This window comes from Hyperoodon ampullatus (genome assembly GCF_949752795.1).
Source record: "Hyperoodon ampullatus genome assembly, chromosome: 6".
NCBI classification, from domain to species: domain Eukaryota; kingdom Metazoa; phylum Chordata; class Mammalia; order Artiodactyla; family Ziphiidae; genus Hyperoodon; species Hyperoodon ampullatus.
In genome coordinates this window covers 113,867,665-113,939,753 of record NC_136919.1, presented here as the reverse complement: position 1 = coordinate 113,939,753, position 72,089 = coordinate 113,867,665, and the positions used below count along the sequence as shown (strand labels likewise).

At 43.3% G+C, this 72,089-nt stretch overlaps 1 protein-coding gene across 1 annotated transcript; it reads left to right on the top strand.

The window, feature by feature from the left end:
* Window positions 1–17,772: 17,772 nt before the first annotated feature.
* Window positions 17,773–47,264, top strand: ENTPD4 (ectonucleoside triphosphate diphosphohydrolase 4; the record flags this gene model as incomplete). Its single annotated transcript, XM_079706752.1, has 12 exons — window positions 17,773–17,780; window positions 18,948–19,145; window positions 19,657–19,862; window positions 25,145–25,295; window positions 26,044–26,147; window positions 35,278–35,337; window positions 35,620–35,750; window positions 37,358–37,524; window positions 41,053–41,377; window positions 43,064–43,149; window positions 44,291–44,452; window positions 45,649–47,264. The coding sequence occupies 12 exons, from the start codon at window positions 17,773–17,775 to the stop codon at window positions 45,875–45,877; spliced, it is 1,827 nt and encodes a 608-aa protein (XP_079562878.1). The 3' UTR covers window positions 45,878–47,264.
* Window positions 47,265–72,089: the final 24,825 nt, after the last annotated feature.

The following is a 72,089-nucleotide window of genomic DNA, read 5'->3' as shown; positions in this document are numbered from 1 at the left end:
ACATTTGTAGGACTGGGGGTAAGAGTACATGTATTGTTTAGAGATGTTCAAGATTATAAATCCAGATAACACACAAGTAAATAGAATGTGGTATTGTTCTAGCTTGAAAATATATCTTTGTGACAGCAAAATGGCAAAGGGCATGAAGCTATGGTTTCTATAACACTGAAAATCGGTGAACTATCAAGACCTGGCTCTCTCCTTAAGCCACGCTCTCCCCACTCCACCAGCCCATTTCTGCACAGCAGCAGGGCCCAGGCCAGTCCACACCCTCAGGCCACAGCAGCGGCTTCCACAGATCCAGGCCAGCCTATACCTTCCGGCAAATTTCTTTGCCACCAGCAGGCTATGCATTCCTGCAGTAGCCACAGAGCTGCACAATTCCACAGTCAGCCGTGGGCCCTGGCACTCAGGAAAGCCCTGCATTTGACTGATTTCATGTTCTGCTGCCACTGTGTTGAAATTCTTAATAACTTTGGAACAAAGAGCCTTGTATTTTCATTTTGCCCTGAGTCTGCGTATTATGTAGCAGTCCTAGGTAGCCACACCCTCCCTACTGGAAAAGTTCTGAACCACAGCCTTGGGATGGGGACAGAAAGGGGGCTGGGGGATGTCCCCTGGGTCCTCAGTTCCTTCCTGTCCACTCCCTGCCCCAGCCCAGAGGTAGTAGCTGCTTTTCTGCACCTGCTTCTTCTGCATCCCTTCATGAAACCTCTTTTTACACCTTTTAGTAATTAACCACCTTCTACTAGTTAACAGCTCTTTATGTTAAATTTTTCCTTTAAATAGCTTATATTCTTTCTACCTCTTGACTGATATAGGGAGACAAAGAGTAAACTAACAAAATAAGAAAATCTGTAGTACGTCAGATAGATAGGAGCTACAGAGAAAAAGTAAAGCAGGGGCTGTGTGTAGAGGGTGTGGGGTCCAAGGGGGACAGCTTGCCATTGTAAATGGGGGTCAGAGGAGGCATCCCAGAGAAGGATGCCGGGCTGAAAATACACATCTGACTCCTAATCCCCAATTCCAACTAAAATGATGAGAAACTGTAAAACTAGGGCTCAACCTGCATCATACAAGTGGAAAAGTCACCATCCAAGTCCAGAAATTCTCCAGAATTTCCTGCTAGGCACACAAGGCAAGTAGGATCAGAATATTGTAAGGAAAGATAAAGCTCGTCTCTGGATCACCCCCTGCTTTTTCTCCCTTTTCTGTCCCCTCTCTTCAGTGAATTTGAAAGGTGGTGAGCAGAGAAGAGACCTCTTTTGCCAAGCTCTGTCTATCTTCATCAATGTCTCCCTTTGATCAAGAAGGAAAGTAATATCATTCATTCATTCACTGATTACTTAGCAAACATGTTTTGAGCACCTCCTAAGTGCCTCTCTCTGTACTAAGACAGGCCCTGTCTTCAAAGAGATCACAGTTTAATGGGAGAGGATATGGGAGACAGGATGTGTCTAGGCAAATAAGTATTATTCAATGCTAAGAAGGACAGGGACTTCTCTGGCGGTCCAGTGGTTAGGACTCCGCACTTCCACTGCAAGGGGGCCTGGGTTTGATCCCTGGTTGGGGAGCTAAGAACCCAAAAGCTGTGCAGCACGGCCAAATAAATAAGTAAATTAATTAATTAAAATAAAATTTAAAAAGACATTCCTTAGGGAGGTGTCGGGAATGAAGGGAAAAAAAAAAAGCTAAGAAGTACAATGAGTGGGTTGGATAACAATATAGAAATTCCAAAGTTTCTGGCAGATGAAGCTTAGCCCGACTTGAACAAGATGAAATCTTCAATTCAGTTCCAGTAGACATTACTGAGCACCTCCCCTAAAAAAATACAGCATGGATTTCAAACAGGGATGAATTTGGAGCTGGGACAAAAGTCCATTGCAATAGGAGGGGGGTGAAATCTATTTCTTTCTACCGAAGGCAAGGTAGCTAGAACCTTCTCAGTTCTGCAGGGAACAGGAGAGACACACGTGGGCACACAGCATGTGTTTTTGAATGGAATTCATGTTTGCTCCAGGCTAGGAATGCCCAGAGGAATAAGATGGCAGCAAAGACCAACAACAGTTACACCAAACAACGGTGCTGAGCGATAAAGGAGAAAGACTTTCTTGCCTGGGGAGGTCACATGACAACACACAACTTCAAGAGGCAAATTGAAGGATGAGAAGGAGGGATTTTTTCCAGGCAGTCAAGGAAGAGGAAAGTATTCCAGCCATAGGAAATGTGTGTAAAGACCCAGAGGCATGAAAACAGGGAACAATTTAGGAGCAAGCAAGTAGTTAAGCATGTTAGAACACAGAGCATATATGACATGAGGCTTAAAAAGCTGACAGCCTTGGGGTGTCATGCTAAGGAGATGGGTATTAGACCAACCTGTCAATAAAAATCGAATCACCCCACTGATTCCCAGAGTTGATTTGCTAGGAATTTCAACTGTAACCTAGAGGGGATGAGGAATTAACAAAGGATGCTGGGAAGGAGAATGATACGTTAGCTGGGGTGAGGAAGGAACACAGAAACGTTGAGATTCAAGGGAGCCAATAAATAACCTGCTGCTTCCTGCCCAAGTCTGAACGACTTGAGAAATGAAACAAAAACTGTACAAAAATCAAACTATCATCCTTTTTGAAGATGAAGCTGATATTGAAGAACGTAGCTTATATCTGATCAGAACAGCGTGACTCATGTGCCAATCACAGGGTCAGGGAATGAAATTGCTCTGCTTAACCAGGCCAGGGTCATATGTCCTGACCCAAATGGACTGAGTGCGAGACAGGCATACTGCTTCAGAAATTCAAGGTACTGTTACCAAAAAGAGAAGGATGGTTGTAGGCAGCAAAAGCAACCATGTCCACTCCCTATTTTGTGTGTGTGTATGTTTATGTGTGTGTAATGATCCACATCCCACTAGACCCCTTTATGGTCCAGTTGGTCACATGCTGTGATGAGAAAAGTTTGAAGGAAACCCTGTGAATTTTGATGCTGCTTTGACCAAGTCCCTTCCTCTTTCTGAATCTCAAGTGCTTTCACTCCATGACAAAACACCATAAAATAAGAATTCTCCTGGCCCATTCCCTGCCTTAGGAATGCTGGGCTCATAAATGAGGTCATGTCTGTAAAGTGCTATGATCTTCTTGAAGACAAATGCTGTATAAATATATAGGATTATTAGCCAAGTCGCTCAAAAACCAGTCTGTGCATGCGTGCATTGGAAGGCAAACAGGAACGGAGGAGGGCAATAGGGCTCATTGTTTCCAAGGGTCACTTGATTCCTTTGTTTCCATGACATCCAGTGCCTCACAGTCACCTCCTCCCAACACTTACAGACTGCCAGGAGGGCCCGTTTGCCAATTTAGTCTCCCTGGAATGATGGGTAAAAACATTTGGAGAGCAAAGCCAACAGAATGCCAAGCTATGGCCATGTTGGAGGTTTTTCCAGAAAGATAACTAAAGGAAATGCTGTTTGGGTTCTAAATATTGATGGTTTTCACTGGCCCTAATCCATTCATTAAGATTCCCACATGCACAGTTTTAAAAGAATCTGGAGTTCAATTTAAAAAGGAAAGAGCTCTTCTATCTTATGTTAGATTTTATAATGAGGAAGCAGAGGTGGAGAAGGAGGGAGAGAGGGGAAGGAGGAAGGGAGGACCTTGTTTCTGGTCTCTTTTGCCTCTTAGAAATCGTGGATTTCAGACCTTAGAGGTCAACCTAGCCACCTCTCCACTCCCTTTTTAAAGTTACGTATGGATGGTGAGAACCAGTGAGGTAAACTAAATTTTTCTAAGCTTATGCAGTCAATGAATAGCATAGCAGGGACTGGGATCCAGGTTTCCACCTTCCAGTTTAGTTAGCTTCACATTCAATCATCCTGCATCCCTTCCTGTTTTAGGAACTTGAACAAGTCATGTTGCCTCTGAGACCTAATGGCAAGTAATGGAATATCCAGCCAGAAGTAATTTAAACAAACAAAGGCTTTATTCTCCTCTCATAACAAGGAGTAAGGTGTACATCAGTGGCTAGTATTATTTTAGTGATTTAGTGATGCCATGATGGACCTAGGCAACTCTCTCTTTCTGTTTCAACATATTTAGTATTGGCTTCTTATCTGCATCACTGTTGCCTCATGGTTACAGGATGGCTTCTGCAGTCCAGACATCGCATCCCTTTTTGAAACTCTGATTTAATGCTTTCTTTTTTTTTAACATCTTTATTGGAGTATAATCGCTTTACAATGGTGTGTTCATTTCTGTAGTTTCTGCTTTATAACAAAGTGAATCAGCTATACATATACACATATCCCCATATCTCCTCCCTCTTGCATCTCCCTCCCACCCTCCCTATCCCACCCCTCTAGGTGGTCACAAAGCCCCGAGCTGATCTCCCTGTGCTATGTGGCTTCTTCCCACTAGCTATCTATTTTACATTTGGTAGTGTATATATGTCCATGTCACTCTCTCACTTCGTCCCAGCTTACCCTTCCCCCTCCCTGTATCCTCAAGTCCATTCTCAACATCTGTGTCTTTATTCCTGTCCTGCTCCTAGGTTCTTCATAAACTTTTTTTCCCTTTAGATTCCATATATATGTGTTAGCATACGGTATCTGTTTTTCTCTTTCTGACTTACTTCACTCTGTATAACAGACTCTAGGTCCATCCACCTCACTACAAATAACTCAGTTTTGTTTCTTTTTCTGGCTAAGTAATATTCCATTGTATATATGTGACACATCTTCTTTATCCATTCATCTGTTGATGGACACCTAGGTTGCTTCCATGTCCTGGCTATTGTGAATAGAGCTGCAATGAACTTTGTGGTACATGACTCTTTTTGAATTATGGTTTCCTCAGGGTATATGCCCAGTAGTGGGATTGCTGGGTCGTATGGTAGTTCTATTTTTAGTTTTCTAAGGAACCTCCATACTGTTCTCCATAGTGGCTGTATCGATTTACATTCCCACCAACAGTGCAAGAGGGTTCTCTTTTCTCCACACCCTCTCCAGCATTTGTTGTTTGTAGATTTTTTGATGATGGCCATTCTGACTGGTGTGAGGTGATATCTCATTGTAGTTTTGATCTGAATTTCTCTAATGATTTAATACTTTCAAAACACAGACTTGCAATAACGTACTTTGACCTTGCAACCATGTTAGATGTAGTTCTTTTGTAAATATGCTAACAAACTAAGGAAGATGATTCCCTTTATAGTTGATGAAAGCTTTTTGGTTTAAATCATGAATGAGTGTTGAACTTTGTCAAATGCTTTTTCTACACTGATTGAGATCATATGAATTGTCTCCTTTATTCTGTTTATGTAATGAATAATACGGATTATTTTTAAATGTTGAACCAACCTTGCATTTCTTGAAAAAACTCTCATTTGGTTAAGCTATCTTTCTCCCTTTTGATAGATATTGCTGGATTTGAATTGACAATGTTTTGTTAGAATTTTTGTGTTTATGTTCATAAATGATATTGATGCGTATGTAATTTTCCTTCTTTTTTATCTCTTGGAATCAGGATTATTCTGACCTCGTGAGTTAGGAAATATTCCCCCCTTCTCTATTTCTTTGAAAGAGTTTATATAAGATTGGTATGATTTCTTTCTTAAACAGTTGATAAAATTTACTGGTGAAACCATCTGGGCCTGGAATTTTCTTCTGGGGACCATAAAAGATATAGGGCCATTCAGATGATTTTTTCTTCTGTCAATTTTGGGAAATTGTATTTTTCCAAGAATTTTTCCATTTCATCTAAATTGTTGAAACCAGCATATAGTTGTTCATTATGTTTTCTTATTATTTTTTTAAATTTTTGTAGGATCTGTAAGGATGTTCTTCCTTTAGTCTTGATTTTGACTATTTGTGTTTTCTTTCTTTTTTCCTGATCAATCTCACTACGAATTGATCAATTTTATTAATATTTTCAAAGAACCAACTTGTGGTTTTGTTAATTTTGTCCTACTTATTTTTAAAAATTACTACCTTCCTTCTATTTGCTTTGGTTTTAATTTTCTTTTCTTATCCTAACTTCTTAAAGTGGAAACTTTGATTTCAAACTTTTTTTTTCTTTACAAAAATAAGCTTTTAAAGCTATAAATTTCTCAGTAATTATCGCTTTGGCTGCATTCCATGAATTTTGACGTATTTTCATTACCATTCTATTTGAAATGTTTTCTAATGCTCTTAGAACTGTGCCTGGCATAAAGTACGCAGTAAGTGTTGTCTCATATTAGCTTAGTTTTTTTTATTTCTCCTGTTAATAAGGGAGAATAAGTTGATGGCTCACTCTGACAGTTGTGTTTCTACCCACTTCAGAGCCTCTTTGCTGTTTCCACTGCCTGAAGCGCTACTCCTTCATATAGGCCCAGACTTCATCCATCTTCTGGTTAATTCCTATTCATCTTGCCGGTGTGACCTCAAACATCACTTCCTCAGAGAAGCCTTCCCTGATGACCAAAACCGGGCTGGTCCTCTCATGTACTGGGTTGAATAGAGTCCCCCCAAAATTCATGTCCACCCAGAACCTGTGAATGTGACCTTATTAGGAAACAGGATCTTTACAGATATAATCATGTTAAGAAGAAATCGTATTGTATTGGTTGGGAGGGGAGTGGGTGTGGCTAAATCCAATATGCTGCTGTCTTTTTTTTTTTTTTTTTTATGCTGCTGTCCTTTTAAGAAGAGGTGAATTTGGACACAGAGACACATGGGAGAACATCATGTGACAAAAAAGGCAGAGATTGGAGTGATGCATCTACAAACCAAGAAATGCCAAAGATTGCCGGCAACAACCAGAAACTGACAGGCAAGGAAGGATCATCTCCTAGACTCTTCGGAGAGAGCATGGCCCTGCCAACACCTTGATTTCAGACTTCGAGCCTCCCATACTATGAAAGAATAAATTTCCGTTGTTTTAAGCCACCCAGTTTGGGGTAATTTGTTATGGCAGTTCTAGGAAACTAATGCAGCATATTCCATGTTTTCATATTTTATACTTTTTTTTCCTAGCTCTTATCAGAAAATTGTTGTATATGAATTATCAGGAAATACTGATGGTGTGATAATTCTAGTCTGGCATTTTGGTAGAGGCCTCCTCGAGAGAGAGACTACCATAATATGAACCAGTAACACAGATGGTAAGGACTTTGAAACAGACGTAATTTTGAGGGGTCCTGGCCCTAAAATCATAGCATGTCGGTGGCCAACTACTTCAGCTTCTCAAAGCTAACCTTAGGTATAAGTCACAGAGCTTTCTAATGTGTAAGCTATCCAAACGGGTCATTTTTTAAAAATAGCAACAGATTGCCATAAAAGGACACTCAAGTAGGAGTCAGAGCCAGAGGTTCTGCTTCCCCTCCTGCCTCTAGGGCAGAACCTCTAGGGCAAGACATTCAGTCTCTCTGGGTTCCAGGTTCCTTAACACTAAAAGGAGATGGTTTGGTCTAGATAGTAACTATGATCTCTTTCTTCGAACATTCTGTGGCTTTATGATTCTAGTATGGAGCAATAGTTAAAAGACAGTATTTACTTCTAAAGCACAAGACTCCTTGGTCACTGCTAGGCTTCTTCCATGAACAGTATCTGAATCCAAGGATGAAATGGTACCATAAGGAGATTTAACCCAAGCTGGTGCTGGACCAAGGATTCTGCTTAAAATTCATAACTACTAGTTTTGTCCAAGCTTGTTTTACTTGACACAAGTAATGGAGTAGACATTTCCAGGACTCTCATTTTTAAAAATATTTTAAACTGGCTAGGCTGGCTGGTCACTTTCTATCTCTGGGAAGCAGTGTATTCACCTGTTCAGAAAAAAAAAAAAAAGAAAAGAAAAAAGGATAAAAAGCTGTGTTTCTCAAGGTCTCTTCCAGCTCTGTGACTTCAAGGCACTTTTTTTTGTCAAGCTAGAGTGGGGCCTTGAGCTAAGTCCAGGTCTTGGGGTTAACTCTCTGGAACTAGTGCTGTTCACCTCACTATTTCTACTCATAACCATTGACTGTGTTGGAGGTGCTCTAACCCAGAGTAGGCTCTGAAACATGCAACTTTTGGTAAGGATGAAATCCTGGCTTTTACTAATTATGTGGACCTTAAGAGAGTCACTGAATGAGTTTGAGCTTCGTTTCCCCGCTTGTAAAATAGGGATAGCTACTGGCAAAGTTGCAAAATGAAATGTCGAGTCGAGCAAAAATGCCGTTCTTCTTAAGTTTTCAAGTGCTGTTTTCCATAATACTGAAGAATACAAATAAAAGATGAATTGCGGGGCTTCCCTGGTGGCGCAGTGGTTGAGAATCTGCCTGCCAATTCAGGGAACACGGGTTCGAGCTCTGGTCTGGGAATATCCCACGTGCCGCGGAGCAACTAGGCCCGTGAGCCACAACTACTACGCCTGTGCTCCGCAACAAGAGAGGCCGCGATAGTGAGAGGCCCGCGCACCGCGATGAAGAGTGACCCCCGCTCGCCGCAACTAGAGGAAGCCCTCGCACAGAAACGAAGACCCAACACAGCCAAAAATTAATTGATTAATTAATTAATTAAGAAAAAATGAACTGCGGTGTCATAAGCACTTTGCGCCTCGCTGTCAGCGGGGCAGCCTAGGATCGGCGGTAACCAAGCCACAGTACTGGTTATTTAAGCCACAGTACTGGTTATTTCAGTGATGCCACTTTCACTTTCGGCATTCACTGAGCTCGGCTGCACCCGCGTGGTCCGCGGAACAGCGCTGCGCTCGGATGCCAGTCACGGCGGCGCGGCGCAGGCCCCGCCCCTCGGCGTGCGCGCTCCCGCCGCTGCCGGTGACGCGACGCGGGTGGCTACGGGGTGGTGTTTTGGCGGTACGGCTGCGGGAAAGGAGCGGAGCTACTGGGAAGCTGCTGCCGGGAAGCCGCGACTGCGTTGCCGGCGCCGCCTCGCTGCGGTGGCCGTGATGCGCTCCGCTCGCGGGTCCCCGCTCCCGGGAACCCCGACCGCCGAGTCGGACGCTGCCGAGCAGGTGAGGCGGCCTTTGCGGCGCGGACGAGGGGAGGGTGGGCGACGGGGCCCGACGGGGCAACGAGGCCGCGGACGAGCCACTCTGCCCCGGGGGACCTTCCCGCGCCGTTGCCTCCCCGCCGCCCGGGCCGCGCGGCCGCATCCGGGCGCCAGCCGTCAGCGTCCGTGACCCCGGGCGGCAGGTGCTGTCCCCCAGCCCCTGGCGGGAGAAAGCTGGCAGTCGTGCTGTCGGCACCCGCTCCGGTGACCGCGCTGGATTTCCCCTCTGACACGTAGTGGGCGCGGGTCTGGGCCGCATGGGGAGGTACCTGGCGGGGGAGAAGGATGCTGCACCGAGGACCCTGCGGGTCTTACCTGCCACCTTGTCATGACATTTACAAGTCAGCATCGTTTTTGCTTTACTCTGCCTTTACCAAGTTTCATGCTTTAGGTTTCTCCAAAATCTAAATCTGATTAGCTCCATTGGAAAAATAGAGCTCGTTGGGCAATAAAGTGATGGTAATAGCAGTGTTTCACAAACTCGAGTAATGCGTGGCACCTCTTAAAGGGACAGTTCGCTCATTCTCTGGAATTTGACTCAGAGCCCGCAGGGGTTCTCAGACCCCAGTTAGACGAACGCTGGTGTAGACTGTTTAGGAAAGAAAAGAGATGCTTCCATGCTGAAAGATAAACTAGGTTATTAAGAATTCTAAATTAGAGACTCAGATCCCTAGTTTAATTTCACATTACAGCCTTTACTGTGTTCTGCTTTGTGTAATGAAAATAATTTTCCAGCCTTGGAGAGGCCTAAAAGAATTATATTCTTTGTATTATGTTATATTTGATGTTATTGTGTCTTTGTATCAGGTCTGTTCATTCTGTCTGACACATTAGCAGAATTATAAAATGGAGTATTAATTTGTGTAAGTAGTTTGTTTATTCCATTGTTAACCTTAACATTGATTTATTTGTTGCATATTGAATCTGTGGTTTACATCCTTCCAGGCCTAATAGGAATGCATGACCTCAACCCTTACCTATATAGTCTAGAAAGAAGAAACAAAATGAAAGTTATCTAGGTATTTATATTCTCTACATATTTATTCAGCATGTTTATCTTAAATCAACTACACATGAATAAAGAGAAGATTCAGAGTGTGGATAAACATTGGGAAATATAACAAGTTAAACCTTGGCAAAGAAAAATATTGACCTGTGCCTTGAAAGAAGTGTAATATTGTGAACAGGAAATATTACTTAGTAGGAAGTGACTTAAGTAATGGCCCAAGACAAGAACGAGAACAGCTTGTGTGGGAGAGGAGAGACTCACCTCACTAGAGCAGAGAGATGTTATCTGGGGCTGAGCAGAGAACAGGTTAGTAAAATAAGATGGGACCGTTTGATGAATGGAAGGTCTCAGATGCCACACAGGGACGCTGCTGTTGACCCATAGGCTCTGGAAGGTGTTTTTTTTTTTTAATAGATTTTTTTTTTCTAATTTTTTGGCTGTGTTGGGTCTTCCTTGCTGCGCGCGGGTTTTCTCTAGTTGTGGCGAGTGGAGGCTACTCTTCGTTGCGGTGCGCGGGCTTCTCATTGCGGTGGCTTCTCTTGTTGCGGAGCACGGGCTCTAGGCATGCGGGCTTCAGTAGTTGTGGCACGTGGGCTCAGTAGTTGTGGCTCGTGTGCTCTAGAGCGCACGCTCAGTAGTTGTGGCACACAGGCTTAGTTGCTCTGCAGCATGTGGGATCTTCCCGGACCAGGGCTCGAACCCGTGTCCCCTGCGTTGGCAGGCGGATTCTTAATCGCTGCGCCACCAGGAAGTCCCAATAGATCTTTATTGGAGTATAATTGATTCACAGTACTGTGTTAGTTTTTGTTGTACAACAAAATGAATCAGCCATATGCATACGTATGTCCCCATATCCCCTCCCTCTAGAGCCTTCCTCCCATCCTCCCTATCCCAGCCCTCTAGGTCAACGCAAAGCAGCGAACTGATCTCCCTGTGCTATGCTGGTGCTTCCCACCCGCTAACTATTGTACATTCCATAGTGTATATATGTCAATGCTACTCTCACTTCGACCCAGCTTCCACCTCCCACCCTGTGTCCTCGAGTCCATCCTCTATGTCTACAACGTTATTCCTGCCCTGCAACTAGGTTCATCAATACCTTTTTATTTTTTTAGATTCCATATATATGCATTAGCATACGGTATTTGTTTTTCTCTTTCTGACGTGCTTCACTCTGTATGACAGACTCTAGGTCCATCCACCTCACTACAAATAACTCAATTTCGTTTCTTTTTATGGCTGAGTAATATTCCATTGTATATATGTGCCACATCTTCTTTGTCCATTCATCTGTTGATGGACACCTAGGTTGCTTCAATGTCCCGGTTATTGTAAATAGAGCTGCAATGAACATTGTGGTGCATGACTCTTTTTGAATTATGGTTTCCTCAGGGTATATGCCCAGTAGTGGGATTGCTGGGTCTTATGGTAATTCTATTTTTAGTTTTTTAAGGAACCTCCATATTGTTCTCCATAGTGGCTGTATCAATTTACATTCCCACCAACAATGCAGGAAGGTTTCCTTTTCTCCACACCCTTTCCAGCATTTATTGTTTCTAGATTTTTTCTTGAGCTGGTTGTATCGTGACGGTAACGTTTTACAAAGAAATGTTTCCAAAGAATGGTGTTCACGGTGAAAGCGGAAGGTCAGCGACCCGCCTAGAGACCTATCCTGAGGTAGGGATGTCTGCTGTGGTCATTTTAGATGTGTGGACTGTTTGAGGAAGAATTAACAGGACCTGATGAATGACATAAAGTAGCAACACACAGATAATTGGGAATCAAGGTTAAGAACCAGGTGACCCCAGTCCATGGTGATGCTCCTCTTGGACCTGGGGAATTTGGAAGGGGGTATTAGTTTGTGTCAAAAGATTTGGGAGCCCAATCTTAGACTAAATGAGTTTGTGGTAACTGGGTAAGCTCAGGATGTAGAACTGAAACTTGAGGGAAGTCAGAGTTGCAGATCTGGGAAACTACAGAGGGGATGCAGGGAAAAGTGTGACCAGAAAAAGATCATTTAAAATGGGGACCAGAAGTTTGCAAAAGAACAGTGAGAGGTAGGGAAGAGGTTTGATTAGCCCTTGCTATTGAAAACTAAAACTTAGAGACTTCCCTGGTGGTGTAGTGGTTAAGAATCTGCCTGCCAATGCAGGAGACACGGGTTCGAGCCCTGGTCCGGGAAGATCCCATATGCCGCAGAGCATCTAAGCCCATGTGCCACAACTGCTGAGCCTGTGCTCTAGAGCCCGCGAGACACAACTACTGAGCCCGCGAGCCACAGCTACTGAAGCCCACGTGCCTAGAGCCCATGCTCCGCAACAAGAGAAGCCACCTCAACAAAGAGTAGCCCCCACTCTCCGCAACTAGAGAAAGCCCGCACACGGCAATGAAGACCGAATGCAGCCAAAATATTAATAAATTAATTAATAAATAAATTTATTAAAATAAATAAATAAAATTTAAAAATTTTAAATATTAAGAAAATGTCGATCATAAATGCAACTACGTGCATTCTTCTTTTTTCTCTTATTTAAAAAAATTGAAGCATAATTGACCTACCGCACTATGTTACTTCCAGGTGCACAACATAGGGATTCGATAATTCTGTACATTATGAAAAAAATCACCACCATAAGTCTAGTTACCATCTGTCACCATACAAAGTTATTACAATATTGACTATATTCCATATGTAAATTTCACCCCGTGACTCATTTATTTTGCAACTGGAATTTTGTGCCTCTTAATCTCTCTCACCTGTTTCTCTCCTCCTCCCATTTCCTACCCCTCTGGCAACCACCAGTTTGTTCTCTGTATGTTTGTGTCTGTTTCTGTTTTGTTATGTTTACTCGTTTGTTTTTTAGACTTCACATATAAGTGAAATCATACAGTATTTGTCTTTCTCTGTCAGACTTATTGCACTTAGCATAATGCCCTCCAGGCCCATCCATGTTGTCACAAATGGCAAGATTTCATTCTTTTTTTGTGGCTGAGTAATATTTCATTGTATACATACACCACAATTTTTTTATCCATCTGTCGTTGAGCACTTTCGTTGCTTCCATATCTTGGCTGTTGCAAATAATCCTGCTATGAACACAGGGGTGCATATAGCTCTTCAAATTAATGTTTTTGTTTTCTTCAGAAAAATACCCAGAAATGGAATTGCTGGATCATATGGTAGATCCATTTTTAATTTTTTGAGGAACCTCCATCATGTTTTCCTTAGTGGCTGCACCAGTTTACATTCCCACCAACAATGCTCAAGGTTCCTCTTTTTCCACATCCTTGCCAACACATGTTACCATGCATTCTTCTTAAAACAACAAATGAATCAAGTTGTTTTGATGTATTTTTCCCACAACTGAGTGCCACACAGCATCCATCACTTCACTTTGGCCTCTCACTCTCCCCAAGACAGTCATTTCTTACAGAATTCTGCCAATTTGTGGGCTTCTTTTGATTTTTCCAGGTTCTCTTGTAATCTTTTGATATTCATATTGTTCTTATTTGAAGCACCCTTCGTGGCATCTTACCTGTTCTTACTCAGGTTTAGCTCTTCCAGAGTCTCATTTGTCTGTGATTTTGTTTGCCTGTAATTTCAGAATTTGCTAATGTCTGTATCACTGCATCCTGCATTTTTCACCGTGGGAGCCATTTCACTTTGCAGTTGACTTGTATTGTTTTCACTGTTTTCCTTCGGACTGTCAATGAGAAACTGACTGAAAAGACTTTAACTCAGGACCCAGCAGACCTCACTCCGCTAAAGAATGTTCTGCTGAAGGGGGCCCCATCAGCTGAAAGAATTCGAGTTAATGCATCTCTCTGGTGATGGGCCTCACACAACTTAGGCCTTTTAAAAACATGGCAGTTTTATGTAATATTGCTAAGAGTTTGCCACCCTAAACCCTGGTGCCAAGACTCTTAGCTGCAAATACAGCTGGAGTTTACATTTTAAGATCAAATTACCGTATTGTTGTCTGCTGGGTGATATTCAGCCATACTTTTGTCCTAAATGAAAGTAATTACTTTAGCAATTTACAAGCTGTCCTATTTTCTGACTGTCTTTAAACACAAATTTTGTAACTTACAAAAATATCTGTTTATCCTCATTGTCAAAGTCATCTCATATCTCAAAAAAAAAGAAAAAAAAGACCTAAGACAAACACCGGATTAAATAACATTTACTAAGTTTGCCATGGTGCATCCTAACAGGGCCTCTTCTTTGAAAGGTACTGTCTTTTCTCCTCCCCCATCCAAAGCCTACTTCCCACCTGCAGGAATCTTTCTGTTAACATGTAGCCCTCACCGTGCTCTCTGAACTGGTACAGCAGAAGTCCAGATAATTTAACATTGCCTTCTGTTACCCTCTTGATTATTTCTTGGGTGTTGGTATTTTCTCCATTACCAGTCGGCAGAAGCCTCGAGATTGGAGTCAGTCTTATTACTCCTCTGTGCCCTTCATAATACAAATCGTTGAATCGTGAAAGCCCTTTCTTCCCCCAAGGACCTTGACTTTAAGCTGTTAATTAAACATTCTTTTCTTTTGTTCTTAGTTCAGCTATCACATAATTATCGATTTTTTAAAAAATGTTCAGACTGGAATGAATTCCTATGCCATGAAGGGTTTTGAAGTCGGGCTTTCTTGATATATCCAGAAGAGGATTGGATGCCGGAAACTGGAGATATCAGTCAAAGGTAGCTTGTTAAAGACAGTTCTGTTGTTTCTTCTGATGATAAAATTAATATATGCCCTTTAAGCAATCTAGGCAAGCCTAGGGAAGAGAATAGAGATGATCCATTATCTCACTACTCAGAAATAACTAACCACTGTTAACATTTTGGTTCTTCTCCTTCCATTTTCTCCTCTCTATGCACAATGTTAGTTTTTTTACTTAACCTATCATGAGTATCTTTCCATGTCAATAAATGTAGATCTGTGTCAGCACCTTTAACAGTCACATCGTAGTCCATTGCATACATGGACCATGTTTAATTTAACCCATCCCCCTATAAGACACATTCGTTTAGAACAGTGTTTTGCTATTATACATAATACTGTGATGAACATCTTTAATCCCCTACCCCTCACTTGCCCCTCCCTCCTTTCCTCTCCCCACTGGTAGCCACTTAGTTTGGTCTCTATATCTGTGGATCTGGAGAAACTGAATTTTTTATTTAAATTACTTTAGCCACACGTGGCAATGGCTACCGTATGGAATAGCGCAAGACTAGATCAAGAAGGACCTCCTTTACCATCCTAAGGAGTTAGGACTTTTTCCTGAGTGAGAGAGAAAAATTGGGAGGTGGGAAGGTGTCGTGATTACTGTTTGCTTTGGAAAGATTACCCTAGTGTATAAGTTTGTAACCCTTTTGGGTCCCAGAACTCTGAAACTTGACTTCTTGCCAGGCCCTTTCCTAGGGGCTGCCATGCTGGGAATGCAGCCAAGCAGACCTAAATCTGGCCCCTTGTGGGGCTGGCATTCTGGAGGAGGAGACACATGAGCAAGAGAAATGCAAACACACACACACACACACACACAGAGTGTGTTAGAGGACAGGATAGGAGTATGGATTCACATGCTTGAATCCCAGCTCTTTTATTTATATTCACCTTTTACTAGCTTTTATTTATTTATATTCACCTTTTATTAGCTTTTATTTATTATTTATCACCTTTTATTATCACCTTTTATAACCTCAGGCACATTACTTAGCCTCTCTGCTTCATCTGTAAAATATTATGCAAATAGTACCTACCTTGGTGGTTGATAGGAGGAATAGATTAGTATTTGTAAAGCATTTGAGCAGGGCCTGGCACATAATGAGCACTATATAAGAAGTTCATAAAGGGACTTCTCTGGTGGTCCAGCGGTTAAGACGCTGAGCTTCCACTGCAGAGGGCATGGGTTCGATCCCTGGTTGGGGAACTGGGAACCTGCATGCATGTGGTGTGGCAAAAAAAAAAAAAAAAAAAAAAAAAAAATTAATAAATACGTAAATGCTAAGGAGGAGGAATAACCCAGGGAAGGGAGCTGGATGGAGGGGAGAGCTTGCAGTTATAGATTGGGTGGCCAGGGCATGCCTCCCTGAGAAGGTGACACTGAGTAAAGATCTGAAGGGAGTGAAAAAATAAGCCGTATGGATTATTTCCAAGCAGAGGGAGCAGCACATTGAGAGGCTCTGAGACCAGACAGTGCCTGGCGTGTGTGAAGACAGTGTGGACACCAGCGTGGCTGGAGTGAAGTGAGAAAGGGAGAGGGACAGTGAGGTCAGAGCAGTAACAGATGTCCGGATCCTGTAGGATGGGGAGTCAGGGTACAGCCTTTGGCCTTTATTTACTTACAAGGGGAGCCATTGGAGGATTTCCAGCACAAGATTAACAGGATCCTGGACCTGAGCAGGGATGGGGTGGATGTCAGTTTCTGTTGAAGAATCTGCCTGAAGCTATGGGGTGAGGAACTGGAGAGCCGCTGGGTTGAGACGACAGGTGGGAGACTGACGAGTCAGGCTGCTGTCCTGATAGGCCAGGTAAGAGTAAGAGATAAGCTCACCTCAGGCAGAAGTGCTAAGAAAAGGGACAGGCTTTAGAGGAACGGAGGTTAAAGAGAAATGGAAGGACTCCGTAAGAAGCTGGCTCTGGAGGACGAAGAGGAGGGAGGGGTCAGGCACGACTCCCTAGTTTCTGCTTGAGCAGCCGCTGGGGTTGAGACGGAGGAGAGGGTGAGGGTTACAGTGGAAGGCTTCAGCTTCAGAAGTGTTTCTCACGGGCCCGTGCGATGTTCAGATGGGGGTGTTGGTAGGTGCTTGAAGATATGTACCTGTAGCTCAGAGGAGCAGCCTGGGGTGGAGAAAGAAAGTTCTGAGCTGTCGGATCATTGAAGCAGTAAGTGAAGTTGACCAGGAACAGAAATTAAAGTTAGAAGAGATTGGAGCCAAGACAGAACCTGGGGAACAGAGCAGACAGGATGTGCAGAAACGCCGAGACGTGGAGGGTCCTGAGAAGGAATCATTCAAGAGCTAAGAAGCAGACTAGGGGAGACAGCTGTCCTGAGAGGCCTGGAAGAGGTACAGCGGTGCCACAAGACCAAGAAGGAGACCCAGGATCACGTGTCCTTCGGATACGGCGGGTTGGAAGGAGGCCCTGGCCTCCTGTTCTCCTGCGATTTGAGGTCTGGGAGCTGAAGGAGTGGCAGCCATGGTGAAGGTGACAGAGCTCACGAGGAACATGGTGCCTCGCATGGTACTTTGTACATAAAAGAGCCATCTAGTAGGTATTTATCAGATGGACGGAGAGTTCAGACTCCCATTCGGTTATTCATTCCGCCTGCCTCCTACTCCCAGCCCTACTCTTCCGTAACATTCAGCCCCATAAGGTGGTTAAGAGCTATTCGGTGACCTGTATTTTGGCGTCACTGATTCGCATTTAGGTAAAAATGCCGGACTGTTACTATCTCTTTCGATTTAGGCCTATGTCTCTGATAGCACGAAATTAACTCTGAAGCGTGTTGCTCAAAATAAACCGAGCTAAGAGCTCCGCTGCAAGGATCACAGACCAGATTACGTGTGCTTGGATTTAAGCAGGCACTTGATGAAGAACATAGCGTCTCCTTGGCTTGTGCTGTCTTGGTGACTTTTGTCGCTTCCTGGAACAGGAGGGCTCTGGCACCGGGAGGCCTTCTGTAATGGTGTGTGAGGACTGACTCCTAGGGCCTCGCCTGACCTCTGACCTGCCAGCATGGGGAGGTGAGTGATGGTGCCCAATCACCGGCACTGTAAAACCCAAGATTTGGTGCCACAGAAGCAGGTCTCGAGAGCGGGGAGGAACCTAAATCCCAAGTGAAAAGTGTTCAAAGTTGTGCTACACTTCTGTTTAACACCTTTGTTCTCCCAGGGCCCCAGGGGGGCGCCTGTCACAGAAGGAAAGTGGGGTTCATGTAGTTTACTGTAAAGGGCACACGTGTTGGAATCTGGGAGGAGGTGTATTAAGCACAGGATAACGGCCTGTAAGCCTCGGAGGTATGGGAGGGGTGATAAACTCCATGGCATGGCCCAAGAACCCACATGGAGACCAGAAACTACAAATAGAAAATTCCATTGGGTTAGCGGGATACCTCCCCCTTCTGTGAGATGTTTTAGTCCATGAAGCACTCTTTAAAGGGAAGAGTGTAGAAATTAACAGTAAACAGTAGAATTTATCCCAAAGGCAGCAAGGTTTGTTTTGTTTTGTTTTTTAAGCCTAATAATAGTCTCTCATTCCTGACAAACTGAGAAGAAAGTTTATTTGCAAAAATGGCTCAGGAATATTTCTAAAAACACAGGATATACAAAACGTATTTATTGACTGTTGCGGGGATGTTGTTAAAGATACTGTTTTTTCCCTTTTTCTCACGCAATCAGCACGGGAGAGATTGGCCTCGGGATTCAGTGTTAGACAATCTTATTCCTCCTGGGCTGTTTATATGTTTCTGCTGTAACAGACAGGGTTTTTGGTCGCTATGATGCTCAGCTACCTTTGCAGGCTTTCCTTATTACATGTGTTTCTGGGCTCTAAATTCAGCATCCTTAAACCTGGTTTCATTATAGATTTACTTATTTATCTTATTGAACTTATTCTTATAATGTCTATAATTCTATTTTTGGAACAAAGCAGGGCACAAATAAAACTACTTAATACTCTCCAGAAAGGGGGAGCACAGAAGTGTCATCAGGGCTTAATTCTCATTCATGTAATTTTATAATAACGAGTTACATAGCAATAGCAATGTGGAAGATGCCGGTATACCGATAACCTACCAGCAGGGAAGTAGGGGCAGCTCAAGCTGAATGTTTTAACTTTCCGATCAGTGGAGGTGAGGGAAGGCCTCTCTGGAGCAGACTGCTTTAGCTAAACCTGTCTTTTTGAAATTTCAGGATTGGCATCTCCTGTCTTTTTCCGGCTTCCTGGCATTTCAGCATCTCTCCAGTGGGGTGTCCCCGAATTCTGAACACCAACTTACGCCAAATTATCGTCATTAGCATTCTGGCTGCTGCTGTTTCACTTTTATACTTTTCTGTTGTCATAATCCGAAATAAGTATGGGCGGCTCTCCAGAGATAAGAAGTTTCAAAGGTAGGAGGGAAAAACATTTGTTTTCTAGATGGGATGCCATACCTTCATGTTATGACTTCCAGACTTTGGGGATTTGGATGGAATTTAAGGAGCAGGTGGCTGGAGGAAACAGATTTTGTACTGAATACAGCATAGCATGAAAAATTAAACTGCTTGAAATGGTTTAGTCGTTTACCACCAAATCCACATCATAAGAGGATTTAAGCATAAGCTTCTCCTGTGGTATCTTTTAAGCTGATTTTTCAGTTAATGTTGATAGTTTGGAAATAGAGTTTTGCTTTTCAGAGCTTGTTTGAACTTACTTAAAGGAATGATGAGTGCGTATCTGCTCTAGATTACTTTTACCACTATCACTTTTTTGTTTTCTTTTGACTTTTTAATCATTTGGCAGTTGTAAAAGTGTTACGGTGGTGCTACCACACAGCTTAGAGATCACTGATTTGGTGTTTGTTTATTGCATTATTGATAGCCTCTGTCTCATTAAAAGTATGTGTTTGTTTCTCTAAACAAGGTACTTGGCACGAGTTACTGACATTGAAGCTACAGACACCAATAACCCCAATGTGAACTATGGTATCGTGGTGGACTGTGGTAGCAGCGGGTCTCGGATATTTGTCTATTGCTGGCCAAGGCATAATGGCAATCCTCATGATCTGTTGGATATCAGGCAAATGCGGGATAAAAACCGAAAGCCTGTGGTTATGAAAATAAAACCCGGTATGTAAATGATAAATATCTGACTGGTAACCAGGCTCTGCCTTTTCGTTCTCTGTGCTGGCTTTCACGTCTTTCCCTTTCTCTTCTTGCAGTCATCACCCTCATTCAGAGCTCACACCAGGACCCAGTTGATCTCCTTGTTTCACTCTGTTTCCCCTTTTCTGTTCATCTTGCATAAGGTGACTAATACCTTCATAAAATAGCCTAAACCCTTGTCTGTCTTTTTTGTCTCCTGCAGCATTTACCATAGTGCCTTTACTTATGGTGTCTGCTCAAATGTTGGCTAGTTGACGTTAATTATGGAGGGATTGTTTTCTAGTTGGTAGCCGTTGGTCTGTATCCTTAATGACAAGGTAATTTCAGATAACTCATGGACATCTGTACTTGAATACATTGATATGTATTTGTTATTTTTAAAAATTGCTACCCCAGTGCATTTCTAACCATCTAGGTTATTTAAGAAGAGTGACAATAGAACTTAGAAGAGCTGATATCACTATGTCTAGTTTTAAAGATACTGTCATTTGTAAGTCAGTGTGTTATGTAAAAATTGGGATTTGCCTTCCTCATTAGACAATTTAAATCGGTGGTTCTCAACCTTTTTCTGTATCTGTATCATTTCCACGGGCATTTCCACCCTTCTGTCAAGAGCGTTAGGAATGGAAGATCTCAGGAGTACCTTGAAATAGGCACCTTACGTCTCGATGGTTGATCATCACTGATGTGATTGGACCATAGATCTTAATGGAGTTTCAGCACTTTTATTTCATTTAGTTAATGTGTTGAATAGTAAAATATTAAATAAAAAATTCTGAAGAATTTATCTTTGAATATATTAGAGAATGTTGACAAAAAATAGCTGTCATAGCTTATAGTCTCCCATTTCAAAAATGTAAGTGAAAAAGAGATTAGTTTTAACTGATAAGAAAACCTGTCCTCATAGAACAGTCCACCAGGACTGTAGACCTTTCGCCTCCTACTCATTCTTCAGGGAATAAGTCAGTCCCACTTCTTTCTTCAGTCAACACTCGACAGGTTGACTGTTCTTTGAGGTTTGGGCAGCTTGGCACCAGCATATAGCTCAGAAAATTCAAAATCTCTACCTCATTTTTCAGGTTAAAGAGAGGGAACTTACTCTGAGTCTCTTGTATAAGCATTATTTTGATACCAGAGTACATTTCCATGAACACTTTTTTAAAATTAATTAATTTATTTTTGGCTGAGTTGGGTCTTTGTTGATGCGTGCGGGCTTTCTCTAGTTGCGGCGAGTGGGGGCTTCTCTTCGTTGTGGTGCACAGGCTTCTCATCGCGGTGGCTTCTCGCCGCGGAGCATGGGCTCTAGGGTGTGCAGACTTCAGTAGTTGTGGCACGCAGGCTCTAGAGTGCAGGCTCACTAGTTGTGGCGCACAGGCTTAGTTGCTCCGTGGCATGTGGGATCTTCCGGGACCAGGGCTTGAACCTGTGTCCCCTGCGTTGGCAGGCGGATTCTTAACCACTGTGCCACCAGGGAAGCCCCCGTGAACATTTTTTAAAAGTTATTCATAGAAAATCATTTTCTCTGTAAGTCTTAGTGAATGACTTTTAGTTTTCTATTTTCCCATTTCTTACATTTTTATGTGTCTCTAAATCTAGAAACATTTTCAGGGTTAAAGTAATATTGACCAAATAAATTCACCAGAAAATTAAAAAATAAAACTCTGTAAAGCACTTTGCATTTCATCTGGCTTCACATCCCAGGTTCCATCAGTGATTACCTGCTCTCATGGAATAAGGTGAAAACTTTCATGCCTTGGAGTTGTTCCCTGAGAACAAGGGGCAGCTACAACAGCATCCCAGGGTACACACCAGAATCTCATTAAAATCAGGCTGAATATGATTCTCTTTGATGCTACAGGAAATGTTTGAAGTGGAAATTCAGGTACCTTTTTATAGTACTTCTCTGTCCTGAAGCATGGGCTCTTGTGTATAGCATTATAGCAAAACTCTAGAAATTTCCTTACTTAACAGATTCTAGATAGTTTTGGGCTTGGTGTCCATTGAAATGGCATTGTATGTGGAGACCAAAAAATCTGGCTTTTAGTTTGCTTGATGCTGATTGCTCTGACAGATCGCTTAATCTTTCTGAGTCCACCATTTCCTAATCTGTGAAATAAATCTTGGACTTCTAAAATCCCCCTCAGCTTTAATGTTGTAGGCTAAATGACAGCTGGAAATAGTCATTCACTTATGTACTCATTCAGCAAATATTTGTTGAGCACCTGCTATTTGCCAAGAGACTGTGTCAGGTGCTGAGAATAAATTTGAACAAGACACAGTTTGTGCCCTCAAGAAACTTCCAGCGGAAATGAGACAGGCAAGTAAATAGGTAGTTTCGATGAGGTGGAATGAGTGCTCCACCGAGAGGTAGGGGTAAGCATGGAATGTAATGAGAGCTCGCCTTCAGGGTCCTGTTACGGAGGACTTCCAGAGAGGGCATAGCTCAGTGGGTGAGCAGGAGTCAGCCAGGTGAAAGGGGCGGGGCGAGGGAGGCAGTCAAAGAGAAGCCTCTTCCTGGTGGAGCTGCAGGGGCCCTAAGGCCAGAGTATGATGCATTACAGAAATTTTATGCAGTCTAGTTGAAGCCAAATGGAAAGAATGTGGCAAGAGATGGGATCGGTGAGTGCTCAGGGCACGTTATGCTGTTCTAGAGCTGAGCTTTATCTGGAGGGCATTGAGGAGCCACCAGAGGATCTCAGACCAGGAAGATCTCAGACCATGGAGAGTGGTTGGGGATTGCCAGGACTTGAGAGTAGGATGTGCTGCAGCAGGCTGGCAGAGGCTGGTAGTGTCCAGCAGAGATGAGAAGTGAAATAGTGTGAGCAGAGCCAAGGATAGGCGATCAGTGAAACCCAGAACACACTTTGGGGTGAGGGAGAGGGATTTTACCCAGGACACTGGCTGGGGCTGCTGAGGTAGGTCATGAGCAGTAAGAGCCAGGTTTACAGTGGAAGTTGAGTTTGGGTTTGCATATGTTGCTGTGAGGACAAGCACATGTCCGTGTCCAGTGGACAGTTACTACCTACTGATCTGGAGGTTGGGGAAGAGAGCTGGATGGCTGCGATTAAGATTTGGAGATCTGAGGCATGGATGGTGATGGCCGCCATGGGAGTGAGTGAACTTGCTGGGGACAGTGGGGGCATGTTTCTCAAGGGCAGGGATGAGCTCATGTACAGCTGATCCCAAGTGTCTGACACACAATAGTTGCTCAGTTAGGTCTGTGATGACTGAGAAGAGAGCATAGGACTGAACAGGTAGCACCACCATCACTTAACAGCCGAGACACTGGAAGGAGTTGCCAGAGGGATAGGGAAAAACTAGGAGTGTATGGTGTGTAGTGTGAATTGCTCTCAAATGAGCCTCATTAAAGAAGCATAACTTTCTTTTCTTTTTTACCTCTTAATCCCCTACCCTTACCTTGCCCCTCCCCTTCCCCTCTCCCCACTGGTAACCGGTAGTTTGTTCTCTATATCTGTGAGTCTGTTTCTTTTTTTTTATATTCACTAGTTTGTTGTATTTTTTAGATTCCACATATAAGTGATAATAAACGGTATTTGTCGTTCTCTGTCTGACTTATTTCACTAAGCATGATACCCTACAGGTGCACCCATGTTGTTGCAAATGGCAAAATTTTATTCTTTTTTCTGGCTGAGTAGTATTCCATTGCATACACATACCACATCTTTATCTGTTGATGGACACTTAGGTTGCTTCCATATCTTGGCAGTTGTAAATAATGCTGCTGTGAAAATTGGGGTGCATGTATCTTTTCTAATAGTATTTTTGTTTCCTTCAGATATATACCCAGGAGTGGAATTGCTGGATCATATGGTAGTTCTGTTTCTAGTTTTTTGAGGAACCTCCATACTGTTTTCCGCAGTGGCGACACCAATTTACATTCCCACCGGCAGTGTACAAGGGTTCTCTTATCTCTAAATCCTTGCCAATATTTTTTGTTTATGGTCTTTTTGATGATATCCATTCTGACAGGTGTGAGGTGATATCTCATTGTGGTTTTGATTTGCATTTCCCTGACGATTAGGGATGTTGATCTTCTTTTCATGTGCCTGTTCGCCATCTATCTGTATGTCTTCTTTGGAAAAATGTCTCTTCAGGTCTTCTGACCATTTGTTAATCGGGTTGTTTGCTTTTTTTGATATTGAGTTGTATGAGCTGTTTATATATGTTGGACATTAACTCTTTATTGGTCATATCACTTGCAAATATTTTCTCCCATTCAGTAGGTTGTCTTTTTTGTTTTGTCGATGGTTTCCTTTCCTCTGCCTTAGGAGACAGATCCAAAAAAAATATTGCTACTTTTTATGTCAAAGAGTGTTCTGCCTATGTTTTCTCTAGGAGTTTTATGGTTTCTGATCTGACATTTAGGTCTTTAATCAATTTTGAGTTTATTTTTGTATATGGTGTGAGAAAATGTTCTAATTTCATTCTTTTACATGTAGCTGTCCAGTTTTCCCAGCACCATTCACTGACGAGACTGTCTTTTCTCCATTGTATATTCTTGCCTCCTTTGTTGTAGATTAGGTGACTGTAAGTGCGTGGGTTTATTTCTGAGCTCTCTGTTCTGTTCCATTGATCTATATGTCTGTTTTTCTGCCAGTACCATGCTGTTTTGATTACTGTAGTTTTGTAATATAGTCTGAAGTCAGGGAGTGTAATACCACCAGTTCTTTTCTTTCTCAGGTTTGTTTCGGCTGTTCGGATTCTTTTGTGTTTCCATACAGGTTTTTAAATTACTAGTTCTAGTTCTGTGAAAAATGATAGGGATTGCATTGAATCTGTAGATTGCCTTAGGTAGTATGGTCATTTTAACAGTATTAATTCTTCCAGTCCAAGAATACAGTATATCTTTCCATCTGTTTGTGTTGTCTTCAGTTTCTTTCATCAGTGTCTTATAGTTTTTAGAATACAGGTCTTTTACCTCCTTAAGTACGTTTATTCCTAGGCATTTTGTTCTTTTTGATGTGATGGTAAATGGGATTGTTTCCTTAATTTCTCTTCCTGATAGTTTGTTGTTAGTGTATAGAAATGCAACAGAGTTCTGTATGTTTATTTTGTATCCGGCAACTTTATCAAATTCATTGATGAGCTCTAGTAGTTTTTTGGTGGTGTCTTTAGGATTTTCTATGTGTAGTATCATGTCATCTGCAAACAGTGACAGTTTATGAAGAAGCATACCTTATAAGCTAAAGTATCTACTTGTTAACATGAGTGTCCTTTTTCTGTAGGCATTTCAGAGTTTGCTACCTCTCCAGAGAAAGTCAGTGATTACATTTCTCCGCTCTTGAACTTCGCTGCAGAGCATGTACCACGGGCAAAACACAAAGAGACCCCTCTCTACATTCTCTGCACAGCTGGAATGAGAATCCTCCCCGAAAGGTGATCCTTCCCACGAGGGCAGGGCCAGCCAGCCTGGTGGTGGTATTGGCTGTGGTGGGTTTTCTCCCTCTTCATCCCCCTCATCTCCCTCCTCCTTGTCTTCCTCTTCCATCATCATCATCAAAAGGAAGACATTAAAAATTCTTTTTTCAAATCTGGAGTAGTACCAGACCTATTCCCTTAGTCAGAACTCACCAAATATCTTTTAATATACTTATTTATGACTATAAATAGTAAACTGTAAAGTTGTCATAAAAAAACTGATTTTCTGTTTTATTAGTTAAGGATTGTTTGCAGTTGTAGTTTTACATCTCAGAATCACATAATTTACACAACTTCTGAAAATTCCTTCTCTTTTTTTTTTAACATCTTTATTGGAGTATAATTGCTTTACAATGGTGTGTTAGTTTCTGCTGTATAACAAAGTGAGTCAGCTATATGTATACATACATCCCCATATTTCCTCCCTCTTGCGTCTCCCTCCCACCCTCCCTATCCCATCCCTCTAGGTGGTCACAAAGCACCGAGCTGATCTCCCTGTGCTATGCGGCTGCTTCCTACTAGCTGTCTATTTTACATGAAAATTCCTTCTTAAAATAAACAGTCTTTTCAATGAACTGCTTTGGTTTTAAATTTTATTTTTTTCACATAAGATATACCAGAGCCATAGGGTTTTTTTTTTTCTTTCTAAAACAGAAAAATTCAGGATATAATATATTGATATGTAAATTTTTGGATTGTCTTACAGTCAACAGAAAGCCATTCTAGAAGACCTTCTGACTGACATCCCCGTGCACTTCGACTTTCTGTTTTCTGACTCTCATGCAGAAGTAATTTCAGGGAAACAAGAAGGTTGGTATGTTAGTCTTCAACTTGAAATTTGGGAAGCTATTCCTTTAAGTCCTCCCAGTCTTCCTCATGTACACTTTATTAAATTACTCTTAACATCTTAAAATTTGGGAAACCATGCCTTCAAATATTACAATTTTTAAATGGAAAAATCAGTTTCTTACATGACTGGTCTTTATAATCCAAACATTAAGCCATTAAAAAATAACTTGGTTTGTCTTCATCACATTTAGGAAGTATATTTTGGACTTGTTTTGATAGAAAAGCTTTGTGTTCCTTGCCTAAGTAATACAGCTTTCTGGAATTATGATAATTACTGAACTGTTGGAACCTTCTACTGATTTACTTGTTAGGAAGGGGAAATTATTCTTGACTTTGATACACTGAGGAAATGTTCTGTTTTCAAAGAAATAATTCTACTTCAGAATGAAAGGGCAAGTCACTGAAATTATTTGGGGAATAGCTTGCTAGAAATGGAGACCAAAAAGCATTTATTTCAAAATCATCTATCATTTCGCCAATAATTGGGTGAAATTCACATATTGCCATCAATCTGTTCATAGACAAGTAAGGTACACAGTTAGCTGCTTATATAACACAGGGTTTTAGATGCCGTAAGGAAGATAAGGAAAAACTATCATGGAAATCTGAAAGAAGGAGACTTTTTATTTTCCTAACTAGGGGCATCATGGAGAAAGTGACGTTTGAACTAGGCCTCAAGGGATAATTATAAACACAGCATGCCAAATCACGGTAAGGCTAGGACTCTGAGAGAAGTATAGGAACCTCATTCTAGGCAGAAGAAATGATTTGAGTAAACACAGGTTGGAAAAGCTGCACTATGGACAGAGGAATGAAAATATTTTAATTTGGTGGGATGATGGCCCTTTCAAAAGGTTGTGGTAATATTAAAAGTTGGACAGGTCTTGGTGATGTCAGCATCATGATGGCATGCATGGTTCCTTTTCTCTCTCCCCTTTGATTTACAACTAATTGGACATCCATAACCAAAAAAAAAGTGCCTCTGCACAGCACACTAGGACACCCAAGAGATCAACTCATCAGTGCCCAAGAAAATTGGTGGATTGGACCTCAGAGAGGCTACAGAGCCAGGCCAGGAGCAGCAGGAGTGGCAGTGAGCCAGCACGACCTCTGGCAGAGGAGGTGGAGGGTGAAGGTGGTAAGCTGGGGTGGGGAGTTTACCTGGCTGAGTACTGCAGCTGGAGGGACTCTGTGAGGAGAGACCACGGCAACTGGGAGCAGAGAAAGAAAAGAGAAGAAGGCAGAGAGAGCTGAAGGAATGAGTTTCTTGCTGTCTGCCCTGGGATTCTAGCAAGAGGACAGCCCACAGACCTCTGGGACTCCCCCGCTCCACTCAAGGATCCTCTTCTGGGCTATGGCACACCCAAAGCCCCAGGTGCTAAGCACACATCTCCCCAACTCTGTCACCATCCATTTTTTTCCCTTTCCACTGGCTTTTTTTTATGTTCATACTCCCAACCTTAGTGATGAGTCAGCTCAGGTAAGAAAAACCAAAAACTTGTGCTGTAGCGCCACCTTCTAGAAAACGAAACAAAGGCTTCTAGTGACCAGTATGTTGAATTGTTAGAATGATAGTAAACAAAGCTTTACTTAAATAGGAAAGTCATTTGCTACTTCAAATACAGTGACAGAGGCACTTTTCATCAAACACTATGAAAAATCAAAGCAGTGTGATATCACAAAAAGAAGAAAAACACTTTTCTAGCAACAGAACTTAAAGACATGGAATATTGCAATCTAACTGGTAAAGAATTCAAAATAGCTATTAGGAAGAAATTCAACAAGGTATGAGAAAACTCAGAAAGGCAGTACAGTGATCTCGGGAATAAAATTATCAAACAGATGGGCTTCCCTGGTGGTGCAGTGGTTGAGAGTCCGCCTGCCGATGCAGGGGACACGGGTTCGTGCCCCAGTCCGGGAGGATCCCACATGCTGTGGAGCGGCTGGGCCCGTGAGCCATGACCGCTGAGCCTGCGCGTCCGGAGCCTGTGCTCCGCAATGGGAGAGGCCACAGCAGTGAGAGGCCCGCGTACGGCAAAAAAAAAAAAAAAAATTATCAAACAGAATAATTTAGCAGAGAGATTGAAATTCTAAAAAAGAACCAAACAGAAATTCTAGAGCTGAAGAACTCAATAAATGAGCTGAAGAATGCATTGAAAAGCATTGAAAGTAGAGCACATCAGATGAAGAGAGAATAAGTGAGCTCAAGGGTAGGAATATAGAAACGTTTCAGGTGGAAGAGGAGAGAGAACTAAGATTTTTAAAAAGTGGAGAAACCCTATGAAAACCATTAGGCTTTATTAGAAAAGCCAACATAAGATGAATGGATATCCTAGAAGGAGGAGAGAGAGAGAAGGGAGCAGAGAGAATTCAGAGATATAATAGCTGAGAACTTCCCAAACCTGAGAAAGGAACTGGATATACAAGTCCAAAAGCTGATGGAACACTTTGTTATTTCAACACGAAAGACCTTGTCCAAGACACATTATATTAAAACTGTCCAAAGTCAGTGATAAAAAAATTTTAGATGCAGCCAGGGAAAAAAAGACAGTAACCTACAAAAAAAAACCCTTTAGGCTATAACCAGAGTTCTCTGGAGAAACGCTATAGGCCAGGAGTGGAATGACATATTCAAAGTATTGAAAGATAAAAATTGCCAACCAAGAGTACTCTATCCAGTTAAGTTATCCTTCAGATATGAAGGAGAAGTAAAGGCTTTTCCAGATAAACAAAAGCTGGGGAGTTCACCACCACTAGACTACAAAAAATGTGGAAAGGAGCTCTTCAAGCTGAAGTGAAAAGATGAAAGTACACAAAACTCTGATTAAGGTGATAAATGGAATTAGAAAACTAAATCTTTTTTAGAATAGTGTACTAAACAATTACAGCATAAAAGTTAAAAGAGCATTAAGAATAGCTATAGGTACTACAACTTGGTAACAAAATTGCAGCATAAAAAGAATTTGTGACATGAAAAATATAGAAGGGGAAAAGTAAAAGGATGGGACCTTTACAGGTGAATGAAGATAAATTGTTATCAGCAGAAAAAGGACTATTTGTGAGATATTTTATGTAAACCTCTTGGTAACCACAGAGTAAAAATCCAAACAGAGATAAGTAACATAAAAAAGGGGGAAACTAAGCAGATCACCATGGAAAACCACAAACTTTCAAAGGTAGACAGAAACAGAAGGAAAAAGAAACAATGGAGAGACAACCAGAAGGCAAAAGATTAAATGGCAGTAGTAAATCCTTACACATAAATAATTAAACGTAAATAGATTGGGCTCACCAATCAAAAGGCACAGAATGACTGAATGGATCAAAAAAAAAAAAAAAGACCCAACTATACACTGTCTACAGGAGACTCATTTCATCTCTACAGACACACATGGGCTCAAAGTGGAAGGATAAAAGATATTCCAAGCAAATAGAAACCAAAAGAAAGCTGGCATAGTTATATCAGACAAAATAGACTTCTAGACAAAAAGGATAACAAGTATCAAAGAAGATGCTTATATAATGACAAAGAGGTCAATACATCAAGGAGATATAACAATTGTAAATGTATATGCTCCCAACACCTGAGCACCAAAATATATTAAGCAAATACTGACAGTTCTTAGGGGAGAAGTCAACAAAAATACAACAATAGTAAGGGCTTCAATACCTCGCTATCATCAATGGATAGATTGTCCACACAGAAAATCAACAAGGAAACATTGGAATTGAACCAGGACAAGCAAACTTAACACACATATACAAAACAATTCATCCAAAAGCAACCAAATACACATTCTTCTCAAGTGCACATGGAACATTCTCCAGGATAGATCATGTGATAGGACACAAAACAAATGTTAGCAAACTTAAGAAGATTGAAATCATACCAACTATCTTTTCTGACCACAATGGTATGAAACAAAAAATAGGCAACATGAAGAAAGCTGGAAAATCTACAAATATGTGAAAACTAAACAGCATACTTCTCAACAACCAGTGTGTCAAAGAAGAAATCAAAATCAAAAGAGAAATTTAAAAATTACAGTAAGTCCCCTACTTATGAACGAGTTCCATTCCGAGAGCGTGTTCATAAGTCCAGTTTGTTCATAAGTCCAACAGAGTTAGCACAGGTACCCAACTAACACAATCAGCTATATAGTACTGTACTGTAATAGGTTTATAATACTTTTCACACAAATAATACATAAAAAACAACAAATACGAAAAATAAAGAACATTTTTAATCTTACAATATAGTACCTTGAAAAGCAATAGTATGGTACAACAGCTGGCATACAGGGGCTGGCATGGAGTGAACAGGCAAGAAGAGTTACTGACTGGAGGAGGGAGAGGAGGTGGGAGATGGTAGAGCTGAAGGATCGTCAGCAATAGGAGATGGAGGGCAAGCTGCAATTTCACTCACACCTGACATTGATGGCACAGGTTCTGGGCTTGGAATAAGGATGCTGTACTACTGTATTCCATACAGTACTGTACAGTAAAGTGCACAAAAGCACAGCTACTTGTAAAGGATGCACACACATGGCAGTGTATGCCAGACACGTGAATTAACTTATGTGATTGCACATGCGAATGCATGCTTGCATCTTTGAAAGTTCGCAACTTGAAGGTTTGTACGTAGGGGACTTACTATATCTCAAAACAAATGAAAATGGAAATACAATATATCAAATATTGTGGGATGCAGCAAAGGCAGTTCTAAGAGGAGAATTTATAGCGATAAATGCATATATTAAGAAATTAGAAAGAGTTCAAACAACCTAACTTTGCACCGTAAGGAACTAGAATATGAAGACCAAATTAAGCCAGAAGTTAGCAGAAGGAAAGAAATAATAAAGGTTAGAGCAGAAATAAATGAAACAGAGACCAGAAAAACAATAGAAAGGATTAACGAAACTAAGAGCTGGTTCTTTGAAAAGACAAACAAAATTGACAAACCTTTAGCCAGACTAAGAAAAAAAAAGACTCCGAGTTAGAAATGAAAGAGGAGACATTACAACTGATATTACGGAAATACATAGAATCATGAGACTACTATGAACAATTAATATGCCAACAAATTACATAAGCCAGAAGAAATGGATACATTTCTAGAAACACACAACCTTCCAAGACTGAATCAGGAAATAGAAAATCTGACCAGACTGGTAATCAGTGAAGAGATTGAATTGATAATCAAAAAACTTCAACACAGAAAATTCCAGGACCAGATGGCTTTACTGGGGAATTCTACCAAGCATTTAAAGAAAACATCAATCCTTCTCAAACTCTTCCAGAAAGGAGCAGGGAACACTCCAAACTCATTCTACAAAGCCAGCATTACCTTGACACCAAAACCACATAAAGATACCACAAGAAGGGCTTCCCTGGTGGCGCAGTGGTTGAGAATCTGCCTGCTAATGCAGGGGACACGGGTTCGAGCCCTGGTCTGGGAGGATCCCACATGCCACGGAGCAACTAGGCCCGTGAGCCACAACTACTGAGCCTGCGCATCTGGAGCTTGTGTTCCGCAGTAAGAGAGGCCACGGTAGTGAGAGGCCCGCGCACCGCGATGAAGAGTGGCCCCCGCTTGCCACAACTAGAGAAAGCCCTCGCGCAGAAACGAAGACCCAACACACAAAAATAAATTAATTAATTAATAAAAAACTCCTACCCACCCCCCCCAAAAAGAAAAAGACCCTGTCTAGTTCTTAAAAAAAAAAAAAAAAAGATACCACAAGAAAAGAAAACTATAGACGAACATCCTGATAAATATAGCTGCAAAAATTCTCGACAAATCAACAAAATATTAGCAAACTGAATTCAAGAACACCTTAAAAGGATTATACACCATGACCAAGTGGGGTGGGATTTATCCCTGGGATACAGGAACGATTCAACATATGCAAATCAATAAATGTTAATACATCAATAAAATGAAAGATAAAAATCACTTCATGTCAACAGATGCAGAAAAAGCATTTGACAAAATACAGCATCCTTTCATGGTAAAACAAACAAACAAGCAAAAACCCTTAATAAATTGGGTGTAGAAGGAACATACCTCAACATAATAAGGGCCACATATGACAAACTCACAGCTAACATTATCCTCAATGGAGAAAAACCAAAAGTATTTCCTCCAAGATCAGGAATAAGACAAAGATGCCCACTCTCATTACTCCTATTCAATATAATATTGGAAGTCCTAGCTACAGCAGTTAGGCAAAGCAAAGAAATACATCTAAATTAGAAAAGAAGTAAAATCGTCACTATTTGCTGATGATATGTTCATATATAAAGAAAATCCTAAAAACTCAGTCAAAAATATTGATTAATTGTTGCATTAATCAACTATTTCAGTAAAGTGGCAGGATGCAAAATCAACATACAGAAATTAGTTACATTCCTTTATGCTAATGATGAAGCATCTAAAATAGAAATCTGGAAGATGATCGCACTCACAGAAGCACTAAAAATGTAAAATACTTAGGAATAAATTTAACCAAGGAAGTGAAAGATCTGTACAATGAAAACTAAAAGACTTTGCTGAAAGAAGTCAAAGCCATAAACAAATGGAAGGATGTCCTGTGTTCATGGATCAGAAGAATTGATATCGTTAAAATGGCCATACTACTCAAAGCCGTCTACAGATTGAGTGCAATCCCCATGAAAATACCAAAGACATTCTTCACAGAAATAGAAGAAACAATCCTAAAATTTGTGTGGAACCACAAAGGACCCCGAATAGCCAAAGCAATCCTGAGAAAAAAGAACAAAGCAATCGGGCATCTGGGTTTCAAACTATACTACAAAGCCATAGTAATAAAAATAGTATGGTGCTGGCACAAAAATAGACATAGCAACCAATGGAACAGTACAGAGCCTGGAATTAAATTCAGGCATATATGGTCAACTAATATTTGACAAGGGAGCCAAGAAAGCTCAATGGATAAAAGACAGTCTCTTCAACAGATGATGCTGGGGAAACTGGAGAAACACATGCAGAGCAATGAAATTGGACCCCTGTCTCACACCATTCACAAAAATTAACTCAAAACGGATCAAAGATTTAAACATAAGGCTCAAAACCGTACAACTTCAATAAGAAAGGAGGAAGCTCATCTATTGGTCATGGCAAGTTTTTTTGGACATGACACCAAAAGCACAAACAACAAAAGCAAAAATCAACAAATGGGCTACATCAAACTCAGAAACTTCTGTACAGCAAAAGAAATAATTAACAAAATGAAAAGACAACCTACAGAATAGGAGAAACTTTTTGCAAACCATCTATCATGTAAGTGGTTAATATCCAAAATATATAGAGAACTTGTACAATTTAATAACAACAACCCAAAAACTCTGATTTAAAAATGGGCAGAAGAACTAAGACATTTTCAAAAGAGGATGTCAAAATGGCCAACAGGCACATGAAAAGATGCTCCACATCACTAATCATCAGGGAAACACGAATCAAAACCACAGTGAGCTATCACCTCACACCTGTTAGAACGGCTATCCTTAAGAAGATAAGAGACAACAGGTGCTGGTGAGAATGTGATGAAAAGGAAACCCTTATACATTGTTGGTGGGAATGAAAATTTGTCCAACACTATGGAAAACAGTATGGAGGTTCCTCAATAAAATAAGTTCTCAATAAAAATAGGGCTACCATACGATCCAGCAATTCCATTTCTGGGTATATGCCCAAAGGGAATGAAAACAGAATTTTGACAAGATGCATGTACTCCCGTGTTTACTGAAGTATTATTCACAGTAGCCAAGATACGGAAACAACCCAGATGTTCATCAACAGACAGATGGATAAAAAAAGATGTGGTAGATATACACAGTGGAATCTTATTCAACCATGAGAAAGGAGGAAGGATATCCTGCTATTTTTGACAACATAGATGGACCTTGAGCACATTATGCTGAGCGAGATAAGTCAGAGAAAGACAAGGACTGTATGATATCACTTATTTGTGGAATCTGGAAAAGTCCAACGTGTAAAAAGACAGTAAAATGTTGGTTACTAGGGGATGGGGTCAGGAGATAAGACTGATAGTGTTCAAGGGTAGAAACTTGTAACAGTGGGTAAATAAGCCCTAGACAGTTAATGCACAGTGTAGTCAATATAGACAATAATACCGTACTATAATGATGTAATGTGATAATATCACTACAAGGGCAATCATATTACGATATATAAACGTATCAAAGTAACACACTGTACCCCTTAATTTACACAAGGTTACATGCCAAATTTATTCAATTAAAAACAAGTTGGACAGGTCTTGCATTGTTGGGCTGTGGAGTTTGGACTTTGTTCTGTAGATCAGCCCAACAGAGGAGAGCATGGGTTGGAGTGGGAGAGTAGGGCAGGAAAGTCAGTTAGGTCTCTGTACCAGCTTAAACCAAGGCAGTAATGAAAATGGGTGAAGGTCCAATGTAGAAAATGTTACAAAAAGAGAATCAGACTTGGGAACTGAGTGAAAGTGTGAGATAAAAGAATGGAAGGGTTAAGGGCTTCCCTGGTGGCGCAGTGGTTGACAGTCCGCCTGCTGATGCAGGGGATGTGGGTTCGTGCCCTGGTCCGGGAAGATCCCACATGCCGCGGAGTGGCTGGGCCCGTGAGCCCTGGCCGCTGAGCCTGCGCGTCCGGAGCCTGTGCTCCGCAACGGGAGAGGCCACAACAGTGAGAGGCCCGCGTACCCCAAAAAAAAAAAAAAAAAAAAAGAATGGAAGGGTTAGAGTTCACTTGTCTTTAAAACCTCGTACTTGATAGGTTTAACCTCATAAAAAGTGAAAACTCTGGTATTTCAAAACAACCTATAAATTTCAAAGAAACAGGAGTGCCTAGGGAATTATATTTTCAACCCACGCACATGGTATGAAACTACAAAACTAAAAGCCGAGAGTTCTCGGAAAACCACTGGGAAAAGGTAATACATCAATAGAAATGTATTTTTTCAGATAACGTTTTCACAGCTTATCAGGGAATGAAATAAATGTTTGCACTGACTGCAATGATCAGGACTATATAAAATATTTTTAAACTTTACTCTTCTTATAACGTCTCTAGGTGTGTATGCTTGGATTGGCATTAATTTTGTCCTTGGACGATTCGAGCATATTGAAGATGGTAAGTATCGTGTTTCCAGCAAATGTATCTAACTGGAAGTTATGGCTTTTTCTGTTTCATGCAAAGCATAAAAAAGGAGCTGAGTGTTGTGACACAGCCGGGTGTGTAGGAGCAGAGTGGGAGGTGCTGCTGTGTCACACAGTAAACTTGGTCTTAGTGGGGAAAAGCAAGCTGGGTCTGCCTAGATACACTTGAACCCACCATCAAAGCAGGATGACTCTTCATAAGATCCCGCTTCTCTGCATTTGTTCCATTCCAGTGGCTGTTTCTTGTTCTTTCCAGATGATGAGGCAGTTGTGGAAGTTAACATCCCTGGTAGCGAAAGCAGCAAAGCCATTCTCCGTAAAAGAACAGCCGGTATTCTCGACATGGGAGGCGTCTCAACCCAGATAGCATACGAAGTCCCCAAAACTGTAAGCTTTGCCTCCTCACAGCAGGTTATTATCTGTACAAATTTCCTTCTGTTTGGTTTGATTTTCATTTAACATGTCTCCATCCATTTGTGTTTTGTTTTCTGAGTCTGAACACATCTTTACTGTGCTTGCTGAGGGTACCACCTTCTCAGCCCAGGAGAAAGGAGACGGGAGGAAACCAAGGCAAACCTCCACTAAGCCGTTTGTGTTTGTTCATTGAAGTCAGCTGGTTTGTTTTCTGAACTTACCTAGAATTTTCCTTTGGTGTATATGTCAGCCACACACTTGAGTTTTTGTTTCTATTTCCAGTCACTTTTCTCAAAGGTACTGTAAAACTTAATATAATAGTATCAGATTTCTTAAGTTATAATTGGGAGAAATACTCTTGTGTGTGGCTCAGACAGCTTTTGATTTTTCTGGAAAGGATAGAGGTTTGTATCCACCGCTTCCACGTTTCTGAACTCATGGTTTACTCTGTCATTTCTGCATTATCCCCTTTGGTACTGTAGTTTCCCAGTAGGCTGGGTGGCCTTCTGTAGAGGGTGTCCAGATGCATTCCTGAATTGCTCTATGTCTTTATTACTGTTTCCATTCAGCTCTAGATTAATACCTAGCAGAGTGAGTGGTTAGAAAAGAGTGGAGCTGGACAAGCCTGAGCTGCATTGTCATCCTGTCCTCACTAGTTCTGGGATCTTATGCAAGGCACTTAGCTTTTTTGAGCGAGCCTCTTCAGCTATAAATGTGACTGCAAGTGCCTCTAACAGAGGATTATCATAAGGCTGATTGAGGTAGTACATATATCTAATGGCCTGCTAGGCACCTTGTATCAGCTCAGTAAACATTATTGAAGTATTTATTAAGCTCCTTAGAAAATGCTTTGTAAATTCGAGTATTACAATTTGTGCTTCCTGCTTCCCATCCAGACATGCCTCTAGAAACTATTACACTCTTTGTACAAAATCATGTTTTCCCCTCAAGTAAAGTAAGAAACTCATAGAAAAGTAGTTTGGAAAAATATTTCCCATGGATGCATCATCCAAAAAAATTATTGTTAGCATTTTGGCATATTTCTTTTCATTCTTTTTTATCTGTTTATAGTATTTAAAAATATGGTTGTTATAATCTTACTGTTCGTACAATTTTTGTCCTTTATTTAGCACTGCATAAGCATATTCCTCCATAAACTTTATTACCATTATTAACTGACCCTACTTGAAATTGTATATATAGATGACATCCAGTTTTTTCTGTCACAGAATTGCAAAGGACATCTTTGTGTATAGAGACTTTTCAATATTTAGGATTATTTTCAAAGCACAGGATTCCATAAATAGATTTACTAGATCAGAGGATGTGAAACCACATTGCTTATGTCCCTTTTCAAAAAGTCATATCAGTATCACAAATGTGCAGCCCATCTGAAATTTCTTTAAGTCAGGATTGTCGTATTGAATTAGGAGGGATGCTTAGAAGGACCCTTGGGAAATGCAGATGCAGAAATTTTTGCTCCTTTTTGACGAGAATTTTTGTAGGTCCCTCTTTTTAACAAGAGGTAATTGTTTTTGTATTGCTTAAAATACTAAAGTTTTTGGTCCTTCCGTCTGTAGGAAGAAGTAGCTAAGAACTTATTGGCTGAATTTAACTTGGGATGTGACGTTCACCAAACTGAGCACGTGTACCGCGTCTACGTGGCCACGTTTCTTGGGTTTGGTGGCAATGCTGCTCGACAGAGATACGAGGACAGAATATTTGCCAGCACAGTTCAAAAGAACAGGTAAAGCACCTTCCATTGCTCGGCCGTCACCTTGAAACCACGGTTTGTCCTCACAGAAGACATATCCAGGCCAAGCAGGGAGGCCTCAGTCAGCAGAAGCATATGAGCACGGTTAGCTGTTCATTGTCCCGCCCGCTGAGCTGGAGAAGAAATGAAAGGGCAGCAGGGTTCTGCCTTTGGCCCCAGCTCACCCGCCTCCAAAGAAGGCTCTCGTTCTCTAAGACCCATGGCTCCCCTGCTGGATTAGAGGTTTCACTTTCAGGATATTTAAATACTTTCGAACCCTGGGTGTTGCTATTCCAGATTGCAAAGTCCTGCGGAAACTCAGCACCTGGGCCACTCAGATGTCCTGGAGGCCCCCAGGAAACGATGATAGCATTGAGTTACGGGATGTCCTGGCCGTGTCATGGGAAACCAGCCTGGCAGTTATTTAGTGAATAAGACCATAGTGAAGGAAGTTATTCATGAGAAAGAAACGATCTAGAAGTCAAAGTTAGTGATTTTAACCCTCTTTAGCAGTGAAATTTTAAAAAATGAGTTCATGAAGAATTCTGGTATAGAAAATATGCAAAAACACTTTAACAGTTTAAATTTATTTTATAAGTTTAAGTGTATACCAATTATTTATTTGAAATTAGTCCATAAGAACAGAAAAGCCATATGGATGAATAAAAAATCTGAAATCTGGGGTTTTGTAAAATGGTATTAATTACTGTGCTTTGTTTTGTTTTGTTTTTGACTGCGCTGGGTCTTCGTTGCTGCACGTGGGCTTTCTCTAGTTGTGGTGAGCAGGGGCTGCTCTTCATTGCGGTGCATGGTCTTCTCATTGCGGTGGCTTCTCTTGCTTCAGAGCACGGGCTCTAGGCACGCAGGCTTCAGTAGTTGTGGCTCGCAGGCTCAGTAGTTGTGGCATGCGGGCTCTAGAGCGCAGGCTCAGCAGCTGCGGCACATGGGCCCAGTTGCTCCGCAGCACGTGGGATCCTCCCAGACCAGGGCTTGAACCCCTGTCCCCTGCATTGGCAGGCGGACTCCCAACCACTGCGCCACCAGGGAAGCCCCTTTGTTTTGTTTTGACGAAACAATTTTGAGGAGAAAAATCCTGATTCATAGAAATAAATGATAGTGTATTTCCTTGATCTATTTTAATCTTTTTTGTTGTTGAGGTATAGTTGATGTACAATATTATATAAGTTTCAGGAGTACAACATAGTGATTCACAATTTTTAAAGGTTATATTTCATTTATAGTTATTATAAAATAATGGCTACAATTTAATCTTAATAAACCTGTGGAGGCCTGAACTTTTTTTTTTTTTTTTTTTTTTTTGCGTTACATGGGCCTCTCACTGTTGTGGCCTCTCCCCCTGCGGAGCACAGGCTCCGGACGCACAGGCCCAGCGGCCGTGGCTCACGGGCCCGACCGCTCCGCGGCATGTGGGATCCTCCCGGACCGGGGCACGAACCCGTATCCCCTGCATCGGCAGGCGGACTCTCAACCACTGCACCACCAGGGAAGCCCTGGAGGCCTGAACTTTAAGAAAGGCCAAGTCAGAGCCATTCATTACCTCAGTTTCCAGAAATTCACATGTGTGAATAGGAGAAGCAGTAAAAACTTGTTCTTTGTCTGCTCCAGACGTTAACTGAATAGCGTTAGTTAAGAAAGATTAACTAGTCCCTGTTTCTTTTTTAAAATAGTATGTTATATAGCACACTTTAGTATAATTATTTTTAGTAATAGTCTTAAAATAGAAATATTTTATAAGTGATGTTTAAATTAGAATTTTGGAGAAACACCTTCTTCTGCAACCCTAATTTTTACTAATTGGTTTTAATGTCAAGAAGGTTATATAATGGACATTGCAGTGGTACTTTTTAATTTAGTTGTAGAGCAACTAAAAACTGTAACATGAAGTATACATTTGACTCATCTTGGACTTTTATAATAATTATAAATGTTAGTCATCACTTTTTACATATGTCATGAATTGAGCCTTGAAATGCATATTTATCCCTTTGCCATTAGGAGTGATGATTGATTTTTTAAAATTACTTAAACATTTTTAGTGCATTTTGAGTTGCCCTGATCTTAGGAATAAACAACTTGTCAGTTGAGTGGCAGGTAAAAAGTTGACTTAATGTCAGTGACTGAATATCAAATTCAGGCGCCTTCCTAATAGTTAAACACCTTTTAGGCCCATGGGATTTCCTGGTATCAAACAGTAACATAACTCCAGCTGTTGTATGCTCTTTTCTACTTCTCAGTTGCTTAATGGTGAGGACACACAGTAGGATGACAGATCTGGACATTTCATCGGCAGGTAGTAAGCATAGGGCATTTCAGTGAACAAGTTAAGATTTCTACAGGACTTCTCAGAGCCTGTAGTACAATAGAAACTGTTATTTGCTGCAGTTGGGATCAATAGTTGGTTAACTTAAAAATTTAGTTAAAACAGAGAATCATAAAAATAGAATCAACGCCAAGCACTTTGTTTTAACTTATGTATTCATTTGCCAATCTTTTGCTCTGGACTAAAGGCTTTTCTTAGGCTATTTCTCTGGCAGGCATTGCACCCACTCATCTTGATGTCATTTTGGATACCAGGGCCTTAAAGACATCTGTGAAGCAATTTGATACCAATTTCATCTAGATTTTTATTAATTTTTCCCAACTTTTTTTCTTTTAATCTTGATAACACCTAATTTGACACCAGTTTTCTAGCGATCTGCCTTTATCATATTTTTCTAAGCCATCTAACCTTAGCTTTAACAGCACCAGCGACTTCTTGTCACAGTCACATTTCATCTGTATATAATTAAAATCACAAGCACTAGTGGCAGAAACGGGGCTGGGAACAGCACAGTGGTGGGCGTTGGACTGCAATGAGCGGGACACTGGGAGGTGCTTGTTAACCGCGGACCCGCAGCAGCCGTGGACACCAGCCTATGTCACAGGTCACGGAAAGCGTCAGTAATCTGACCAAGTCATAGTTCCACTGGATCCCGTTCAGCTGTCTGCTGTACGCACATGTGTATCATGAATCTCCAGGAGGGGCTTGAGTCCGTGTTTTCCCAACTTAATTTTTCCAGAACCCCTTTTTTTTTTTTTAAGAAGATGTTGGGGGTAGGAGTTTATTAATTAATTTATTTATTTTTGCTGTGTTGGGTCTTCATTTCTGTGCTAGGGCTTTCTCTAGTTGTGGCCAGCAGGGGCCACTTTTCATCGCGGTGCACGGGCCTCTCACTATCGCGGCCTCTCTTGTTGCGGAGCACAGGCTCCAGACGCGCAGGCTCAGTAGTTGTGGCTCACGGGCCTAGTTGCTCTGCGGCATGTGGGATCCACCCAGACCAGGGCTCGAACCCGGGTCCCCTGCATTAGCAGGCAGATTCTCAACCACTGCACCACCAGGGAAGCCCCCGGAACCCTTTTGTGTTCCACAGGGCAGAGTTTGAGAAACACTGACTTGCAGCCACTTTCTTCTTCACACAGCTTTCTGTTGGTCTCATGATGAAGTTTCTCTTTGTCCTGTAGGCTCCTGGGGAAACAGACAGGGCTGACTCCTGATGCTCCGTACCTGGACCCCTGCCTCCCCCTGGACATTAAAGATGAAATCCAGCAGAATGGACAGACACTGTACCTGCGGGGCACGGGAGACTTTGACCTGTGCCGAGAGACCATCCAGCCTTTCATGAACAAAACAAACGAGACGCAGACCTCCCTCAATGGGGTCTACCAGCCCCCGATTCACTTCCAGAACAGTGAATTCTACGGCTTTTCCGAATTCTACTACTGTACTGAGGATGTGCTACGGATGGGGGGAGACTACAGCGCTGCCGCATTTACGAGAGCTGCGAAGGTAACCGCCCAGGAAGCCAGGGTAGATGGCAACGGGCCCAAGTCCAGAGCAGGGTAAGGGGGAGGGCGGAGGCTGTGTGTGCCTCACCTCGGCAGCCCTGCTCCCTTGGTTGGGCCAGAGGAATGGTCACAGCAGAAGCAGAAGGTCCCCTGTGAGACTGCACTGGCCATCAGTGGCTCCCAGAGGACAGTCTTTTACGTGTAATAGTATAATTCTGATCTGACAGTTGCTCGCAGCTTCCGACCCTTTGTCTTCAGGACCCCTTTTCTCTTGTTCTCCCTGCCTTCCTGACACTTTCCTAGGCTCTCAGCCTTGGTGATCCCGGACTTCCTCCCTTGGTCCTTCGACCTTCAGGTTCTTGGATGGTGTCATCCGTGTTCGTGGTTTGCTGCTGCCTCTCAGGAGGAGGCTCTGCATCTGCCTGCCCGGCGCCTGCTAGATTTCATGACTGCAGACAACCCCCGTTTCTCCCCATTCTGTTCTGCTGTGTTGTCTCGGTCATGGCATCACTAAACCATCTAGTGCCCCTCCCCCAAACCCAGGAGTTACAGACTTCTCCCTGTCACTCATCCATCCCTCACCATACACCCCATCAGAGCAGTCATCAAGCATGTTACTGTATGTCATACATTTTCTCAGAGCCCTGCTCTCCCTACTTTCTGTCCTACCCTTGCTGTCCTAGTCCTGGCCACTCTCTGTCGCCCGCACTATGCAGGGGCCTCCCCGTGGTCCTCCTGCATCTGGTCCCCTCTCTGGAGTTCATCCTCCACACCACTCCCAAGTGTTCTGTCTGAAACCCAAGTGCAGCCACCTGCTCTCCTGTTGAAAGTCTTCAGTGGCTTTCTCTTGCTTCCAGGATGAATTTCAAATACTTTAGTGTTTCCTTCCCACCCTGTTGCCTCATCTCCCCACCTAGCACTTGATACTCTAATCGTATCAGGCATCTGTTTGTTGCCCTCCCATCTGTTCTCCCTCCCATCTTGTCTTCGTCCGTCGTGTTTCCTCTGCCTGACATGCATCCTCACCCTCTCACCCCAGGCTGAGTGCCATTCTCTGTATCCCCTGTTGTGACTTTCACTGCCCCTGTGAGCCTCAATGTCTTCATCCTTTAAATAGAGGTTGGAATAGCAGCTATGTCAAGGAGTTGTTTGAAGCATTACATTTAGAAAAGGTGCCAGCACAGGGGTCAGTAAATGTTAGCTGTTAATATAAACATTACAAATAACTTCAGGAAAAGGTGGCACCTCTTTCCCTTCTCTTGAAGACAAAGCCTTTCGTAATCATCTTTGTGTTCCCAGAACCTTGCACCATATAGCCACAGACACAGGTTTTCAGTCTGACCTGGCTGAAGGACCGCTTCACTTTTCCAAAAGTCTGTGCCTGTCACATGCGGTCACTGGGGGGAGAAACTTAGCAGCTTTGAAGAGGTCGGTTGTGGGCAGTGAGATTCTCTTTAACAATAACTTTGGCTGAATTTTAAGACAAAGAACAAGCGTTGTCTCAGCTCATCAGTAAGCATTCACAGAGTGTTTGTATGTCTCGTCCTCATGGGTCACAGACACAAGCTTGTGTCTCCCAATTGGAAGGATATGTTTGTTATGAATATGAATTTGGTAAAAACTTTTGAAATGAAAAACATTTAATAAGCCTTTCCTAGTGGTTTATTTGGGGTGAAATTTCTTTCAGGATTATTGCGCAACAAAGTGGTCGATCTTGCGGGAACGCTTTGACCGAGGACTGTATGCTTCTCACGCCGACCTCCACAGGCTCAAGTAAGTCGTAGACAGCTGGGCCCAGGGTGTGTTGAAGAAACGGTGCGTCCATTCTTGGCCACACCATGGCCCCAGTCTACCTTCTTGTCCTCACCAGTCCCTACTCCTCCTCATCTCCTCCAGGCTCCTTTCAGACGAACGGCAAATACTCGTGCTCAAACGTGTCTTGCAGTTTGGGGCTCAGTTTTGCTCTTCCGTCCACCTGGAACTCCCCTGTGCGTCCTCTCCTCGTTGATGTCCTGCCCAGACATCAGAGGTCAGATGCTGTCCCTTCCAAGTCTTCCTCTGTCCACTTAGCTAGGCTCCATCCCTCTCTGCGAGTCTCCAGAGCGCTCGTTATGTCCCTCTTGTGGCGTTTACCATATTCTGTTTTTATAGTTATTTGTAGCTTTTTAAAAATCCTCTTTCATTATAAGTCATTTAAGCACATTGGTTATCTTATTATTTATTTTGATGTCTTATTACTTGCTTAGCCCAGTGCTTTGCAGAAAGCAACCCTCTGATAAATATTTAGAATCATAGGGCTTCCCTGGTGGCGCAGTGGTTGAGAGTCCGCCTGCCGATGCAGGGGACACGGGTTCGTGCCCCGGTCCGGGAAGATCCCACATGCCGCGGAGCAGCTGGGCCCGTGAGCCGTGGCCACTGAGCCTGCACGTCCGGAGCCTGTGCTCCGCGGCGGGAGAGGCCACAGCAGTGAGAGGCCCGCGTACCGCAAAAAAAAAAAAAAAAAAAATATTTAGAATCATAGATTATCAGAGCTGAAAAGGACCTGCCTATCTTGTCATTTTATAATAAAGAAACTGAGGTCCAGAGAAGGTGGAACTTGCTCAGTATTTATTCAGAACTGAATTGAGTAAGTGATGGAAGGCCCGAGGGGAAAAATCTCCCGCGGCCACGTATTAAATTACACGGAGACCAAGCTTCACGAGCAGATTGATTTTAACAGGTGAGTGGTGTGGGACAGAGGGCGTAAAGCAAGCACATCAGCTGGAGATGCGAACGGATGGTTTCGCCCTCAGAGCGCAGGCCTCGTGAAGCCTGTGCACCCCCGCTGATCACAGAGGGCAAGGCCGGCTCCGCGAACGTGCTTCTGGACCCGCCCAGAGACTCCGTCCCACTCCCACGTTTGTGCTATTTGTAGGTATCAGTGCTTCAAATCCGCCTGGATGTTTGAGGTGTTCCACAGGGGCTTCTCGTTTCCCGTCAACTACAGAAATTTAAAGACGGCTTTGCAAGTCTACGACAAGGAGGTTCAGTGGACCCTCGGAGCAATCCTCTACAGGACCCGCTTTTTACCCTTAAGGTATGGCTGCGAATTTGGTAATGAGAATCCAACAGCAGATGCTTCCCTGCATCCGAGGCGTCGTGGGCAGTGGGTGTGGCCGTTTTGGGCGTTGTTAGCGCTGGCCGTGGGCAGAATGGGAGAGTCGGGGAGGTCTGACTTGGTCTTCCCCGCCGGAGCCTCCTCCCTTCCCAGCCCACCATCCCAGCAAAGGCGCCACGAAAGTGCTTATTCTCAGCTGCGTGTTCCCTAGCCCCTGCACAGAAGGGTCCATTCCAGGGTCCTTAACCTTTATGACCTTGGACCCCTTCTCAAAATCTTGTTTTTAATGCATAATGTAAATACATAGGCTATAGAGGACACCATTGTATTGCAGTACATTTATCAGAATATTACAGAAGACAAATATGTGATACAGTGATATACGTTCTTCTTTATTAGCACATTAAATAGCAAGAGCTGGCAGCAGAATTCGTACTTCCTGTAAGTTCAGTGTGATGATGCCTGTTGATGATATTTTGAGGCATCTGCAAAACACCACAGTGTGATGTAAAAGATCTGTGAGTTTCTCTAGGAACAGAGTCACTAGTTCTGCTGATACTATAGTAGCAATGGTTTTTTGTCTGCATTCACGTTCAGTGAAAATACTGCATTACAACCAGAGATTGGTAAAATAAAGATGCGCCTTTTTTCCCACTCAAGTTCACAGACTTAGCTGTCAATTGACCCCCCCCATAAGAACCCTGGTTCACTAACAAATGAGATATTAGCTGTTTTTGTTTTTGTTTTTTCCCTTCATTTAATTAAGCTTCTCCCAGCAGCACGTTTAGCTGGGTTAACTGCAAAACTTGTGAGTAGTGGGTGTTACTGATCATAAACATGTGGTTTGATTCCACATTAGCTTCTGTGTATTAGTGAAACACTCACAGTTCTAACTTTCTCTGATTTTTGTTACCCAAATTATAATGCTGGTAACAGCTACAGACTTAAGAATACCCTTTCACATGTTATCGTGTTCATACTTACAACTACCCTCTGCTGGGCCACATTATCCTACATTTTAGAGGAGGGGAAACTGAGTCTGGGAGACTGAGGTTACAGCCTCTGTCTGCAGAGCTGAGTCCTAAACCAGGTCCCTCCCACCCACGCTGCGCATCAATACATCACACTTCCCGCCTGCCTAGTTCTCACGTTTGTTCTTGTTCCCATGTGGGCAGAGATATCCAGCAGGAGACCTTCCGGGCCAGCCACGCGCACTGGCGGGGCTTCTCCTTTGTGTACAATCACTACCTGTTCTCGGGCTGCTTCCTGGTGGTCCTGCTCGCCATCGTCCTCTACCTGCTGCGGCTGCGGCGCATCCACAGGCGGGCCCCGCGCAGTGGCTCAGCCACCACCGTCTGGCTGGAGGACGGCCTTCCGTCCCAGAAGATCGCCAGTACCTTGTGAGCCGGAGTTCGAGCCCCAGAAAGACTCTAAAGGAAAAGCCATTTTTGCCTCAGGGTTTCTCCTCTTCATTCTCATTTGTTTTGTTTTTCCTTTCCCTTTTTGTTCCTTGAAACAAAACCAAAATCCACCGTTCGTAAACTCTGCTGTCCTAGAAGCATTGCATTTAGCCGTTCTGTGTCCAGCTTTAAGTTGCGGAATAGGGAAAAGGGAACATCACTTCATTTTTGCTGCATAGGATATCTGCCAAAAATTACTAAGATTTTTGGTTGTTCTCTAAGGTATATTTGATTTTAAACAGATGCACTTTAATATTGGAGGCAAACGGCAGGCTTTTCTCTGTCAGGGGAGGTGGGACCGAGGGGTGACGCTTTCACAGAACCAGAACACATACCGACTGGACCGATCATCCCCTTTTTCTCTCTGTCTTGAAAGCGCTAACCTAAAGAGGGAGATGTTTAGTTTTATTTATTGTTCAGGGCTGTTGCTGTTTGTTTTCTTTGCAGGTTAAAAAAATCAAAACTGTTTATATCCAAAATAGAGAGGTACAGGCACCAGGAGGTAACAGTTTTTAAAATTGATAGTGAAGAGACCTGAAAAATGTGAAATGATGACCAGAGCGCTGTGTGTGTGTGAGGGTGAGAGTGTGTGTCTGTAAGGGTGAGAGTGGTGTGTGTGAGAGTGAGAGTGTGTGCGCGCGCGTGTGTGTATGAAAACTACTGATGGGAGAGAGTGAGGGAGTGCAGTGTTCTCACTTTTAAAAGCACACACTTCAGAATGCAGTGTTTCATTTCATTTAGAACAATCATTCCCCGTTACCGTTACTACTTCTGACCACAGGTAGTTACTTTCTTCATGCCACCTTTCAGCGGCCTTAGAACACTACGTTTTTGAGTTGGAAAATTCATAGTTAACTAGTTTCGGTGTTGTTAGAACTGGAGCTGGTGCTTGTCAACAGGCACGTCCGTATTTCTCAGTAGCTCGTTTGTGCTTGTTTAATTGTGCTCCGGTTTCTTCCATCTTCAAGTTGGTACCCCCCTGCCCTCGTATTTCAGAGACCTAGCTTGACTGTCGCGGTTGAGGCTGTGCTGGCGGGGCCACTGTAAATCCAAATGAAGTGAAGAACTGAACACAAGAAATCAACTCACAGTTTGAAGAAAACGCGTTTGACATTTTAAACAAAAACCTAAAAAGGACAACTGGATTGCCGTGTATGAGATTAGTGGGTTTTCACCTATTGGTTTAGTTTAGAAGCTTTGGGAATTCTCATGCATAGTTTTTTAGGCGATGTTCTTTGTGTGTGTGTATGTGTGTGCACACACAAGCTATTTCTTAACTCCAGAACAGCTAAATTCATCTAGTTGGTAACAAATGTATATTTCCAGAATCATCAACTGCTTTTTTAAAAAATCAATGATGAGAGAAAGAATTCAGGTTCTGAAGCCCTTATTTAATTTAGAAAAAATTTTTAGATTTTCATCTCGTCTATTAATTACTTAAAAACGTGGCATACAAGTATATTGATGACTTAAAAGATTATGAATTTATGAAAGAAATGCAAATCCTGTGATTCTGCTCTTCAAAGTGAATATTCTAACAACGGACAAATTATTGGTAGAAAGTTTGTCTCTCAAATATAAAGAAGGTTAGAGGAGCTGTATGGTGGTATAGCATCTGATGTGTAGAGAGACTTGTTTCAGAGAGGATGGAGACAGATGTCTCTCGAAAAATCCAGCTTCTGAAATGCTGGTCTCCAGCTATTTAAATGCTTAGTCCCTGGTAAATACTGTTCCTTTTCAAGACGCAGCCACACACAAGCTGTGTCATGGGTACCCCAGGGGCGTAGTGAGCTGGCGTGCTTCTCCTTGACTTCTTAAAGAAGGTTTGCCCTGTGGACTGTGGGTGGCATTAGTGGTGAAGAAGAAGTAAGTTTACGTGTTAGCCTTCCTGCCACCAGCCATTTGTAGTAGTAAGGCCCTAACCTGCAGAATGAAAATTTTCCAATGCCTAGAATATGTGATTTGGCCTTTCAAATCAAGGCAAGGATAAGCTAGCATAGGCACAGATCTAAATAGGCCTCAATTAAGACCTCCTACGATAAATAGCCACTTTTTAAATAAAGGGTGCTAACCTGGCCCAGCTCTGTACCATTTGGGGAGCGCAGTAGAGACCAGCATGGAGGATCCAAGCCTGAGCATCCATCTGCAGGGACCTAACTCACTCTCCAAAGGAAGTCCCCAAATTAGGGTTCCAAGGCCCAGCGGCCTTATACTTCGCACAGTTTGGTGCCGTGTCCCCTGCCAAAGAACTCCCGGAGCAGGCCTGGCAAACTTGCCCACAGGGAACATCTAGGAGACCCTTGAGCTAAGAATAGTTTTTCAATTTTTAAAGGGTCATTAAAGAAAAAAAAGTGACGGATACACAACAGAGACTGCATGTGGCCTGTAGAGCCTCAAATATTTACTAAGTGTCCCTTTACAGAAGACATCTGCTGACCCTGCGTGGAGAGTCCCGTTCAAGAACAGATACACAGCCACATCCTCTTCATTCAGGAAGGTAGTTACCACCCATGAGCACAAAAAGAGGGGCAAGAGAGGTGACCAAACTTCAATCCCAAAATAGTTGTTTATGCTCCAGAATTTCACTTATCTTTTCCTCTAGATTCTTTTCAAGATCGGTTTTCTAATAAACCAAGTAGCATACTCCTCCTTCCCCCCGCCCAAATTTAAAACGTGCTGTTCAGGAGGGCTCGCAGTGTTGTGTTGAGATCTCTGCAGTCATGAGAAGGGCTCAGTAGCTTCTCCCCACCCAGCACCAGGGACGAGAAGACGGCCAGGAACTTTCTCTCAGCGATGCAGGCGCAGGCTGGGGTGAGAGGCAAGCACCGGAGGGGCTTAACTCAGGAAGCAAAGAATATCAGTTAAGGGCTGGCCAAGAAGGCAGTAAACTCTGAACACTTTTAGCAACAGAAAGCAAGAGAAATTGGACCGGTGGGAACTTGCTAAAAGCCTCGCAGAGAACAATGTTATGTGTTAACTCTTGGTGGAAAGACTCCTCCAGTAAACGCTTCTGTTCCATCGTCATATCTGTGCTGCTGCTTTCTGAACCTCCAGAGGATGTTCTCGAAGATTTTACAGTCCGCTTAAAAGTACAAACAGACTGATTTGTACCAGTGGTTTCTGCCCATTTTCACCCTAAACTGCTGGCTTTCTGCAGCACTCCCCACCTCGGGGGCTGGGCAGATGCTTGCTCTCCCGGCATCACAGCTGTGCACCCAGGAGGGCAAGCTCTAGATTACCCAGTGTTTAAATTTGAAACTCAGGCCTACCTAGGATACTTTTCCTTCTGAGAAGCCTGCACCACTTAGCAAGAAACTCCAAGAGGCAAATGTGTTTTCCAAGCTTTTAAAAAAAAATCAGCTTTAGAATTTTGTGTGGTAACGTGCAATGCAGCAAAACTACCTATGAGTAAATTATTTAGTTATTTATTTCTATTTCAGGGTTTTGTTTTATATGATTTTTATTGATTTTCCCCTTCCGTAATGAATGATGTGACCAACCAAGGAGAATTCTTTGTTCTGTTACTAAGATTATATTTTACGTTTAGGAATTGTACAAACTAAGGGAGCATCTTTAAATGTTTTTAATTTAAATGATGTTTTCCATTCAAAGAAGAATTATCTTCGGGAGATGGTTGTGGTGTCTATCACTTTCTGTATTTGGCAACCTCACATTGCCACCCTCCACACGGATGAGTGTCGAGAATAAAAAGTTCATTCGGTGGCCCACAGACTCTGTGTGAGCTTGCTTTCTTGGGATTTAAAGAGATTTTTCTCTGATGTTTGAATCAAGTTATCTGTTAGAATGCTTAGTTGAACTTGAATCTACATTCAGTAAAATAAATTGTCTGAGTCTGACTGCGCACTCCATGCCTTTGCTGTATCTGGCGTGCGTGTAGTGAAGCTCTGCTGTGTGCGGGTTTCCCTGTGTGCAGGGAAACCAAGCATTTCACAAGGAGAAATATATACCCTGGTGTAATAGCAACCCCTTCGTCAACAATAAAGGCCATCCTGAGACTCTTGTTTTTAAGGTTATCATTTTAAAGTACCCGTTAACTATATATATATATACGTACAAGGAAAAGAAAAGAAATTATCCAACCTTACGTATTTTGTCTTATAAATAGTAAAGTCATTGCTGCCAGTTTTGCAATTAGATCCAAGCTTACAGCCGTTGGCTTATTTCTAGAGAAACCTGAATCCCGTTGTTCACGTTGCTAACAACTGTTCGACGCTGCCTCTCTTCCTCAGCCATTTGAGAAAATATAAATAGAGCTTTTCCTGCAGGAGGAAGGGCCTGAGCTGTAACCTGAAAATAGATGATAGAGACAGATGGAAAGGGAAGGGGACTGGCTGTGAAGAGCAACAAAAATAGGGGCTTCCCTGGTGGCGCAGTGGTTGAGAGTCCGCCTGCCGATGCAGGGGACACGGGTTCGTGCCCCGGTCCCGGAAGATCCCACATGCCGCGGCGCGGCTGGGCCCGTGAGCCATGGCCGCTGAGCCTGCGCGTCCAGAGCCTGTGCTCCGCAACGGGAGAGGCCACAACAGTGAGAGGCCCACGTACCGCAAAAAAAAAAAAAAAAAAAAGAACACCAAAAATAAAAGCAGGGAAGGCTCGGGGGAGGCAGAACCAAATGGGAATGTGGGCGTATGGTGAGCACAGGAGTGCAGAGCCCCAGCCTGTGACCACGGAAAGGAAAGAATAATGTTAAAAGAAAACCTGCTTAAATAATTTTTGAGGCAATGCAATAAATATAGGCCTCTGTGTCTAAGGGTAAATACATTAACATATACCAAAGGCATCTAAAGATGTCTACATTTTATTCCATTTCTTAGGGAAGAAGTGAAGTACGTGCTTCCAGTGGTTGCCCCTGTTAACAGATCTGCAAGGCAGCAGTTCTGGGTTTTGGTTTGTTTTTCATCTGTTTCCATTTGCCCCATGAGTCTGGAATGCACAAGTGGATTTTTTTTTTTTTTTTCTCCTGAGATCCCGAAATACTAATAGTTTGCACAGAGGGGTTTGCGGTGCTCTCACTGGCCTGGGAGCAGGGAAGTGAACGTCATCTCTGTCCGAGACACACTGTCTTCTTATGGAAAGTCATCAAAGACACAGGAGCACCCTTTGCAAAGCCCAACGTGCAGATTGGGGATTTGCCTGGAGCTGAGCGTCCCACCCAAGGAAACGCTACACCCCGAAGGGTCCTCCCAGCCCCATCTCATCTGGGAGCCTGATGGCCTCAACCTGTGATCTGCTGCCTCTTAACAAAGGAGCGTTGATTGATGTGTTGCGTTTTCCTTTGTCCTCAGCAAGCTTAGCGCCCCCTCCTGCCTTCTGTTAACGCTTCCATTGAGGCTGAAGAGCCTGCTTGGCCTTCCATCTCCGCCATCACCCTTGATCCTGTTTGGCAGGTGGATTGCATCTGGGCTCCAGACTTCACGGCCACTTAACCATTTCTGTCAACAGCCCCGTTGTGTGTCAGAGACCCAAACAAGAAGCCCCAACAAGAAAGGCCGGCCTTAAGATTTCCACCCTGAGAAAACTGCTGAAAGCTTCTCACAGAACGTGGTGGTGATGAGCACAGAAGACGGGCTTCTTGTATAAACACAGAAACTCAACTCATGGGAGGGAAAAGGAGATTTTTTTTTCTCCTGAAAAAAGGAGAAGGGGGAAAAGTTGGTCTGTGGCCACGTCACCAGAAGACAGAGTGCATTCCTAATTCCCAGCGTGGGACATACTCTTTCACTGTATTCTTTCTGTAAAAGTCCCAGGCTGGTTCTTCTCGCTGCCCCCCCAGGTTTATAATTGGTAATTTTGATACCACCTTCCACCCTTTTCATGATAATCAGAGTTTGAAGTGGGCCATTTGGGAAGGATTAATCATCCTCTTCTTGCCTGTGATTGCACATGACAAACTCCAGGAACCAGACTCAGCACTTTCTCCTCCTAAGAGTCCATCTTCTCCACCTGGCACGAGCTTGATTTATTACCTAGATTTTAGATTCAAAAAGATTGAGACACTTCAACGTTCAATGGGCTCCACCCAGCCTTGTAAAGTTCTTTATTTGGGTCATGGCAGCAAAACAGAATTTTCTGGAAGCTCCTGGCCGTTCTCCATAACTTCAAATTACATTTTAAAATCCTCTTCAACCTTCTGTGGCCCTGTTGTCCATCGGTCTGTCTGTTCCATCCCTGAATCCCCTTGAACATGGATCATGACATTTATAACTAATCCAACAAAGAAAACACCACGTAGCACACAGTGTTTCATAAATATCTATAGTCTAATTTAAAAAGCTAGTTGCTTTGTCAAGTCACTAACTCTTTAGGTCCATAGGGTTTGGGAAACACATATTTTACAAATCTTTTATTCTCAATCTTCTCTCTTTCTAGATGGCAGAGTTTTTGTGCAGATTTAAAACCACGTGCAGTGTGGTGTGAAGGGTGGGTGGAATCCCAGGCCTCTCTCTCTCTTCCCTCTCACCATAAAGTTTGTTAAGGGAGTGAAGCATTTTAAAGCTTTATGTAGAAGAACTTAGGAGAACCAAATTTACTTCAAGTGGTTTCCTTCTTAACCATTTAGTCTGGGGGAAAAAAAAGGAAAAAGAACCCCCCAAATTAGGTATTGATGTGTAGAGGCAAAATAAGATGGGGATTTTCTCCAAGCCCAGCTTGGAGGAAATAATCTCTGTATATGATCTTATTCTAAGCATAGCTTCAGAATTTTTTTTCCTTCTAAATCATCCTGAAGTTAGTCACCTTTTAAACCCCACCCCCAAAAGCACCAAATGCAAGGAGAGGGGAAAGATGGATTTAGCTGCATCAAAAGTAACAATTTCTGTTAACAGCCATCACAGTCAAAGCTAACAGGTGGCAGACCAAGACGGTATTTGCAGTGACTAAAATTGAAAAGGGATTAATATATGTTATGCAAGGTTTCTTGTAAATCAACAAGAAAAAGGAAATCCAAAAGAAAAATGGGCTATGGGGGGAGTTCCCTGGCGGTCCAGTGGTTAGGACTAGGCTCTTTCACTACCGGAGCCCCAGGTTCAATCAATCCCTGGTCAGGGAACTAAGATCCCACAAGGCAAGCAGTGCAGCCAAAAAAAAAAAAAAAAAAAAAAGGTTTGTGGGTGATCCACAGAAGGGTGAGCCTGAATGACTAACAAGAAGGAAGAAACTGAAGGAACCAGAGATGTGCAAATGGAAATAAAGAGCTGCCACCTTGCGCCCCTGGAATTGACAAACTTCAAGTGTCGGCAGTGATGTGGGGACAGTCGCTTCAGTATTGCTGGTAGTGGTGGAAACTACTTCAGGCGCTCTGGGAAGCAAGCTGGAAGCACTTTAAAGTTAGCTGTGCACACATCCAAGACCTAGCGTTCCCCAGAGACATTTCTACCTGGGCCCATGAGGGAACTCCAGGAGGATGCTCTCAGCAGTGTTATTTAAGTAAAAGGTGGCAGGTGTGTGCTGTGAGCACTGTGCAGCCGTTAGAAACAACTCGAGGTAAGTACAGCAGAGTGGATGGATCTTAAAGACGGTGCTGGATGCTGAAGAAAGATACGAGATTGGTAGCACAATGCCATTTATGGAAAAGGGAGGCCCGCAACACTGTCTTAACGAGGGTGTGCATGTTTCGACTATTATACATTGAAATGGATGTGATGGGGGACACAGATGGGCTATGAAAGGAGGACAACAGATAAAACTGGTCTCCTTGTGAGGCAAGACTATACAATGGAGGAAAGACTGTCTCTTCAATAAGTGGTGCTGGGAAAACTGGACAGCTACATGTAAAAAACATGAAATTAGAACATTCTTTAACACCATACACAAAAATAAAATCAAGATGGATTAAAGACCTAAATGTAAGACCAGATACTATAAAAACTCTTAGAAGAAAACATAGGCAGAACACTCTGACATAAATTTCAGCAATATCTTTTTCGATCTATTTCCTAGAGTAATGGAAATTAAAACAAAAATAAACAAATGGGACCTAATTAAACTCAAAAACTTTTGCACAGCAAAGGAAACCATAAAGAAAACTAAAAGACAACCCACAGAATGGGAGAAAATATTTGCAAACGATGAGACTGACAAGGGATTAATCCCCCAAATTTACAAACAGCTTATGTGGCTCATTACCAAAACAAACCAAACAACCCAATCAAAAAATGGTTACCGGGGGAAGGGTGGAGGGCAGGAATAGTTAGGGAGTTTGGGATTGACATGTACACACTGCTATACTTAAAATGGATAACCAGCAGGGACCTATTGTAGAGCACAGGGAACTCTGCTCAATATTCTGTAACAACCTAAATGGGAAAAGAATTTGAAAAAGAATAGATACATGTATATGTATAACTGAATCACTTTGCTGTGCACCTGAAACTAACACAACATTTTAATCAACAATACTCCAATATAAAATAAAAAGTTAAAAAAAAATAACGGGCAGAAGACCTAAATAGACATTTTTCCAAAGAAGACATACAGATGGCCAAGAGGCACATGAAAAGATTCTCAACATCGCTAATTATTAGACAATTGCAAATCAAAACTACAATGAAGTATCACCTCACACCAGTCAGAATGGCCATCATCAAAAAGTCTACAGTTAATAAATGCTGGAGAGGGTGTGGAGAAAAGGGAACCCTCCTACACTGTTGGTGGGAATGTAAGTTGGTGCAGCCACTATGGAGAACAGTATGGAGGTCCTTAAAAAACTAAAAATAGAACTACCATATGATCCAGCAATCCCTGTCCTGGGCATATATCTGGAGAAAAACATGGTTTGAAAGGATACATGCACCTCACTGTTCATTGCCCCACTCTTTACAATAGCCAAGACATGGAAGCAACCTAAATGTCCATCGACAGATGAATGGATGAAGATGTGGTATATATACAATGGAATATTACCCAGCCATTAAAAAGAATGAAATAATGCCGTTTACACCAACATGGATGGACCTGGAGATTATCATACTAAGGGAAGTAAGTCAGACAAAGACAAATATCATACGATATTGCTTATATGCAGAATCTTAAAAGTGATACAAATGAACTTGTTTACAAAACAGAAACAGACTCACAGACCTAGAGAATGAACTTATGGTTAGCAGGGGAGAAGCAGGGGGAGGGATAGATTGGGAGTTTGGGATTGACACATACACACCGCTATATTTAAAACAAAACCAACGAGGACCTACTGTAGAGCACAGGGAACTCTGCTCAATATTCTGTAACAACCTAAATGAGACAAGAATTTGAAAAAGGATAGATACAGTTATAGGTATAACTGAATCACTTTGCTGTACACCTGAAACTAACACCACACTGCTAATCAGCTGCATTCCAATCGAAAATAAAAATTAAAAAAAGAAAAACTGGTCTTGTGGTTTTAGGCTGACCAACCACACCCACTTGCCCAGGCCTGCCTTGGTTCTCACATCCCAGTGAAGCCTCAGTTCCGCGCCCGCACGGATCTTTCTTGCCCCATCCCTACCCAGTCTCTCTTCAACATGACAGCTGTGAAAAACGCAATTCATATCATGACATTTGTTTGGCAAAAACCCATCCAGTTGGCTATTTCACTCCAAGGAAGAACCAAAGTGTTTAAAATGGCCTGTAAGGCCCTACGCAATATGCCTCCGCTGACTCCACACCTCTCTAACCACATCTATTTCTCCCCCCACTGACTCTGCTCCAGCCCCACTGGCCTCAGGACCTTCCCTGACTTCCTGTCCCATGGATGCCCACCTGGCCACCTACTTAAAGCTGACACTTCTACCCCTCCACAGCACTCTCCGTGCCCCTTACCCTGCTCTAATTGCTCCCCAAGGTCCTACCTCCTAGCATATTCTTTATTCATTATGTTCTTTGTGAGGCCTCTACCGGAATGTAATCCACAGAGGCAGGAGGGTCTCGTGTGTTTCTTTCGGTGTTGGATCCCCAGTGTCCGGCACAGGGTCTGATACACAAAAAAGGCTCAATAAACATCTGTGGGATGAAGGAAAAGAAGATCCCTGCAGGAAGGGGTAACAGTGGACTAAGAACTGAGGAGTGTGTATGCTTAACTCTGCCCTCTGTCCCTGGGGCATGGGGGAGGGAAACCAGGCTCAAAGGACTTCCTTTACTGGATGGAAAGTACCTCCTGGACAGAACCATCCTAATAGCAGAAGATTATGATGTGCCAGGCAGGCTGCACTTTATGACCTCACATAATCCTGAAGACAACATCTTGAGGAGATGCATTTATTATTCTCACTTTATAGGGTGGGGAAACACACATGGAGAGGTGATATCACTTGCGCACAGCTACACAGCTAGTCAGTGGTAGGGCTGGGACTTGGCGTCGGGCAGCCTGGCTCCAGTCTACTCCAGATCTGGCTGTCCAGTATGGCAGCTGCCGGCCACAGGAAATGTGGCCAGTCCTAAGTGAGATGGGCTGCAAAGAACACACCAGATTTCAAAGACTTTGTATCCCCCGCAAAATAAAGAAAATATCTCAATCTGTATTGGTTACATAAGACATAATATATTTGGGCTATATTGAGTTAAATAAAATAGTAGATTAATGTCATATGTTTCTTTTTACCTCTTTGATGTGGACCCTAGAAACTTGCAAATTACTTGCGTGCTCACATTTTATTTCCATTGGAGAGCGCGGCTGTAAATCCTTGCTTCTCAAAGCATGGTCCCTGGACCAGCAGCATCAGTAGCACGGGGGCCCGATAGAGGCTCTGAATCTCAGGACTGGTCTCAGACCCTCCTGAAGCAGATTCTTCATCTCACACCATCTCCAGGTCAGTCATAATTCACACTGAAAGTTAAGCAGTGTTGCTCTAGACCAGGAATCAGCAGAATTGTTCTCCAAAGGGCCAGATAGGAAATATTTTAGCTTCACAGCCCATATGACTTCTGTCCAAAACTGACTTCACTCTGCTTTTGTAGTGTGAAATGAGTCATAGACAACATGTAAATGCATAGGTGTGGCTTTGTTCCGATAAAACCATTTTTCTTTACAGAAGGCGGGTGGCAGGCCAATTCCGTGGGCAGTGTCTCCCAACTCCTCCTCTAGACCACTACACTATGCTGGGCCTCATATTAGGGAGGGTCATCCGGCCTCCAGACACCATCCTCCGCCTTTCATTTCCTTCAGCTCGAGAGTTACCATTATTTCTGCTTCCTAGCAGCTGTTACTTAGATGCACCATAGCATCCTCCCCCAGACCTCCTTCCTCTGAGCACTACCTGGTAACTCAGACCAGAAACCTGCATGTCATTCTAGGCTTCTTTCTTATCACCCTCTCTCTCCATATAATAATCACCAATCAAGTATCAGACTCATCATTTTTCTTGGATGTAAGTTTCCAGGCACAGCCTCGGTCATCCTATCTCGATAGCTTCCCCTGAGAGCTCGATCAGGGGCCCCATTGGCAGGTCTGGGGCATTCCACCCCCACTCCACCCCCACCCCCCACCCCCGCGCAGGAGCTGAAGTCCACCTGCTGTCCAGCTGCAGAAAGAGATGTCGCCACCTGGTGGCTGCTCTAACCCTCATTTCTCTCTCTCTCTCTCTCTCTCTCTCTCTCTCTCTCTCTCTCTCTCTCTCTCAGGACCTGAACTGCCCGTCTGAAGAAGCAATGTATCCTTTGCAACAGAATCACAAGCTAAAAGTAGTCATTTTATCAGCGTAAGTCCAGAAAGGTCACGTGAATTGTACAAAGTGAGAGGGATCTAAGTCCACTGTTAGAGGGAAACCAGAGGTGCTCCCTGGATAACACACCTGTATCTCCCAGGGCCCCTCCTCTGGAAGTTTCCACTGCTCACTCACCAGAGCAGATGGTGGCCTGAGGCCTGGAGAGCTGAGGTCTAGCAGGACAGACTCACCCCTCACTCTCACACATGGGTCCTAAGCTGGGGTGGTGAGGCGTGAGTGGCAGGTAGTGAGAAATTCACTTCAAACCAACACATTGGAATCGCAGGTAGATTAGTTTCCTGTGGCTGCCATAGCAAATTACCACACATTTGGGTAGCTTAAAACAACAGACATTTTTTTTGTTGGCCTCAGTGTTCTGGAAGCCAGAAATCCAAAGGAGTCGGCAGGGCCAGCCTCCCCACTAAGGCTGTTGAGAAAAGCCTCAGTGAGAAGGAGCCCTGCCTGACCATCTGGGTTCCTGGATCCATCCGGGTTTCAATTCACTCTACCCTTGGACTCCCCCCATTTCATGAGCCATGATGCTTCCTTTTGTGCCTAAGAGAGCTCGAGTTAATGAGCTTGCAATTTCCACTTGCAGTTAAAAGAGCACTGATGACTATAGAGTTTCCCCCTTGCAATGCAATTCTTTTTTTTTTTTAATTCTTTTTAATAAAAAAAAAACAATTTGTTTTGTTTTCGTTTTTGGCCCCACCACTTGGTATGCAGAATCTTAGTTACCCAACCAGGGGTCGAACCTGTGCCCCCTGCAGTGGAAGTGTGGAGTCCTAACCACTGGACCACCAGGGAAGTCCCTGCAATGCAATTCTGATTCTACCTCCCCAGAATTAGGCCACACTTCACAGGTTGAGGGCACAGTCCCCCTCACAGGACTACCCTCACTTCAAACACCAGCTGCAAGTTATGAAGTCCCCAGGCCCTTGCATTTCTGACCAACTGGCTACAAATTCTGGGCTTCTCACAATACCCTCAGGTTCAGTAATTCTCTGGAATGACTCAAAGAACTAAGGAAAGCACAATACTTACAATTACAGTTTTATTATAAAGGATACAAATCAGGACCAGCCAAATGAAGAAACATATAAGGCAATGTCTGGGAAGGTCCTAAACAAGCAGCTTTCCTGTCCTCAGGACACACCACCCTCCAGGCAACTAGATGTGCATCACTAACCAGGAAGTGCCACCAAGTCTTGGTGTCCAGAGTTTTTATCGGGGTTTCATTATATCAGCATGATTGATTGAATCATTGGCTACATAATCGGATTCAATCTCTAGCCCCTTTCTCCGGAGGTTGGGAAGTCAGACTGATATCATGTAGCCCCAAACCCCAATCTTCTAATCACATAACTGGTCTTTCTGGTATGGCCAGCCCCCATCCTGAAACTAGCCAGGGGCAAACCATAAGTCACTTTATTAGCATAAACTCACGTGTGGCCGAGGGACCAACTATAAACAACAAAGACACTCCTATCACTGGGGAGATTCCAAGGGTTTAGAGGCTTCCTGTCCAGAACCAGGGACAAAGACCAGACAAATTCTTTATTAAACAACCCCTGACACGCAGACTCTGAAAAAAAAAAAAAATCTGCAGTTACCGCAATACAGCCAATCCCTGAATAGCATCTGTACTCTCTCTGCTCCTCAACTAAACTGACAGAACTTTCCCTGACTTTGTAGGGAACAAGTGAATGTGTTTGTAAAAATATGAAAACTGAGAGAGGTATGGACTTCTGATTTTCCAAAAGGAGAGAAGTCAGGAATTGACGGTGAGAGAGAATGCTGGGTTGGGGAGCCATGCAGGGCAGCAGGGCCAGCTTCGTGCCTGCTCTCAGGACTCCCTGGCCTCAGAGAAATCCAGCCATTCATTCCACAAATATTTATTAAACAAAGGTATTGAAATAGCAGTGGAAAAAAAACAAGGAAAATAAAAAAGCAAGCTCTGCTGCTTTTTATGTAAGCTGTAAGCTGCAAGCTGCTGTGGAACTTACATTCCATTGGAGAAGAAAACAAATGAATAATGTACCACAGTATGCTCCAAGGTTTAAAGGCTAAATGTAGAAATAAAACATGGAGAAGGTGAATAGGAAATGCCAGAGGGGTGGGGGATGGAAGTGAAAATATTACAGTCAAGAAAGTTCTCCCAGAGAAGATGGCATTGGAGCAAAGTCTAAAAGGAAGCAAGGAGACCCAGAGAAAGACGGTTCTAGCACAAAGAAACCTGTGCAAAGGCCCTGGGGCAGGAGCAGGCCTGGGGCATTTGAGGAACAGCAGTGGGACTGGAGCAGAGAGATCAAAGGGGAGACAAGGTCAGAGAGGCATGGGGTTGGTGGGCAGAGGGTCTGTTTTTATGCCAGTACCATACTGTTTTGATTCCTATAGCTTTGTGGTTTGAAATTAGGGAACATGATGACTCCAGCTTTGTTATTCTTTCTCAAAATTACTTTGGCTATTGGGGGTTTGTTGTGGTTCAACACTAATTTTAGGATTGTCCTGTTTCTGTGAAAAATTCCATTGGAATTTTGATAGGGATTGCATTGAATCTGTAGATTGCTTTGGGTACTATGGAAATTTTAACAATATTAATTCTTCAATTCATGACCATGGAATATCTTTCCATTTATTTGTGTCATTTTCAGTTTCTTTCATCAATATCTTAGAGTTTTCACCCTAGTATTTTCTGTTTCATTCTACTAGATTTCTTTTTTTTTAATGATAGTTATGACACACTAAATTGATTTTATGACCAATTAACATATGGTAACCTAAGAAGGAGCCTTCTCTGCTACTATGTAACGATGATGATAATGATATAATCTCATGTTTCTCAAGTGCTCACCAGAGGGGGACAGAGTGGTAAAGACCCCAGGCTCCAGACTTAAACCACCAGGTTTATTCTGACTCAGCCATTTCTGAGCTATTTGACTTTGAATAGGTTACTTGTATCAGCAATGACCCAATACAGCTACCACTAACATACACCCCCCAAATCTTTGCTTAAACAAAATTGAAGTGTATTTCTCTCACATTTAAAAGCAGTTTAGAGGTGAACAGCCTAGGTTGCTTCCTTCAGGTTCTCTCCTCCACCATTCCTAGAGTGTGGCCTTCATCTCTAGGATCCAAAATGGTTGCTAGAGCTCCAGCCTTCACATCCAGATCCCAAGCTGAAGAATGGAGAAAATGAAGAGGGACACTCTCCTTTCCTTTTAAGGAGACTTCCAAAGGAAATGCCTGGCAAACTTCTGCTTTCATCTCATTGGCCAGAACTTAGTTGTGTGGCTGTGCTTACCTGCAAAGGAAGGTGGGAAATGTAGTATTTTCACCAGGGTAGCGTTCTACCACCTAAAAAGGATGGTTTCTGTTAATTTGAGAAAGGGAGTATAGATGTTTAAGTCTCTGCCAAATAAGCTCTGTGTGCCTCAGCTCCTGGGCTGTTGTAAGAACTTTGGCTTTCACCCTCGAGGTGATGGGAAGCCAGTGCAAGATGTTGAACAGAGGAGTGACAGGATCTGAATGATATTTTAAAAGCATTACTTGGCCTGTGGGCTCAAAAGTTGACTGTTGGGGCCAAGGCAGAAGCAAAGTGATCAACTGGGCTATTTCAATCATCTAAATGAGAGGTGACAAGCAGAGGAGGTGAAGAGTGATCAGTTTCTGGAGATCCAGAGAAGGCAGACAACAGGACTTGGGGGTTAAAAGGAAAAGAGACATGGGCAGATTTGGGGAGACGATCAGGAGCATAGTTTGGGACACAACCCAATTGAGGTGTCACTTGGATACCCAGTGGTGAGTTGTACACAGGAGTCTGATGAGTTTTGGAGAGGGCCAGGCTACTGATATACATTCTAGAATGGGCAGCATATGGAAGTAGTTAAGGCGAGGAGCCTGGATGGGATCCCCCAAATCTGAGCCCTGGAGCCCTCCAAGGACATTAAGCATTAAGAGGTCGGAGAAAGACAGGCAGGCAAGACATTACCATTAAAAAAAGGGGGGGGCTTCCCTGGTGGCGCAGTGGTTGAGAGTCCATCTGCCGATGCAGGGGACACGGGTTCGTGCCCCGGTCCGGTAAGATCCCACATGCCGCGGAGCGGCTGGGCCCGTGAGCCATGGCCGCTGAGCCTGTGCATCCGGAGCCTGTGCTCCGCAGCGGGAGAGGCCACAACAGTGAGAGGCCTGCGTACCGCAAAAAAAAAAAAACAAAACAAAACAAAAAAAAAAACCAAAAGGGTGGGGGGTGGGTAATGCTTACCTTCAGGGCAGGGAGGCAGTTTGGGGAAGGAGCCTGTGGGTTGTGGGGATGTTTCTGGGATGCCAGTAATATTTCAGTTCTTGAGTTGGATGGTAATTACATGGGTGTTTGCTTTGCATTAGTTATTATGCTCATATTTATATTTTATGTACTTTTGTGTATAACATATAAATTCTTAACTAGGTTATATTCCATAATTTGAAAAGTTTTCAGATGATAGATAGATAGATAAATAGATATATAGGTAGGCAGATAGATATTGGACTAATAAGGAAAAACTAGGAGAATGAGACTGAATGGCCATGAATTATTTATATTGAGCCATAGGGAGCTGCATTTTCTTTTTATCTTTCTTTTTTTTTTTTCTTTTCTTTTCTTACAACAGCTCAGGAGCTCGAGGGATCCTTTAAAGGAAAATAATTCCAATTCCCAAGGTAGAAACTGCAAGGAGCGAGGGGCCATGTTCAAAGACTGGTGCTGCGCTGGCTTAAGCATCTCTGCTATGGTCTCTTAGCAACCAAGGAGGACAGTAGCAGGAGATGGGCCTCTGACTGCACTGATTTTCCTTGTGTTGCTCCTCCACCAAGAGTCAGAGAAAAAAGAACAAGTAGCCTTTGTTATCTAATTCAACACCTCGTTTCCTGGGGAGAAAACCTGGGGCTGGGGTCCACGTTGCCTGATGTTCCTGGGGCTCTCCACCGTACACGTCCATCAGCCTGGAAGAAGTCCTCTGGCTGCTGCTGGCACATCACCAGCCCCAGAGAATAAGAATAAAAAGGAAAATAAGATCTTCGTTTTATTATGAAAATAGTTTGACCTCGTGGACCCCCTGAAAGGGTCTTGGGAACCCCCAGGGGTCCCCAGTCCACACTCTGAGAAACACAGCTAGCCTAGAGCACTAGTGGTCAATTGGGGGATGGGTGTCACCTGGAGGAAAGGCAGGGCAGTTACCTGGGGAAGGTGGTATTGGGGAGACACAACACTCTCCCCACATCTTTAGGGCGCCTCGATTTACTGGGCAGATCCCTTTGGTGGGAGGGCAGCGGGGGTTCAGAGTAACACGCGGAATGTAGCTGTGCAGCGGAGAGAATGGAGACAAAACCCCCAGGGTCACGGCGTTACCGACGCCAGCGGCGGCCAGGAGGCCGTCTTAGTCAGCTCAGGCTGCTGTAACAAAATACCACAGACTGGGCTCTTAAACAACAGTTATTTACCTCTCAGAGTTCTGGAGGCTGAAAGTCCAACTCAAGGTGCTGGCAGATTCAGTTCCTGGTGAGAACCCCCTTCCTGGCTTGCAGACGGCAGCCTTCTTGCTGTCCTTAACTGGGTGGCAGGAGAAAAAGAGAGGGCTTTGTTCTTCCTTTTCTCATCAAGCCATGAACCCCACCCTGAGGGCTCCGCCCTTGTGACGTCATTGAACCCTCATCACCTCCCAAATACCATCCCACTGGGGGTTAGGCTTCAACATATGAGTTTAGGGGGATGTAGTTCAGTCCGCAGCAGTGTTCCTGCCATCATGGTGACAAGCTAGCCCTTGGGGTTTGGGCCTTTTTTCTGAACCATGACTTCCCACCCTCCCCAGATATTTCAAATAAGCAACTGCCCTTGCGGGCTCTTGGGGACCTTCTCCCCAGGGGTGGGGGCGCTGGCGACAGCAGGATTCTCACCTCCTCTCCCTCCCCTGGGGTGCTGAACTGGGTCTGGGCGTGCAGGAGCCTTATAAATGCCAGTGGCTGGAATGGAACGGAGTCAGGCTGTGTCCTCAGCCAACCCTGAGCAGCCTGGGCAGGACACTCCGAGCTCTCCGGGAGCCAGCAGGGCTTTGCTGGGCTGCGGCCGGAGGAGGGGCCCTGCCAGATGCCAGCCCATCGTGGGGCAGAAGTGCTCCCATTTCTGTCTGGCCCTTCCCCTCCCTGTTTTAGCTGCATCTTTGAGACAAGGTGGTTTGAGCTGGCAGAAGCCAGGTGTCTGGGAATGAGATTTGGACCGATTTTTTTAAAACTTTTTTTCCCTCTAAATGACTGTGTGAGGTGAAAGTCTCCATCTTCTCTCAGTAGGAGACTTTCGGGTGGAGGGGGCGTGTGGGAAGGGAGGGGGGCAGCAAAATTCTAATGTGGGAGAAGCTGGTCTTCAGAACCTGTCACCCCATATTCTGTGGCTTTGCCAAATTCCCAGGGTCCAGTCTATGCCCAGCCCTACCCCACCTGTTCCCAGATGTCCCGAGGCTCGTCCCTGAACAAGGATTAAGCTGGTTTCCCAGGTCTGTGTCTTTCTCTTGCCACTTCCACCTGGACCAGCCTCTTCCCAGCCTGTCTAGTCCTTACCCTCTTCTTGTGCCACTGACCCACCCGTGCAGCCCCTCCAGACTCCATGCTCCCCCCCGCCCCACCTGGGACTCTCCAGTCTCTCTGATCTCTGCTCACTGCAAAGTGCCAGGCATTTTGACATGAATCTCATACTGTTTTGCTTGGTTATTTAATGTTTATGTGATTTTCACTCCCAAATCACGACATAAGCTCCAAATCACGATATAAGCCCAGTACAAGAACTGCATCGAATGTTATTTATTCCTAGTAACCATCCCTCTTCCAAATCCTAGCCATTTTACACACACACACACACACACACACACACACAGATAGGAAGGTATGGAACTCTAGGTGTTTTATGAAAACTGTTCAGAAAATAAAGACAAGCCATGGACTGGGAGAAATATCTTTGCAAAACACATATCTGATAAAGGACTGTTTCCAGAATACACAAAAAACTCAAAATTCAACAATAAGAAAACAAACAACCCAATTAAAAAGTGGAGGAAATACCTGAAAAGACGCCCCACCAAAAAAGATAGGCAGGGGCTTCCCTGGTGGCGCAGTGGTTGAGAGTCCGCCTGCTGATGCAGGGGACACGGGTTCGTGCCCCGGTCTGGGAAGATCCCACATGCCGCGGAGCGGCTAGGCCCGTGAGCCATGGCCGCTGAGCCTGTGCGTCCGGAGCCTGTGCTCCGCAGGGGGAGAGACCACAACAGTGAGAGGCCCTCCTACCACAAAAAAAAAAAAAAAAAAAAAAAAAAAGATAGGCAGATGGCAAATAAGCACATGAAAAGATACTCCACATCATAAGTCATCAGAGAAATAAAAATTAAAACAACAATGAGACACCACTGCATACTTATTTAAATGGCCAAGATCTGGAACACTGACAACACCAAATGCTGGTGAGGATGTGAAGCGACAGGAACTCCCATTCATCATTGCCTAAGGGAATATGAAATAGTACAGCCACTTTGGAAGACAGTTTGGCAGTTTCTTACAAAACTAAACGTACTCTTTTTTTTCCCCACAACTACTGTACTTTATGTGACTTTTTCCCCCAATTGTGTTTTATTGTGGTAAAACACACATAACACAAAATTTACCATCTAACACAAAATTTACACTTACATTGAAGTGTACGGTCCAGTGGTATTAAATACATTCATAATGTTGTACAACCTTCACCACCATCCATCTTCATAACTCCCTTATAAGATCTCATAACTCCATCTCCTTCATCTTGTAAAGCTGAAATTCTATACCCTTTAAACAATGACTCCTGTTCCCCATCCTCCAAGCCCCTGGCAACCACCATTCTAGACTCTGTTTCTATGACTTTGACCACTCTAAGCATCTCATACAGTAGAATCATATAGTATTTGTCTTTTTATGACTAGCTTATTCATTTAGCATAACGTCCTCAAGATTCATCCATGTTGTAGCATATACGAGAATTTCTTTTCTTTTAAGACAGCGTAATATTCCATTGTAAGTATACACCAATTAAACTAAACATACTATTACCACATGATCCAGCAATTGTGCTCCTTGGTATTTACCCAAATGAGCTGAAAACTTATGTCCACACAAAAACCTGCACACACACGTTTACGGCAGCTTTATTCATAGCTGCCAAAACTTGGAAGCAGCCAAGATGTCCTTCAATAGGCAAATGGATAAACAAACTGTGATACATCCAGGCAATGGAATATTATTCAGCAATAAAAGAAAAATGAGCTATCGAGCCATGAAAAGACATGGGGAAATGTTCAATGCATATTACTACATGAAATAAGCCAATCTGAAGAGGTACATACTATCTGATTCCAACTGTAGGACATTCTGAAGAAGGAGAAACCATGGAGACAGTAAAAGGATCAGTGGTTGCCAGGGGTTAGAGGAGAGGGAGGGATTAGCCCACAGCGTGGGACAAAGAATGATTATTCATCCTAGAAAATAGATTATATGAATGAAATTATACTTTTAAAATATAAAACCAGTATATGGATAGAAAACTACGGATGTCTGGATCTGAGAAAGCCAGGATAGGAGGGCCTGATAGATATCCAGCCAACACAGGACCACCGGAATATGTGAATATGTGCACCCTGGAGAAAAGGCAGAGGTATCCCAGCCACTCCTGACAATTGGCAGTTTCTTCTGTGCTTTCTGAGCAGATTCGTGACTCTAGGGCTCCGAAGACCTCAATCTGGATCCGGTTTCAGCGCTGCTGCTAACTTGCCGAGGGACGGTGATCCCATTGACAGCTCTCTGGGTTTTTGGTTCCATGTCTGAAATCAATATGCTTGGGCCAGATGTTCTCTAAAACCCTTTGGCTTTACAACTTGGCGCTGAAGAGTGCAAACGCTCAAGGCAGTGCGAGATGTGAACCACTAGGGGGCGCTGCCTCCTAGGAGGAAGCAGAAGGTGTTCCCCCCTACCTTCTTGCCTATAAAGTGTCCACATTCATTAAAAGTGGTGGTGATACACAGATCAGCGGAACAGAATAGAGAGCCTAGAAATAAACCCATGCACTTATGGTCAATTAATCTATGACAAAGGAGGCAAGAATATACAACGGATAAAAGACAGTCTCTTCAACAAATGATGCTGGGAAAACTGGACAACTACATGTAAAAGAATGAAATTCGGACATTTTCTCATACCATATACAAAAATAAACTCAAAATTGATTAAAGACCTGAATGTAAGACCATAAACCATTAAACTCTTAGAAGAAAACATAGGTGGAACACTCTTTGACATAAATAGTAGCAATATTTCTTTGGATCTTTCTCCTAAGGCAAAGGAAACAAAGGCAAAAAAATAAATAAATGGGACCTAATTCAACTTAAAATCTTTTGTAGAGCAAAGGAAACCACCCACAAAGCTGAAAGACAACCTACTGAATGGGAGAAAATATTTGCAAATTATATGGCTGATAAAGAATGAATATCCAAAATATATAAACAGCTCATACAAACTCAAAATCAAACAAACAAACAACCCGATTAAAAAATGATCAGAAGACCTGAAGAGACATTGTTCCAAAGAAGACATACAGATGGCCGACAGGCACATGAAAAGATACTCAACATCCCTAATCATCAGGGAAATGCAAATCAAAACCACAATGAGATATCACCTGTCAGAATGGCTATCATCAAAAAGAACACAAATAACAAATATTGGCTAGGATGGGGAGAAAAGGGAACCGTTGTACGCTGTCGATGGGAATGTAAATTGGTACAACCACTGTGGAAAACAGTATGGAGATTCCTCCAAAAACTAAAAATAGAACTACTGTATGATCCAGCAATTCCACTCCTGGGTATATATCTGAAGAAAACAAAAACACTAATTTAAAAAGACACATGCACCCCAATGTTCATAGCAGCATTATTTACAATTGCCAAGATATGGAAGCAACCTAAGTGTCCATCAGCAGACGAATGGATAGAGAAGACGTGGCATATATAAATATCTATCTATCTATCTATATCTATATCTATATATAGATATAGATATATATATATATGGAATACTACTACATATAATGGAATACTACTCAGCCAAAAAATAGAACAAAATTTTGCCATTTGCAACAACAAGGATAAACTTGGAAGGTATTATGCTTAGTGAAATAAGTCAGACAGAGAAAAACAAATACTGGATGATATCACTTATATGTGGAATCTAAAAAATAAAACAAACTAGTGAAATAACAGAAAAGAAACAGACTCACAGATATAGAGAGCAAACTAGTGGTTACCAGTGGGGAGAGGAAAGGGGGGCAGGGGCAAGATAGGGTCGGGGATTAAGAGGTACAAACAACTACGTATAAAATACATAAGCTACAAGGATATATTATACAGCACAGGGAATATAGCCAGTCTTTTATACTAACTATAGGTGGAGTATAATCTTTAAAAATTGTGAGTCACTATGTTGTACACCTGAAACCTACATAATATTGTAAATCAACCATACCTTAATTAATTAATTTATTTACTTATTTTTCAGTCATGCCATGGGGGCTTGAGGGGATCTTAGTTTGCCGACCAGGGATCGAACCTGTGCCCTTGGCAGTGAAAGCGCAGAGTTCTAACCACTGGACCGCCAGGGAATTTCCTATACCATACCTTAATTTAAAAAAATAAAATAAAACAAAAGTGGTTGTGATAGAACACTGCAGATTTCCGAATCTGAGAAAGCCAGATAGTAGGACCTGATAGATATCTGGCCAAGATAGGACCACTGGAATACGTGAAATATTTGGCCAACCTGACTACTTTAACCACAATCTCCTCCTGGAGGGCCAGATCCAGACCCACATCCTGGCCCCTTGACACATATTCCAAATCACTTTCCCACATGGCTGGACCAGTGTTGGCCTGATTGATTGCTGGTTTCCCTTTTGACTTAACAAATAGGCAAGGTAGAGCCTCTTCAGTTCTATAGATTTAAACTACTGGTTTCTCCATTCTTACTAGTATGGGTAATCATGAATAATATCCACTAAAATTATTTCTACTTTAATCATGCCTTATAGGCTTTCAAGTGGTTTCGGTTCAATCTGATTCACTTCAACAAACAGTGATGGCCCGTGATATGCACTGCTGACCACAGAGGTTAAGGGGACACGGACCCGTGGTATCCATGCACAAGGCATCTGTGCTTGTAACAGTCTTCTAAGAGAGATAAATGGAATACACAAATAACTATAACACAAATAGGAAGTGATGCATAGTGCAGGAATGATGCAAGTTAAGTGCTATGGAGCTCAGAGGAATGCGAGTTTTCCACCCCACAGGGCTCCTCGTTCCCTCCTTTGAACCTCTGCCTGTGCCACCTCGCAGGTCGGGGTCTTCCTGGGCCCCCCCGGGCCCCCTCCCCCCCGCCCCCGTGCTTCCCTCACATTCTCTCCTCCTTACTCAGCTTCGGTTTTCTCCGGAGCATTTGCCACCTCCTGACTCCCATATTTCATTGTTTCTATGTATCAGTGTGTGTCTTGCCAGCCTCCCCACGCTGGCCAGCACATCAGCCTGGCCTCCACTTAGCCTCAGGCTGTGCTTCCGGGATGGGACACGCCCAGCCAATTAGGAAGGTGATTTGGCAACAGAACAGAGAGCCGAGAAAACAGTCCACGCCCTTGGACTCGTCATCGCGCCCTGGGAACGTGATTCCCGTGGCCCCTGTGAGGTGGGGTTGGGCAGGAGGGCGCTGCCTCCCAGCTTGGCTCAGGCAGGGAGTCTGCGCAGTGCGGTGCCCTCCTGCCCTCAGCCTTGCAGCACGGCAGGAGTGCACACCGACTTGTGGTGCAGCGTCACGTTCTGCACCCACTGTGCATCCAGCTCTTTCATTCCTCTAGGAGATTTTGAGTGAAGTGTTTCCTACAGATGAGGCAAGTGAAGCAAAGGAGTCACCCATCCAGGGCAGGAAGTGGCGGAACCAGGATTGGAACCCAGGTCCTCTGACTGCAGAAATGCACTCAGAATCTGTTGGGTGGCCCTGCCTGTGGGGCAGCACAGAGCCTGGGACATGAGGGTGGCACATACAGACTTAGAGCCATAAAGCATATAGTCTTCATATTTCATCTAGAACAAGGGTCTACTACCTTCCTGAAGTGGCTTCCCAGGTCTTTGGTCCAATTCAACAGAAGTGCATCAGTGAACTACTCTGTGCAAGCTTCAAATACTCATTTACTCTTGGGAATGTGGGTTGGTGAGGGAAGCACAGTGGATTTGTTGAAGCCTCCGGTGTGCAGCCACTTAGAACTTGCAAGAGGGGTCATGTACACTTTAGTGATCCCAGCTGCTAAGTAGCAGCTCTGTGACTCTGGGGAAATCACCTAGCCTCTCTGAGCCTCGGCTTTCTCATTTGTAACAATTAGCAGGAACCGCATAGTAGCTGCTCAATATTGTCTTGGTGTAATTCACACTAGTAACAATCGTAAACACCTTGAAGTCTAAGAGTAGAGAAATGACACTATGGAACATGGTCGTTTTGGAGACTGAAATAGTCTAAAGCCATTTAGAAGGACATTGAAAAATGTGCACGAACAATATAGTTTAAAAAAAAATCTGGATACAAAAATTCTACACACAATTTGGTTTTAAAAGATATGATGAAAGAAATAGTCCAAAATGTTAAACGTTTCTCTGTGGGTGAGAGGACACCAGGGTGAAAGTTTTTTTCATTATACTTTCTCATATTTTCTGAATGCTCCACAGGGAGGTTGCATTATTTTCATAATCAGGCAAAACAGCATTTATAAAGTGTTTCATTTTATACCTTATTGGTTAATTCTTTACAGGAAGGGTAGGATTAGAAGAAGAGTGATCAGAGAAAGTGTGAGGGGAAGAGGAGAGAGCTCAGTTCCACTGGCATTTATTGAGCACCTGCTGTGTGCAGGCACTGTGTAGGGTGCTCACTGTGATAGCTAAGTGAGATCTCAAAGAACTAGGTGTTGCTGAGCAGACAGGCAAGGGAATGGCATGTGCAAAGGCCCTGGGGTGTGGAGAACAGTTAGTAAGGTCTATGGGGGTGAGGGGAGAGTGTGGCTGGGAGATGGGCAGGCTGGAAATGCCCTTGAGGGGGGCCCTGTTAGCTGTATCAAGGGGTTCAGGCCGCATCCTGAGGGCCCTGGAGTTACTTTGAGCTTTTATTTCCAGCTGAAATTTTTATTGAGGTAACTGTAGATTCACATGTCATTGTAAATACTAATACAGAGAGAGCCCTCATTCACTTTGCACAGTTTCCCACAACATTTTGCAAAACTCTAGGACAATATCACAAGGAGACATTGATGCAATCCTCTGATCTTATTCAGACTTCCTCAGTTTTACTTATACTTTGTGTGTGTGTGGTGTGTGTGTGCTTGTGTACATTAAGTTCTGTACAGTTGTATCACCTGTGTAGCTTCTTGTATCCACCATCACAGTTCCACACCACAGGGGTCCTTCCTGTTGCCCTTTTGGAATCACACCCACCTCCCTCCTGGCCCCTCCCTCCACTGCCCACCAGGCCAGGGGATTGATTCAGTGTGGACGGTAGGGGAGAGGGCTGAAGAGGGGTCCCAGGGGTTGGTGTGCCAAGTTTGGGGCTCGCTAGGTTAGCTGTGGCTATGGGAATGTCCTAGAGACCAATGGATTTACAAGCCCACGGATGAGGAGAGAAGTCTGAGCTGGAGGCTGAGACTGGGAGTCCCCACCTATCAGGGCTGGAGCTGCCCGTTTGTAGGACGGGAGCGGAGTGGGAGGAGGGCACTGAGGAAGGACCCCGAGGAGGATCGCCATCCTGCCCGGCCAAACCTTGCTCTTGCTCAGGAAGCCCTGGGAATCTCCTTAGAGGGCTCCCCCAGCCCGCATGACCCCCTCACTTTGCCCCCAGTGTGAGCCTCAGAGCCAGGCATGGAATGTCCTTCTGCATGACATGCAACCTTAGCTGTGTCGGGTTCAGGCCCCTGATCGCAGGGCTTGCTAACCCTGGCCCTGCCAGGTGAGGAAGGATCTTAGAAGTCACTGAATCCAAAGCCTTTAATTTACAAAGGAGAAAACGGATTCTCAGAGGAGAGAGAGGCTCGATCTGCTGGAAGAAAGGGGGCTGTTTGTAGTCACCTCCGGATAATGCTTTGCCCGTAGAGGAGAAACCCAGGAGAGGTAGATGAACGTAACTGAACTCTTTCAGTCATCAGTTTTTATGGAGCGTCTGCTACGTGCCAGGCAGTGCTGGGCTCTTTGGATACGGAGATGGGTTAGGCACGAACCCTATTGCTGGTGGATAAGAACACCGAAGGGTTAAATTCCGGGAGCTCGGCGGTGGGGCGGTATGCGGGGGGGAGGCGTGTAGAGGAATCTCCCAGAGGAAAAGCCC